Genomic DNA, 69876 nt, shown 5'->3' on the forward strand with positions numbered 1-69876 from the left:
TGGGAGATCAGGTCCAAGTAAACTCACTTCTGATCCCTTGCGTCATGTTGTAAATGTAGGTGTGTGATACTGATTTTTACGAGCAACGTAGAAGAGTTCATGCATAAGAAATACACCAGCTTCCACAGCATGAAGCTGGTGCAAAGGTTTCTTTCACTTTCACCTGCTCAGCACGTATTAGAAGCCTATAGTCTGATTCGACTGGTCACCTAGTTTCCTAGGTTAGCTACGCCTTTATTCAATCTACTCCTTTAGCGCGATGCACGGTAGATGTTCTTTTTTTTTTGCTTCTCCTCTATCACGCGGAGGTCCGTCGGTACTGGCGGGGTTTTAATTTGCGTACGTACGGTCGCGTTTGCGTCAGTTAGGGCCCCGATTGCGAAGTTCTCCGGGACAGGGTGAGCGTAAGACAATTATGATTAAAAGTGGGTGAGCCTACAGTATGCAATAGCTCCGTAGCGTAGAATTCTGATGACCAGACAGCAACGTGAGTTGATTTGAAAGGGCAAGGAGTTTGAACATTGGATGCAACATTGAATCACAATTTTAGTGACTTATCCTAAAGGGTACCACAAAAGAAGCCGCAGTGTGTAACGCATGATTTTCATGCAGGAACAAATTAGGAAACTTTGCAAAGTATGCCACAGAAGATGGTGAAACAACGTGCTTTCAATATTTAGTTACACCTCGCAACGAAACCTATGACTATAGGCTGCCTTTTAGGTATCGGAAGTCTTAAAATTTAGACGGACGACTCGTAGATGACAATTTGCACCACCTTCGGGGGTCCATCCTGACTGTCCTGCTTCTCCTTGATGTCCTGTAGAATCGCGTTCGTGATGGCCTCCAGTGCGGCCATCTCCTTCGCCTGTGCCTTCTTGTTACCGTGTCGCCTAGGCATGGAGACGACCGTTAAGACGCGGCGTAGATCGTTATGTAGAGCCGTCACATCGATACCGGTACCAGCTGATTCACCTAACCTGCGCAAAGTGTCCGCCAGTGGTCCAGATAGAGCCTACAGAGGAAGAAAGTTTGTTTTTACGACATGTTGGTCGGAGGATGGCGGTTGTAATGTACCTGCAACTTCTGCCAGCTCTGAGCGTACTGCCTGCGGACGAGTTCGATAATAGTACTGGTGAGTGCTAATCCGACCAGGATGTACAACGTGCAGAGGAGCATGTAGTTTGGCTTGCCTGAGGAGAAAAATTACGCTTAGCATGGGAGAACTACCACCAGCAGCCCTTCACTACTAACTTGGTACTAAATCACCGAACCCGATGGTGGTCATTGTGATGAAGCAGAAGTAGTACCCATCGAAGAAGTTCCAATCCTCCTCCCACAGCAACAGCAACCCGGTACCAGCCGCAAGGTAAACCCCTAGGAAGCCAACTGCTCCTACGGCGTAAAGCCACTTTTTGTCCGACATCTTGATGCCGGCATCAGGACAAAATTCTGGTTGCAAGTTAGAGATTAGCGTAAAATGGGTAATAGGTGCAACGAAGAGTTGGCTGCAGTAACATACTCACTCGCCAGGGCTAGAGCTGGGAAATTTTTGGCCAAAGTAGAGACGGCAGTCGCGAACAATCGACCCCAGTCCGCGATAACTGTTAGCGTGAAGGGAATACCGATGAGGGCGAAAAACATGCAGAAAACTCTTCCGCCTAGCGTTACCGGTACGATGTTGCCGTATCCTGCGAAGAAGGCGTAATTAACTAATCTGATAGCTTACTCAAAGCGTCACGCAATGTCTATGCAAAGGCTGGTCATTAAGAGTACGCCCCTGCTGACCTCCACGGACGTACGTACCGATGGTCGTAATTACGGTAGAGGCGAAGAAGACGGCCTGCAACACGCTCCACTTCTCAACAGCGACCGGAAAGTTCTGATCGGCATCAATCAAGATGCCACCCTGTGCCGCATCTTGCACCACCTGCATCAGGGTTTGGTAGGTTAGTAAGTCATTCCTCGTTGTTCATCACCCGATGCTCACCTGTTCGTACTTCTCCAGCTCGAGCGCTAGCAGCCGGTCCAGATTGAGCACGTCCGTGTTGTTGACGATGGAGTTGATGAAGTTTTGCCGGTGTTCGACCAGCAGTTTCCGGAGACCCTGCGTTCGGGCTACTTCGGCGGGTCGTTCGAACTCGCGGAAAATCTAGAACGACCAGTGGAACACCTCATGAGTTGTGGTCATGTCCCTAACGTTAGATGCGTTGCTTGCAAACGTCACCGTGAGATGGCGCTTTCGTTAGAGGTGGGACAGCTTTCGCGCCAAAAAACCGACCGTCTCAAGGACCAGCTCCAGTCCAGTTTTGGCTGGAACCTACCACACCTGTTCCCCCTCTTCTTCTGACTTACCTACCCTCCCCTTCTCCTCCTTCCCTGCGTGCCTTCGCCATGCCCTGCCCATGACGGACGTGCGTCATCCAGAGGTAAGTGAGAGTGAAATAAGCAAAACCGCACCGACAATGTCGCCCAATTGTCGTACACCACGGGTATACTACCTTCCCCGTGATCCCCGTTCGACCGGATGGACCGGTTGCCCTTCTCCCTATCTGCCCTCTGCGGAGGTTAGAGGCCACCACGCGCATTTGTTTTGCGACTCTCCACCGAGAGGGGCCCATATTTTAATTAGCCCTCGCACAAGCACGACGCTGGGGCAGGAATAGCATTGAACTTGAGCATTCGGCTCAAGTCGCCCGCAGGACGACGAGAACCTAAACCGCAACATCTAGGCCTCGCCGGTGCCTTGCCTCATTGCTAATTCCATTCCATTAGCATTTAGCGATGCTCGATCGGTCGCGTCGGAATTGATGCCACTGAACACGGCGACCGGGTCTGGGCATTTCCATAAGCAAATACCGCCCGGTACAGTCGCACGATTTGCGCCGTGTTCGTTTCTGGCCCGGCACCGGTGCTTCCGGGCGTGGTTTAATGCCATTCCGGATCTGGAAATGTCTCCGCCCTACGGAGAACTGGCGGCTCGTTGGGGAACAAATTGGCGCAACCAAACGCAGGTCCGTGGCCGGGTTTGTTACGTCGCTTTTCTGTGACGCACTTTGCGGATTTTGAAAGGGGTTTTTGCACCCGAACCGATAACGATTTGTGTGCTGTTTGTTTGCTTTTCCATTTGTTGCTGCCATCGTGAAATACTGGCGGGTAATAACGGGGTGGTTGGGATTAATTTTCCACGCCCCAAGTTCCTCGCGAAGGGTGGCGATGTCAGCCGGGTGATAGTTTATTATTTATCCGAATTTATTTACTTCCACAAACCCGGGTATGCCGGCAAAGCGAAGCCAATTACTCGCATTACCCAGTCTGCCCGGGTCGTGGTGAGGCGATCTATCATATCGTTTGTCGAAGCCCTTCATGCACCCTTCGCTGCGAAGCGTTTGAATTTGGGTGGAAAAGAGTAAATAAATAAATTCATTTTGGTATTTCGACTTATCGAACTCGAATGGGGTGTTTTAACAGATGGGATTTTTGCATCGCAAGTCTTAGTAGTATCGCTTTCGTCTTCTAATTAGAGCTACTATTAGAGCGCTACTACGTAAAGACAGTTCAATCTGTGACCTGAAGGGTTAAGACGTTCTCCACGCCTCAACATTTCGCTCGGGAAGCGGGAAAATCCAATTGGCACCGAAAACTACCACCCGCCCCGGAAGGAGCTTAAGGTTAACTGGTAAGGGTGGCAACAATTTCTCGCGGCTTTGACGGATTCCCGTGCATCTGCGAAGTGTCGGCCTTTGGCATGAATCATACCGGTTGGCGTTCCTCGGGCGCGTTCTATTATTGCGTCCGTTTTTCTTCTCCACGGCGGCGAACGTTTTTTGCGTTTGAAAATTTGTTTTTCCGCCGGGCGGGAAGTGAAAATAAACAGCCACCCACTTCCGAGCGCCGGTGTTCGTCGCGGCGTAACACGGCCGGGTTTGTAATCTGCTTAGGGGTGGCGAATGAGTTTCGGACGCAACCCCTTTTTGAAGTCGCTTAAGTCGCTGTGTGGCGCGGGTTATTTCCGTCCGGTTTCATTGGCGATTGCATTCGGTTTGTTTATGCGTGCGTTTTTGCTCGACCAATATTTCTATCCGGTGTTATTCTCTAATGAATTATTGATAATTTTTCTCTTAATTATATGATTCCATTTACTTGAATTCGTAGGAAAATGGCACCCAGAAATGGTAGTTATAACATCCCCTAATCCAGGTGTGTTTGTTTTTATGTAGTACTTTTAGAATGCCTTCTATGTATTTAATTAAATGACTAATTTGCTATAATAAATGACTAATTTGCTTCTGTACTACGAAACAGCATTCAACACCATGCGTCTCCATTTACTTCATATGTTACGTTGCTTGACACTTCAAAAGAAAAAGCTCAATTTATTACTATACTAGACACGATGAAATGGAAGCACACTAGAAGAAAAGTCCATTATAAGTATTTTTCCAAGTTTGTATTAAAGAAAGCTAAGGCATTAACTCATCTTAAAGAACCGAGTGGCTTAATGTGTCCTCATAAGCAAGTGGGAAAATGTGAAGCCATAATTTGAGAACGTGCCATCGTTAAGATCGGCTCCAGTCTCGCAATCCTGCGCGAATCCTTCTCAAAGTCATTACAGTAGCTCATAAAGACGATGATAAACGAGCCGCTTGGCGTCGCCGTTTCGCCGTAGCCTAGGTTCGGGAACTAACGCGTCGTCCTGTGCTCACCATTAACTAGGAGAAAAAAAAGCAGGACACAGTGTCGAAACCCGTTTCACCAAAGCCCAACATCCCAACGGCCAATTACCGCAAATGGTCAAGCGGTTTGGAGTGACGTTCGTTCGCTCTTCCGTTTTCCGCTTACACGGAGGTGGGCAACATGGCATGGGGAGAAAAAAAACACACCCCAATGGCTTTCCTCAGGATATTGGGGCCTGGATTGTCACCATGGCTATCCCGCACTAATGGTATCGCAAACAAATCATGCAATTTATTGGAGTCGTGTTCGTTTTTCTCGCCTTCTTCCAAACATCAGGATGTCAGGAAAGCCCAACCGGACACATGGTTGGCGCGAGCACGTGTTCGTATGGAGAAAAGCGGGCAAGCGTTTTCTACGTTCCACTTCCGCTGGAAGTGTGCATGGTGTGGGAAGTATAATAGAGACAATTCGCCACCTGTGTTTTGGTCCTTCGAGCCGGATACAATTACCTCACGCATCCCAAGCACGACTTTGTGGAACTCCTGAGGCGTGGAGCACGTGTTGTTTCGCGTAACTTTATTGCTTCATTTCCTTCCAACCTTCCTGCACACACATCTTGCCTTCAGCGGCAGTTTGGCGCTAGGTATGGCGCTTTGTTTGAGCACGCTCAATTTTGACAGCCCAAAGGCGAAACTAAGCATGGTGGGCTCGAATTGGATTAACACGTTTCGGGTTACGAGGTGTCAAGGAGAAAGAATGGGAAATTAATTCACCAAATTACGTATCAAATTTTGCAAGCGTTGCATAGAAATTGGGGGATTTTTTTTGGAGCATCAATCGGCGTTGTTGGGCGTGAGAATTGTTGTTTGAAGTTTGAACTACCAACGCGGGTTGCTGCGATGGATAAAAAGCACAACGTATTACGTCAAGTACCTGTATAAATACCAAATATATACTAATTCCTGCATAAAACACGCCATACGCCCAAATATTTATACATCAAATACCTGTATAAATACCAAATACGAATGTTATAACATACCAAATACCTGTCTAAATGAAAATATATATAATATGTCTATTTAAAATTGAAGAATATTTGGAGAGGGAAAGGCCAATTGCGGAAGATGGTTGATGTTTTATCATATTAATTGACTCAATAGCTATTTGGCATCACGATTTGTCAGCTCTAACGCATGTTCTAAACCTAATCTGGTAATGGAGCTACACGCAGCTGCATAATTCCTAATATGCTAAAACCATGTCCCCTAGGGCCTTGGGACCAACAGCAACCAGTCAACGGTTGATTTGCATCGGGTGACACTAATTTAATAAATAACCAGACATGATAAATGGGGACCTTCTCTACGCCATGCCCTCACGCTGTTCAAGTTCGCCGTAGGGCCTTCATCTCCAAAAAAAAACCCAATAAGATGTGATGCACGTATCCATTTTTACCGTGGACTACTTCGAGATTGTGGTCCCAAAAAAATAATGATAAAAAAAACACCGGCTCACACCCACAAGCCATTCCTGGGTCGTACCGAAGGAAGTGACCCATTAGGGCGGGCATGCAGTCTCTCTCTCTTTCTCTTTCTCTGCTTCTCTTTCGTTCATTCGCTTTTCGTCAAACGGTGGCGACATCCTAGTCCACCCAAGAACCTCGCGTCACTTGCGACGGTGACGAAAGACCACGAGCCACGCTGATAACCGGCGGTTGCCGATGATGTCAACGATGTTGATAATCATACCCCTTGCGTCCTGTTCCCACCCTTGTTCCCCCCCCCCCCCGGCCCTTAATGGTCAGAAAAGAAAAAAAAGGGAGCTGAAAAAAAGCTGTGTATGTTTCCTTCTGCTGCTTCTTCGTACGTTAGTTTCGGTGCGTTCTTAAGCGCGACTCTCCCTCGAAAAGGGATTGTGGGAAGGATACGGAGGGGGATGCTTATTTACCTCCCTCGTTTCCAACCCTCCACCCACCCACACATACACACGGGGAGGGACTGACTCTACCACGGCTCCTGAAGCCGGGAGTAGCCGCTTGCTCGATTACGAAAACAATTCCGTTTCGTTTCGGGTCGCGAGCGCGAGTCCGTTCCGTTGGACAACAACAATCAAGCCAGCAAATGGAGGCAAGAATTTCTCGAAATTATGCAAAATGGACCGGCGTCCTTCCCCTGCTTGGCGTACTCGCTCGCCCGCTCGGTCAACTCGGTCCGTTTTGCGTGAAACGACGCGCTGCTGCTTTTCCGACCCTTTTGTGGGGAGGGGTGGATCCGTCAGGGGTGCACCGTTACAACCATCCCAACCCCCTTTCACTTCCCCTATTTCACTACAGGGTAGGGAAGAGCCAAATTGGAACCGGAGATCAGGCGCACGTCAGAAGTCGGGAGAAGACTGAGACTGAGACTGAGGTCGAAGACGCATAAGGGATGCTCTTGGATCGGCTAATCGGACTGTGTGGGCTATTTTTAAACACCCCTCTTCCCCCCCTCCCTCGGGCCACTTCCCAGAGTGTGAGTCCCGTGTTCGTGCACGCGCATTTGACGTTCACGTCGCCATTGCTGGCCGTGTCACGCTTAATGTGAGCCAGCTCACGACCGATCTACGCTCCATTGTGCGGTGTTTGGGGTACGGGCATGCGATGGTTGCCCTTTTGCTGCACTCTGATCGCTGCAGAAGAGATGCTCATCAGCCCTGAAGGTCTCATAGGCCCGATTGCACAGCTTGAACAACGCCATCGCGGTGAGTCGTTCCGTTCCGTTCCGCTAATGGGGGTAGAACCACTCAGCTGGCTCTTGCTTTCGATGGGACCCGCTTTTGCCAACTCACTATCGCGCTCCGGCACGGCTAAAACCATCAGAAGCTGCGTTTAGGACACCGAACCGGTCACCGGCATAAAGTGTAGCCGTAATCCATAATCGTAAGGCACGTATTTGCCGGTTTTATGGGTACGCGCAAGAAACCACCCTGTGTAAGAGCCTGGGAGGTCGCGTCGGTTTTACGACCGGTACGCCGTTTTTTTTTTCAACCTTTGACGGTGGTGCTGCAGTGAGGGAAAATGCAACGCCTTGTGCGGCACAATGTATGCGAGCTGTGAAAATGGCTGCTGGAAATGTAAAACCCCCCCCTTTTTCGACGTGGTGTATGGTACCGCGGATGTGGACGTCTTTAAGAACCATGACGACACTGCAGCACCATTTGGAGTGCCTGCCAATCACGCCAAAATCCAAAATGGTTGGATCTCATTTTCTCATCCATTAGTGCACTTGGCACGAGAATTGTTTATTGGCTGCTAATGCAACTAATGAAGAGAAACAGTTGTGCTGGCTGTTCCTTAAATTAAATGTTTTCCTGATTATCTCAGAGTCGGAACCTATCTTTAGTCACAACACTGCGTTAGATAAGAATATATTCGCTCCAGGGGCGTAGATCGTCTCGTCACGATTCCCATAAACCGTTTGAATGTTTATGACAGTGAAACTGTGTTTATTAATCGACCTAACGAGCTGATCCAGAAGGCAGTACATTAGAAATTGCGCAAGTATACGAGGACGTGTTAATGGGTGTATTTTCGTGATCGTAAACCACGGTCAATCGCAAAAGGGACGGTGCATTAAGTGCACTGGAGGTTAATTGCCTCAAAGATGACTGTACAGTTTGCCAAAACTCCCTGCCAACGTTCGTCACTCGGGGGTGGCAACAAACGCCCGTTTGGCGCTCGGTAACGGAAAAAGGGTGCATTGACCGTACTACGGTTTGCATTCATTTGGGTAGCTGAACGGGTTGGCGAAATTATTCGGCTGACGTTCGACAAATGTGTCACTCAGAGGCGGAATAAAATCAAGATCGGGAGGGAAACAGACGTGGCCGTACGAAGAATGGTTCCAGTTGATTGTGTTTGTTGATCGAGCTGGTAGAGTGGACGTGTAATGGATGTTGAAGAGAAAGGAAGTTCGACTTACATATCCTCCGATGCCGCAGTAAGCGGCGAGTGACACCAGCAGGCCGATGTGAGACAGCACCTTCTTGATGTGCCACCGGGTGCAGAACTTCGCCAAACGATCAGAGAACGACTCAGGCCCATCGACGACCTTCACGTCGATCTTCTGAAAGTGCTCCAGCAGGTCGCTGTTGACCAGACCGTTTGTTGGCTGCTGTTGGTTGGTCATGGTGGTTGTAAGCTTTCTACCACGTCTCTTCCAATATCACTCTCTCTAGATGTACACGCTTTCAGGACCAAATTAATCGGACAGAGGACAAAACGCCGATCATATCGGGCAGCTATTTCTCCACAGGACACCGCGAGACACCACAGAGCGATGGATCGTTGTGTAAATGCTTTTTACGCGCGGGGAAATGGAGCTGATTTTTCGATTCTGGGTTCGATCGCGACACTGTGCTCCGAAGCGGGTCCCAATGTGCCAATACCCAAAAATAAAAACCATCCGTTAGCGGGGAACGGTCGAGCAATACTGCAGCTTGTCTGAGATGTCGCAAGGATGGGCCCACCCTGGGGAGGGAAAACGGTGAGCGCACGGAAGAAAAGCTGGCTGGCTTTTCCCTCTGGTACGATGGTTGTGCCGTACCAGGTTCGGGCCGCTCTCGGTTTGCATCTTGCGGCGTGCGCGCGCGAGAGAATTTCCCAACCGGCAAGATGCTTCGCGATGGTTTTCCACCGCATGACCGCATACGCAGGGAGAAAACGTGACGCGCGAAAATAAAAACACTGTATCTTAACGTACGGGTTTTCGCTGGTGAGCATGGCGTGGGAGCATTGCCGTGGGAGCGATGCCTACTATCCCTGTTAACCGCCTCTATCACAGCATTGAACGGATGATGCGAGAAGGTGGCCAGGGTTGTGAAGGTAATTTTGTTTTGTTCAAAGGTTTAATAAAGGTATACGTACAGCGTGAACTAATTAATGAGTTTCTTTTTATGTGAGCGCAGTTCTGTTTGATTGGTATTAGAAATTGATATGAAGTTCGAAGAAATTTCTGTTATTGATACGAAAAAAAATTGTATTCCATTAACATAGCTAATCGATGCTGAGAAGGATTGTTAGTTGCTGTCTATTGTAGGAATAGTGTTTTTAGTTGATTTTATGCATATTGTAGGGAAATTATCGTATCACATGCAATATAAAAAACAATTTTCCTAATGACTTTATGACTTGTGATATAATAAAGGCTTCAAATAACTCAAGTGACTTCAACAAGTAATTGAAGTAAATAGTTACATGTTTGCTAAAATGGATTTCTTGAATAATATCAAGGAATGATTCAATAGCTCGGTGATGAATTTATCAACTTTCCTTTTTGGTAACGGCTTTAGATTCGACCACCGTGAGTTTCAAATGTTATATGACATTTGATATGTCAAATTAAATTTGTTATGTGTGAACTGTTTTGGATGGATTTGTTGTGAACGGAGAGCATTAAATTTGTTAGTTAGAGATTTATTTTAATCCGGCTTTGCTGTGGTTCATCTACGAATGTGTTTATGCAAGAAGTGGTAGCCGCATATGTCGGTGAAAAACAAACTCAGCTCTCCTTAGTACAAAGTGGTTTATTTTCTTTGTTTGACGAAGAAGAAGAAGAACACATTGCTTTCGTTTTGAGCAGACAAATCATCAAAACACGGTGCGCACGACCCTGAAGTAATACGCCATCCCGCGGTCCAATGGTGCGATTAGCAGCCCGTGCAGTGGAACAAAATGCGCAAAACATGGGTTAAACGCGATAATATCTACTACAAGCCGTTCTATAAGCAGAAGCTCAAGCTCACGCTGATCGGCGTGATCGCGATGGGCATCCTGTTTTTCGTGTACCAGCTGGTGTACATCAGTCAGTTGCTACCGCTGGAATCGGCCCCGGCGGGACCCAAAACTCGCCCGCTAAAAGCAAATAGTAACGATAATCCTATTGCTTCGCTAGAACCGGTGGGACCGGACGATGCTGGTCGGCCTGAGCAGGACCATCGGACGGCCGGGCAGGAGCAGCAGGCTGGCACCGCCACAAACGGGACGGACGGAAGCAAAGCAAACGTCTGGAGTGACACGCGGTTCGCGTACGTGGAGAAGATAGGAAACTATGAGCGGAAGATTCTACGGTAAGTGTTCGGATTTTTGATCTAAAAGTCATGGCCAAATACAGGAGAGAGCGATTTAACACTTCCTGACTTACTTTCACCCCTTAGCGGCATCCGACTGACTGACCTGGATCACTACAGCGAGCGGCCGAATGCGTTGAAGTTCCGGTGCTTGGGCTCGCGCAAGGAAATCCCGTGGCACTGGGTGAACGATGATTACTGCGACTGTCCAGAGGACGGCAGTGATGAGCCGAGCACGAATGCGTGCGCTCAAGGACGGTTCTATTGTCGCTTCCAGAAGCGCCATAATACGGGTCGCGGCAAGGATCAGTCCGTGCCGAGCGGCTGGATCAACGACGGCGTTTGCGATTGCTGTGATGGTTCCGACGAGTGGCTGACCAGAGCGGGATCCAGCTCGGCCAGCCATTGTCCGAACGTTTGTAAGACTAAATACTTTTTGTAAGTTACTTCCCGTGCTCAATACCTACACCCCGTACCATGTATCCACTTAATCCGTTGGGGTTATTTTTCTCCCCACCCTTGACGGAGCAATCTTTGCTTGCGGTGGATTCAGACAGTGTTCCTTTCGAGCATCGTAAGCATTTTACCTAGTATTTTCTCAGTACAGGTCTCAAATCAAAAAGTATATCATAGATGAAGGTAATTAGTATGATGGCGAGCATCGAATGGCTCACAGGGATATCACTTATTACGTTTCAAATGAGGATAGAAGTAATAAAAGCAATTGAAGATGTTCTATTATTGGTAGAAAAAAACACTGTTTTTATATTATCATTCTTTAAGTCCAAAAATCCGTGTTTTCGGAGTGCGGAAAAAGTATTGTACACCTAATATACATTGCAGCTAAAATAATCATTGTATGATTATTTCTTGCTACGTGGATTGTTATTGCAATCATTAACGACGACCGTATGCAGGGTTAGTTGCGCACAATCGTTCGTAAAACCGCGTGCAGGATAATATGCATTGCGCGCTACTTTTTAAGCTCTATTATTGTAGCGTGCAACACTTGCACGCTACGAAATGATGGCATGCAGCCTTGCAATGTCGAAAGAAACATGGATAGGATACATATATATGTATAAACTAGCGCATTGCACTTATTCTTCTGTAATTTTATATCATTACATCTTATATGTGCGTGGTATATGAAACATTTGTGGAAAAGATTGATTGGCATGTTTTATTGCGGTATTTGATCCTTGTTATTACCTTAAATCAAAATCTATTCAATTATAGTCGTAAATGCTGGATTGTTCAAAAGGTCCATCGCTCTAATTTTGTTATAATCTGTACTCAAGTAAAATATTAGCACCAATCTGTTAATCGTGATATAAAGGAATTACATCATTATTATTGTATGGGATGGTATTCACATATTGAAGTATGCGATGCGAGCCATTGTGTCTATGTTCTAGCGAATAGATGAGAAGTATAGCTATCCAAACATTGACCATGGGATGAAACTCATATTGATTATGAAGTTATACTCATCCTACTCATATTGGCTATGGGATGGAGCAAGACCAAATATCTCTTGCTGCAATCAAATCAGAGACAACTAATCAAAGATAATGAGTGTTTTCAAACTCCATTAGAAGCTCTTCGTATGATTTGTATGAATCTAGGCAATACATTGCTTCACTTCTTCAAAAAGAATAAAACTTGTAGTATTTAAGGAAAACCAATTAGTAAGCTTACTCCGAACACGCGTATACGTGAAAGTTATGGAACCTTCCAGTTCTCTGTTATCATGAACAACACTCGTCGGTATGATAGCATCGAATGCCGTGAAAATTCTGATGGCAATGCTTTCCAGACTCCGTCCCACGAAGTGCTGTGAGTTACTGATAAATAGAAAGCTACCACGCCCAACTGACAGCATACGCTTTTTGATAAGCTTTCTATTAATCCCGCGAGATGGAACTATCATGATGTGAGTAGCTTCTCACGTCTCACTGCTCTTGCTCTAGTGAGTCTTCTCACGCATGACAGGCTTTTCAGCTGGGTGATATAGCAGCCGATTATCGTGGTGAGATGGCTTTAGAGACCCAAAGCCTTCTCACCACTACTCACCGATGAGATCCTTTCTCACGCGTCCAGCAGACTTTGCATCTCAACCCACCAGATGGCAGCACAGGCAACTGCAGCAGCGAGCCTTGCACGCAAAAGGCAACTGCTGGTAACCAAAATCAGACAGGACGCATTCCATCACAACCGAACATCCTTCCTAGGCCAGTTACGAATCACCGAAGAAAAAAGAAACACGGTCCCAATGTCAATCCTATTACAGCTCCTTCTTCGGTGCGTGCGCGAAGACGCTCTCCGATTGGTTCTTCGCCGGTCGTGGTCGTCGTCGTTGCCGTTTTGGGATGCTGTAGTGTGGGTGCGCGAAAGTCTCCACGTGGCAACCGCTCCACCCACTGCCACGCGGTGGAGGTGCGCACGCCTGGTGGGAGGGGTGAGAAAAGATTTCTCCCGACGATGAGGCGAACCCGCGGTTTTTTCACAAAATTTACCCAACCGGTGACACCCACTTCCGGTGCGTCGGCCATCTTGGTTGCCGCTACGTAGTCGAAAGCCACGTGGTGCTTGCGTGTTGCGTGTTTATCGTGTGAGGGTGTGTTCGTTTTTGGTTTTGTTTGTTACTTTTATTGATAAACCATCAATAGTGGAAACATTACTTTAGTATTTAGAAATCGACTGTCTACTGTGCAAATGAGCGCACCGATGCAAGAGACGAGTTCTAGCGCTGGCTTTGCACCGGCATCCTGCGAGCTGCAGCTACATACAATCATCGTTTGCTGTGTAAGTGTGCTCGCGCTGTACTAGAGCTGTCCTTCTGCCCGTCCGATCGTAATGTGAGCTGTCACGGTTGACAATCGGCGACCAGAAACGCTCCATTTCCACCTGCCGGGCACAGGAGCAACCCGCGCGTAGTATACTTTACAGGATCTACCACAAATATGAATCATACTAATACACCCTTCCGGTGCTCAACACTGCTGCGTGGAGCGCGTAGTTCTGCTGCGTTTTCTCTGCTCTGGGTTTGGACACATAATAGTTTTAACTGCATTTTTCACTATCCACTATCCCCCCTCGGTGGGGCTCTGTGGTCTCTCTTTCTCTCTCTCTCCCACTCCCTTTTCTCCTTCCTTCCAACCCCTTGCCGACAGCCACGGGGCGTGATCGTGGTGGAGGAGGCAGCTCCGGCGATGCAATTAAACCGTCAGCCACCGCCTGGCAATGGCGAATCGGTTCGGCGGCCATCCGATGGGACACAGACACGGAGAGGGAATGGCGTATGGGCCGTGTCATGTCAGCCGTGTGTGTGTGTGTGTGTGGGTGGGTGTGTATATGTACAAAAAGCTTAGTAAACGGAGTAAATGTTCAACAGCTTCGCCTAGCGCCCTGCCACACTGCGGGGAAGCCCTCAGACAGCACCTCTCTAGGGTAGCATGTATGCGTGTGTGTATGTGTGTGTGGTACGTGTGTGTGTGTGTGGTTTCCAACTCTCATGCGAGTGCTGGGTGGCTTGGTACCTCTAAATCTGGTACCTCGACGGCGGCGGCTGTCAACCGAAGGTAAACGTTGAAGCAGACGAACAGGACGAAGGAGACACGAGCGAGGAAGAGGAAGACACCGAAGTGAGCGGGGAGCAAGAGGAGCGGGGAGGGTACGAAGGATTAAAGGTTGCAGCCGCCGCAGCCTCAGCCGCCGCAGCCTCAGCCGCCACCGTTGCCGCTGCGCTAGTCTGTTTTCAGTATGGCCGCCAGACCGAGTTGCCGTTGTCGGCCGCCTGCCCGACCTGGCCGGAGCCGCCCGGTGGCCCCCCCAGTCGGCCGCCACCCACCCCACCCCCACCCAGTACCCGGTGACCTGTGTCATCAAGGGCGCCACGTGCCATCGCCCCACAATTGCCGATAAGCGATAGATCCGGGTGGCCATTACCGCCGCCGCCGCCGCCACCGCCACCGCCACCACCACCACCACCCCCTTGGCCGCCATGGCCACCGATCAGATTCGTGCCGCCCTGGTGATGATGGTGATGATGGTGATGATGCCGGTGTGAGACGGCAGCCGCCGCCACAGCCGCCGCCTGGTTCGTGCCCGCCGTCAAGTGATCCATCACACTCTGCAGCTCACCAGCGTGCATGGCGGCTGCGGCGGCTGTGGCGGCGGCTGCCGACGCACTATTCTGGCCAGGACTGCCGCCGGTGGCGACGGCGACGGCGGCGGCTGCCGCGGCGGCCCCATGCGGGGACTGGATGTGGTGATGGTGGTGGTTCACCGAGTGGCCAAAGCCCCCCACCGACTGGTTGGCCGCCGTGTAGAGCTGGGAGTACAGCAGGCTGGCGGGCAGGACGGGGTAGAGGGGCGACCCGTTGCAACTTCCGGTGCCGTTCGAGCCGACGTAGTTGGACGCCGCCGACGCGTTCGAGCCGCCGGTGCTCTGATTCATCACAATGCTCGTGAAGTTCTGATGATGGCCGCCTCCACCGCCTCCTGCGCCGCCACCACCACCGCCGCCACCGCCTCCACCTCCTCCTCCTCCTCCACCGCCGCCGCCGCCACCGCCCGTGGTTGAGCTGGGGCCACTGCTGCCGAGGTTGGGCGTGTTGGAGGACAGCAGATCGTCCTGAACAGGCGATTCAGCCTGTGAGGAGTCGCTGAGGCTACGCGGGCCACTCTGACTGCTGGTGAGCCCGTATGCGTCCGCGTGGTTGTTAGATCCAGCCGTTTGCGCGTACCGTGGCACGATCAAGCCGTTCGAGATGTGCGTTGGGATCTGCGTAGTTAAGCCGTTGCCGTTACTGCCAACGCCGTTGCCTCCATTGCCGCTACCATTGCCTGTGTTGCCTGTGACGCCTCCACCGCCTCCACCAGCCATGATGTTGGTCTGTACCATGTGGCTTGTTGCCTGTTGTGTCGCGCCAACTAGGCTGCTCAGGTGCTGGTCCAGGTCGGCCGCCGTCGAGTCCGGAAGCACTGTGAGCGAGAGCAGAGAAGAGGAGAAGATTACTGGGGCATCTAGGCCGGGTTGGAGGCTGAACTTACTCGTGACGCAATCGCGCGCTGACGCGGAGAAGTCCTGGCCACCGTTCTGCTCGCCCGAGCTGCAGGTGAACCCGAGCGCGGGGTTGTTAAACTGGGACGCGGTCGGTGTCGTGCAGGAGGTCAGATACGGCGAGTACGGACCTGTCGAACTATAGCTCCAGTGCGAGTTGGTCGAGCTCAGCCCGAACTGGGACATGTCTGTGTGTGTGGATGGGGAGGAGGGGAGAAAATGCGTGTTCGCACGCTGTTATTTCGGTAGCAGGTACTGTGGGGACTTGTCGAATTCTAGCTTCAACATTAAGTTTATGAAAACCAGACACTGGTTCGGGTAGCGCTACTATAGCAGCTGTAATGCGCATTCACTTTCGAGCCTCAACACGGTGAGGACCTGCGGAATAATGCGCTAAAATCGCACCGCACTGTGATGTTCTGAAATAGACGTTTTAAGGCTTCGACACACCCCAAATCAGGCCCGTCCATTAGAGCTCCAAATCGATCGGCTTCCAGTTAAGCCGTTATTGCGCGGAGTTGGTTTTTTATCCCTCCCTCGCCCTCTTCCCACCCTCCCAAGCTACGCCAGAGGTGACCACCATCGCCCAAAATGCTCTCACTATGGTTTATGGGAAACAAATATAGTTTTGCTCGCACCGGCTGGTGCGCCGGTCGTTGCCGGTATCTTTTTATTCAATTAATTACCCCTCATTTCGGAAAATCCCCTCTCACCCACGACCCCCTCCCCCTCGCACCCAAAACCACTCGCCTTCTGACCACTCACCCAACTCACCGTTTCGCGACCACATCGCCGAACGGAGGTGGGTTCGATTTTGCAACTAGAACCGACACCGGTGCGCTGGTCGCGATTTAGCACCGTAGGGTGGACCCGGACGAAGGTGGAAAACCCGTGGCCCAGCACATACTCGCCCACTCTCTGGCGGGTGTAGGAGAAACTAGCACCAGTGTGGGCGGGCTGGAAATATTGGTTTATTACAAACCGAAACCGCATCCTGCCGGCGCAGTTTGCCACCGTTGCAGTTTCCGCGGGCGCTTTATTGTATGCATTTTCCATTCGCTGCAATCACGCGCATGTGTGTGCGAGAGTGCGTAAGTATGCTGGGGCGGTTGTTGGGCGGCTGACACGGCTATATTTACGCCACCACCAGTCGATGCAGTGCAGCGCAAATGCAGTGCAGTGCATCAGCCGCGCGCTGCAATCAAAGGTCGACCGACGGGCCAATGGGGAGGAGGGTGGGTCAACGAGGGTGGGTTTTTCCAAAAACCAAATGCGCTTTTCATTTTGGGGTGGCACCGGACGAAATGGGGTTTTTTGGCATCTTTTCAGGCGGTGGGTGCGGTTTTCCGTTTTTCCGCTCGGGTTTTCCACCACTTTTTTCGCTGTTGTTTTTGCTAAATGAAAATTCCGCTCGATCACCCCAGGACGTAGTCTATACATAACTGTGTGCATGAGCGCCCCCTGGTGGTTGGGCACAAAATATATATATATATGTTTGCTCGCGTGTGGCCATAAAATCACTCAACCTTCCACCTCGCGGTTCCACCGGGGGTTGATTAGAAGCATTTTGTAAGACGCACGGCTGCGGAGGTGTACCCTTTATGACTGGAGGTGTTTGCGAAGAATGGTTCATAAACCATGCCCACGCCACGGCGCGTGATGATGCCGTCGTTAATGAAGTGCCGCGAATATGTGCTCATCGAGCAGAACAATATTTAATTTAATTAATTGACGTTCGGTTGCTGGGTGACGGTACGGGGAAAATCGCAGAGGCGAACGCATCCTATCATACAGAGAAGAGCGAACGTGTTGACAAGGAGCGAGGGTACAAATTGCAGACGTAATAATGCCGCTTATTTCGCCACCTCTCGGTTGGAAGCGCAGTTGCGAGCTGCGGCACAAAACGCAAACCGAGTGTGGAAGGTTGGTACAATAAAGTGATAATAACTAATATCCTACCCCATCACACCGGCGACGGTGGTTTGACAGGAACGTCACGCAGGTAGTAAACAAATTGTGCGCAGTTCGTGCATTTGTGTGCGGTTTTCTTTGTGCATCAATCAAATTTGACGACCGCAAAGGCAAATACCAGCCTTCATCGCTCGCACCCGAAGCCAGAATTAATTTGGCACTGCATCAAAGCATTAAAAGTAGAACGTAAATTCCTGCTGCCTGCGAGAGGCTCTTCGCTAACGCCCTAGAGCGCGCTGATGTACAAGTAATGTATAGTTCGCAGATGGCAGCCACATTTCCACATTCACACGCCCGGGAAATGACGCGAAATGCGAACAATTCGCCACCTCCAGCCACGCAAAACCCATCAGGAACAATGGCGTGGAAATACTTTAAAAACTGTATCACTGCCCTACCAGCTCTCTTTAATGCATCGCTAAGGGTTTAAGAGGGGTGCAGTTAATTGCCTCCATCCGTGTTCAAACCCCCGCGGTGTCGGAATGCACCCTGGCTGCCCTGTCCGAGTGTGTGTGTGTGTGAGAGGATTGCGAAACTGAACATAATACGCCCGCCGGAATGAAATTGTTGCCACTTGGCCCATATGCCTGAAGTGCTGTTTTCCAGAATGTCAGAATTTCCGCCTTCTCTCCAGAGCGTGGTTCGTTATAAAACCCGCCCATCCCCCGATGGTTCAGGATCTGCTCAAGACTGGTGACCGCATTTCATTAAATGCTTTTTCCCCCGCCCTGGTTGGGCGTCTTTTCGAGCCATTAATCGACGTCCAGATCCGTACTCAATCACGCGAGCACCGGAGAAGGTTGGCATGCGTGGAAAAATCGCCCCATCCTTCTGCGGGCTTTTCCCGGCGGGATCGAACTGTCTTTGGGAATTAATTACGTAAGTTTAATTAATTTTTTCTTATAGTCGCTTGCCTTTTTTTTTGGTGGATGTCAACCCGATAGTACCCCGATCCTAGCGGAAAGGATCAACCGTCACCGCTGTCAATTGCAAATGTGTCAGTTTCCGTCGAATGTGGGGTCTTTTAACTGGAGGAGCCCGTCGGATGGTTTTAAGACATTTTTTTTATGTCCACCCGTCAATATCATACCTCGTTTACTTCTACATGCTTAAAGAGCCTTTACATACATATAAAAGGACTTCTTTCCAGCTCGTGGCTCCGATAGTTCGATAATTAAAAAGGTACAAAAAAAAGTAAATTAATGCTTATCAGCTATAAATCGCTTACAACAACCCCTCGCCCTCATTTCACCCTCATTGACACCCGCCAGCCATATGTGTGTGTGTGTGTGTGAGGGTGTTGCCGATAATTTGAGCACGGGTGCCATAATTAAGCTCACATTGAAGCGTGTTTGATTCAATTACGACACCATCCATTCGAAGTGCGAAGTGATAAGGGTGTAGAGAGAGAGAGAGAGAGAGAGAGTGGAAAGGGGTTTGGATTAAGAGGAGGGAGGATATAAAAATCAAATCTAAAGGACACAATTAAAATCGGGCACACATTATAAAGCGATCGGCACAAATTAATCTTTTGCCCGTATCGTGAGCTGCATGTACATGTATCACCCTCTTGGGGGGTGACCCTCATCAACGGGCGCCTGTTTGGAGAGTGTGGAGCAGAGGAAAGGCTGGTGGGGAAGGGTGGCTAGGGTGGCTATCGAATCAAACCGGGTGGTTCTTAGCTCCCGATTCCGGTAACGGCGTCCGAGCCCTTTGGCTAAATGAATTCGGAATGAAATATTAATTTGTTTCATTTAGCTGCTAAATCCCGAACCGATAGTCTCCTCCCTCCCCTCCCCTCCCCTCCCACCTTCATCCTTTTCTTTCCTTTGTTTCTTCCAACACCTCCACCCATCCCCGACCCACTTCACTGCTCATTTACGCGCGAGCTACTTCCAAAACGTTTCCCAACTCCTCCACCTCGTGTGTGCGTGCGTTTGAAGCACGCGCGTCTGGCTTTGTGTTTGTGTGCGTGTGTATGAATGGGTGTGTGCTGGCGTGTGCGGCACTTTAAACTTCACACATCACGATACAAAACGACCGAGAAAACTCACTCATACACACACACACAAACACACGACAGGCGCTTGATTTTTCGGCAAAAAGCCCTTTCATTAAGGGAAATAGAAAGCAACCAGCACCCTTCCGAGCAGACAGAAAAACCCGCCGGCGGTAGGTGGTGAGGGGGGGGGGAGGGGTGAACGGTCAAGCGCCGAGACACAATGGGCCGCGTGGGTGCGAACCCCAGGGGAAGCAGGGGGGGGGGGGCGGAGGGGGAGGAGGCTGCCCGAGGAAAACGGGTTGCGAAACAAAAAGAAAACAAAGGAAACGGGCGTGCCGTCGGCGGAGAAGCGGTAGCGTGAGGCAAGGGTTAACGGTGGGAGAGGTGAAAGGGAAGGGAAGGAAAGGGTGGGAAAGAGCGGAAAGGATGCGTCCGGACCGGGAGTCGAGTCCTTTTTATCTAAAATTCTCATCAAGGGAATTCTTCGGGTTGGCCGCTTCTCAGCTCGACCGGGTTTCGACTTTCCCCCCCCCCCCCCCGTCGAACTGGTGGGTGGGTGGGAGGGAGGGGAGGTTAGTTTTAATTTTCCATCGCACTGGAAAACCACCACCACCACCACCGCCGACGGGACGCTCTCCGACCCACCCACCCGTCCAAGGACGCGCCGCCATGGAGGAAATGTAATTTTTCACCTCTTTCTTCGGCATCCGACCTCGTGCTGGACCCAGGGGAGGTGTGAGGGGGGAGCGAGGAAGGGTCTCTAGCGCCATGCAGAAAACCGACAGCCTCTTTTATCTCGCTAACCCCACCCACACACACACACGGGGTGCCGGATGAGCGCACGAAGCGCAAGGTTCGCATTTAAAGTATTTACGTACGTTCAATCGTAATTTATCGTAGGCACGGCCGTGGAAGGTGCGATGGTCCTTTTCGCGTTTGAGGCGATGAAGAAGGGGGTGCGGGTTGTGGGAGGGAAAAACGGGACTTGGAGGTCTTTGTTGGCTCCGAGAGCCAGAAGGGATGCAAAAAAAAAAAAACACCCCGGGCAGCAACAAAAAAGAGAAACCCTGAAACAGACGGTGCGGCCCATAAGTGTGTGCTAACATCGTCCGGGTGGATTCCTGAAGGTATTACGGGCAATGGGGCTGAGGAGGGAGGAGGGTGAAAGGATGCTAAAGTACGCACCACATAAGGGCACCCCGAATGGCGAGAAAGGGCGAGCTCGCGGTCCGGTTTTAAGGATCGAGCCGTGTATTATTTAATGCTGCAGCCAAGCTCGCCTTCAGCGGATCCCTTCCAATGTATGCGTGTGTGTGTGTGGAGGGGATTTTTTGCCATTCTTCTACTTCACCCGCTCGTCTTGCTTGCACCGGGAGAAATTAAAACCCCGACCTCGAAACAAGGCGCGATGGCGGAAAACATATTAAAAACACGAGTCAAATACACACACGGCTCGTACTGCGTGCTGCGATTTTTTTTTTGTTGCTCTGCTCGTGCTGCGGTCCTCCCTGTTTTGCCGTCTGTTTTTTTCCCCATTTTCTCGGTTTCCACCACCATGGAAAGCGGTAACAAAAAAAAAAAAAGGTAAAACAAATGGGCCACCCTTTCTGGGGGAGCAGATGGGCCACGTTTCGGTTGTTTTGCTGTTTCGGATGTCGTCTGGTTTTTTGCACCCGAAAGGAATGCGCAAGCGGACGGAAGAAAGCGAACGAGTCGAGGAAAATGGGAAGACAAAAAAGAAGAAGGAGCCTTTTCACGCATCTTTTTTTCCTTCCCAAATCGGCGTAGCAACGTAAGGATAACTTCAACGCAAGGGTGAGCAAGAATCCCGCGGTTAATCGGGCACCGGATTCCGGTGCACTATGGCGATTTTTCGGGCGCTTTTCCGGGCGCTTTTCCGGGCACTGGAAAATCGCACCCGGCCCAACGCATTGCAACTAGTTCGGTCGAGTGCCCGGAGCGTGTCGGAAAAATTGTGCAAAATTTAATCAAACCCACCACGCTAGCGCCACCATGCGCCTCCATCGAGGAAAGAAGGGTGGCTCGCTAATGGGGTGGGGGGTGGTTGGCAAGAAAAACATGATTATGTTTGCCACCGAGCCGGAAAGCCGATCGGCACGGCACATACCGGGTGTTCGTTAATTGATAGGAAAACCCCGGGAAAATCAGGCTGGGGGTTTGAATTTTCACCCCACCCACCTAGGGGGTGATATCAATATACCCACCGGTAGAGGGGGGGGGGGGGCTGGGGCAGGCTGGGCAGTGGTCGAAAGGGTAGCGGGGGGAAATTAATATTGCTACTTCCTGCCAGCTCCGGGTCCCGTGTCGGTTGCGCTTGATTTGAAAAAGAGTTAATGGGTACCCATAATGAGCACGAAGGGAACCGTGACGTGATACAAGGGGTGTGGAGGGGAAGGTAAGTGGAAGGATATCCGGCGGCCCAAACGGTCGGGTGGTAAGGCCAAAGGTGGGGGAAAAAGGGGGACTCGGGTGCGTTCGATTATTTAATTGCAGCGAGAGTAATGGTCGGCTTTGAGCTGGAACGGGAACTGCTGCAGGATAAAGCTGCCGACCTTTAATCGATACCGGAGGTGGATGTTACGAACACCCTGCCGTCATATGGGTAGGTCGTTGAGACCGAACGGACCTGCTCCCGACCTTGCTGGGGTTGGGGATTTATCTCGTCCCTCGCCAGATCCACAGATCGGCATCTCTCGGGCAAATGAAGTAGAAATGGGTGTGCGTTTTTTTATTCCCCCTCTAACTCTCTTTGTCTCACTCAATCTCTCTCTCTCTCTCTCTCTCTCTGTATGCTCTGTTCGCTCCCTTTGGCTTAGCTTTCCACCACGTCACGATTAAATTATGTGCAAAAGTAAAAAGCGAACAACAAAAAAGAGCAAGATGGGGAGAGATTTATTGATCCAGAGTCATGTTTTGCCTCGAGAGCTAAACCCGGCTGGTGTGTGGAATCCTGGCGAGGATATCTTTCGCCTGGCCGGGACTGGACCTTATTTATGGATTTTCATTTATGTACGTTTGGCTGAGGATAAATTTAGCACATAATGGGTGGAGGTTTATCCTGTAAGCCGCTTGCACTGAGGGTGTTGTGAAGCCGTCCAGGAGTCTTGATGAGACGGTGTCTAAAGACACTGGATGTGAAAGGATGATTGATGGTGTGAGGACTGCGTCAGTGTTCGATTGAACCGGATAAAGATTAAGATGCAGATATACTTCCAACGCATGGCTGGTTTTTTAATTTGAGATCATCCCTTATCGATTAGTGTCAGGATTTGAAGAAGCGGAAGTTTGTTCTCTCAAGTCACTCAAAGCAAGGTGTAACATACTTTACGATAGGTTACAAATATAGTTCTTTCAGATAGTGGATGGGTGCGATATAGTATATTATTAGATCAACAGCACAAAATCAATTTCTGATGGCGTAAAGATCAAATCAAGCTAGTGAGACTTCTTACATCTGTAAAACCCGACAAAGTCAACTCAAAAGTAATGGTATTATAATTCACCTTTGTAAACTTTCCTCTTCTCATGTTGACCAAATTGAAGCGAGAGATAGATTTTAATTTGCTAGCAATTTAATTCACGAATGGATTTGCAAATCCATCCAACCGGTCAGCCATTACCATCGCAAATTGAGCCACGAAGCATTGAAAGTGTTGCTGGAATAATTTATTATCATTATGCCTAATTTCGAGCGCAAACATAACCCGGCGGGTGTTGGAACCCTCTAAAAATCCAGCCCAGCAACATTGTATACACGTCCTTCGCCGGACTGGACGCTGCGTGCAATTTAACTCCACGTAAATGGCAGCATCAACATCCGCGGTCGCCACCAGCAAAAGGGTGCGGGTCTTTAATCATGCATTGCACGAAATATTAGCAAGTCAGCGAATGAATATTAACGGTCTCGCGCGTTGCACTAGCGATGCATAAAACATGCGCCAAAACGTGGGTTCTTCTTTCTGGCCGGGTTGGCTTTGACAAACGCTCGCCTTTTCTGCTGCTTCCCGGGCTTCCCGGGGATGGGAGTCTTTCCCGCAGAAGGACAAACCGGTGGATTATTGCGAAGGGTGGATTATGCAAAGCGCCAAACCTGGTGGAGCACCAAAAGCGCCCTCTAGCGTGCCCGTGGGGTCATCCTGATAAGCCACGCCCATTCGCTGCGCTTCGCTTCCTAAGAAACGTTCGCCAAGACGTATTCGAAGGCGCACTCTTGGTATCCTTGCACTCGGCGAGGACCTTCTTGCGTGTCTGCTCGCACCCGGCGCATAAAGAATCTCGCCGTCCCTTTCACACGGCACGTTTTCGAGCACACTTTCACTCCCATGCTCTCTCTCTCTCTCTCTCTATCTCGCTCGCTCGGTCACACTTTCTCCGTCGTGACGACGTGGTTTTCCACAGCCGAAGGTACACTCGGAGGGTTTTCCCGCTTTCGCCGACCGGCTTTCCGGTGCTCGAGGTTGCTCCCTTTTTTCTTCTCTTCTGCTGCTACGCTCTTCACCGCGGTGCGGTTCGTCTTCGCTTTCCCGCGGGAAAGTGGCATGTTGTGGAGCGCCAGAATAAAGGAGCGCGCAACGTTCCCAACATGATGCCCGGTTGCGAATGGGCGTCTCCGCGGAACCCTCGCCCCCAGCGGAAAAGCGTGGGAAATCTTTGCGTCGGCTTCTCACGCTCCCCGGGGCGTCACGCGCCGTTTTCCGCCGGTGTGAGGAGAGGGGGTGGAGGGTTCCTTGCGACCGGCGGAAATTGGGTTTTTCCGTCCGATTATCGGTTCGGTTCCTTTTCACGTTTCCGGACCGGACGAATGGGGATGGGAAAATGTTCGTCCCGATCGGCTCGCGTGGACAACTGTCGGTGTACGTGAGCTGCACATACATGTATAAGACACGGCGCTGCAGCTCGGGTGCAGGAGAAACTAATAAAGGATGCGATGGCCGTCGTTGGGACGTGCACGTACGTGCTGTTGGGTTCCGGACGTGGTAGTCCCGAGACTTTGAAGTTGCACATCTTTTGATATGCGCGTTTTTGCTTAATGAAGCGTTTATGAGCGTTTAGGAAATTGGAAAATTGGACGTTCTCGTTGGTGTAGTGAGGAGGATTGTTTAAAGAAGCACGTCAGTAGGAGATAAAGGATCTCTTTGACGCGTTTAATTTTATCTAGCTGGAGTAATGACGTCTAGCCATTTGGGACGTTATGTATTTTAACATTATTTTGAGCTACACTGGTCGCTGGAGCTATACGACTTTAACTTTGGAGCTGAAATGTAGGCATCCACTGATATTTAGTTCTTGACGTTTGTTCATTGGTTCATCCCCATTCAGAATTGTTCATTGTTTCAGTTTGTTATTTGACTTCTTGATGCGTCAACAAGAATCCCCTTCAGACATTTAAGACATGTCAGTTATCGAGAAGGTGTTCGAAGGAAGTGTACCTCCATCAAGAACCGCTCTTAAGACAAACTCTGCCAGCATCTTGGAAGGAGAAGTTCCCCAAATTTTGGGCGGGCCTCAAGACGCCCAACCCCATACCCTAAGAATGTTGTCCACACACCCCCGAGCCATATGTACAGCCCGGTATGCCGCGCATGTGTTCTGGTATGTATACCCCCGGACTTTAAGAGCAGCAGTCCCTCTCGAACCAACTAACCGCTCTTTTATGTACGGTTTGGCTCTAAACAGGGACTGGAAAATCCGCCCCGAGACTTGTCCGGAGCACTATGTGCGAAATAAATCATCAACTAATTCTCGCCCGCTCGGTTCCCACCCTCCCCCCTCCACCTGATCGCCTGTCGTCACAAAGGGTATGCCCTTCCCGGACACCTAGTTTTGAGCGTCCCGAAAATTTCCAATTAGCTCCCTGCCAGGCACCGTTCAATAATGGATGACCTCCCGAAAACTGCGCCAAACCGCTGACTCCACAGCATCCGTTGCCCTTGAGTTGGACGTGCGGGTGGTTCTAGTTTCGACTCCTTCTCTGGTACTCCCGTATACATACCACGCTTCACGCCTTCCTTCGAAGATCCTTCGATCGAGTGGTGAAACGAGTGCGCACACACACACACAGAACCTCACACAAACACGTACATATAGACTCACCCATCGCTTCTCGCTCGAGACACACAGACACCGCAAAACACCGACTTACTCTGACAATTACCTAGTGGCGGCATCCGGAAGCTGGACAGCGGGTCGGTCGGGAAGTGGAATGGCCGTTGTCCGAACGCGAAATGGAACTGCTGCTGTTGCCCTACGAAAGATGCTTTAGAAAATTACTTGTTTTGCTCGAATGCTTTGCCCCCGCCGGGGGCCTTTGCGTTAATGTTGGGTTGTTTTGGGAATTTGGGGGGAAAGTTTTGGGAGAGTGCCTTCAATGAGGGCTTTTTTCGTCACAAAGAGGGTTGGTTTTGAAAACGGCTCTGCCATCCACACGCCACAGGACACGCTCGAAAAACGCATCATGCAACGTGTCCCCGGTTGTGCTGAGATGATTAGATTCAAATTAATTCCTACACGACGTATGGGTTTTGCCGAAGAGCAACCCTTCTAACGACCACGGCCTGACAGAGGCCGGAGAGTGTGCCGGAGGCTCGGGAAAATGAATTCCAAACTAAAACGTCGTGCATTATTCAAACCCACCACGTCCGGTCCTTAGAAGTCCGTGAGCGGTCGCAACCTGGAAGAGAAGGATCCAGCTCGAAATCCTAGCTTATCACTTAATCATGTTCACACCTGCTGGCTTCCGACTGCACGGCCCGGGCTCTTGGTGTATGTCCCGGGTCGGGCCCCCTTCAACTTCGGGCGCCGGTAGGCCTGTGATTACGTTAAGTGATTTGTAGCCACCGCCCTTCCAGGGATCGAGATGCAGCTGCACCCGCACGAAACAGGACACCCGGCCCGGAAGTGGCTGCAGTAGGGTTGCAATCGGCCTCCGACCACTCGCCACTCGGGAACGGATTGGCCACAAACTAACCGTGGCTAATGCGTGAGAACCAAAAACCCCCTCTGCGACGACCGGAAGGAATGCAAAAAGGGTGTGGAAATAGGGCGCCATCTCAGGAGCGGGATGGGTACTTACTTGTTTTCGATCTTGGCTCGCGCGGTCCATCCACCGTCACCTTGATCGCCTTGTTGTAGGTGGCCACCTGGGGTGGACTTGTTGATATAGTGATGGTAAGCGTGAAGCTTTTGCCTTTGGTTTCAGGAGCGCCGTTTTTAGCGCGTTTGTGTGCGTTTGATGCGGAGCGTTCACAGCCGACAGCACGTACAGCCAAGGTACGAGCGGTACAGGAATCCGTCGGTGTGTTTTTTGGCGCCAGGAACCGGGAATTAGAGACCAGGGAATGCGAGAGAAAAGGAACCCCCGATTTGGGGGAAAGAGAAAAGGAATGGATTAGTAGTGATTAGCTTGCGATGAACGTCGAACAATTGCTAGAAAACTACGGCGCGCCTGACGACAACTCCGACAACAGCGGCGACATGTACGACGATGATGATAAGTACTCCAGTACAAAGCCCCGAGTCCTCATTCCATGGAGTAGGGCTTTTTTGGGATCGTTTTTGGGGTTGTTTGCGCCTTACGAACGAAAAGGGACACCCTAACGGGGTAGGGGATGCGATATATTATGGTACAATTAAACCGAATCTTACGCGCTATTTAAAACTTGAACGAACTTCCTGACAAAGGTCGCTCTAGTCGGCATTCTTCTCGCCAGCTTTGCGTCCTATCTCGGCACGTTTAAGGCGTTGTTCTATGTTCATTAGCATACCTCATTTGGAATGACTTACAGCAGCTTGCATGCTATTGTTAAACAACAGGCAATAAAATAGTCCTTCTAGCATCGTTATCCACACTTCTGACGACGTCCGGGATCTTCCCGGCATCTTCGTCGTGTGTGCTCTGTTACTTAGCTGTGAAACGAAAAGAGGAAAACTCGTTCGGTTCGTCGTAGTCATTCGGTTTTTTTTGGGGGTGAATTCCACACTGACAGTAGTATTTGTATTAGGTACTTGACCGTCACTAACGGATGTTTTATTTCGATGCTTCTCTGCGAACAGCAACGACGCGTCACCCGTAGAAACAAAGCGCCACAAAAAGGGCTAGGCTATGAGGCTGAAAAAAGACCCAAACCAGACAGATCGCTTCTTAAGTGTTACCCGGGCGTGTGTGGATTTAACGTCATTGGCACTCGAAACTCGTATCCTTGGTGGCAATGGTTGGGTGAACTCGCAACAAAACCTCCCCTCTGGTGCTCCAGAGCTGAAGTCACGGACGGAGCGATGGCCTTGCCGAGCTCAGAAGCAAAACTTTCTTCCACGTACGCCTCCATCGCATCAGGACGTGCGTGTGCTGGCAGCGTACGGTGGTTGAGACCGAAACTCTCCCCACGAGTGGATGGGGTGGTTGCGATGGTACTGATAAAAGGGGTGTTAATTGAAAGCAAAACAAAATCCCTTCTTGGGCGAGAACACCCAACCGAGAATGCCGAGGGCGGAAGCCACACGACGTCCCAAATGCGGCACACATGTGTTTCGCCTCCACCTCTAGCTGCTGCCTGGGGTTTTTGCTAAAGGCGGAAGATGGATCTTCTTATATCCAATATTCATAACCTACATAAGCGCGACCTGCCGTGCGATGAACGGCGCTCATCATCGTCCTGGGATTGGGAGGTTTTTTGGCCGTGGAAGGGCCTTCAAAATTAGGTGAGCCTCGCAACCGGGAGGGATGAGCGAAACACGACAGCCGTAACAAATGAGCCCACCCCGGGTCGGTGGGTGCACGGGTTGTGGCCTGGGAACGAGGCGCAACCGAACACCGGAAGCAGGAAACATCTTTATATCCGTGCGATTCGGATTGAATCACATGTTATTTACACCTCAATTCTATTAGCAAGCAAATGGTCGGGCCGGGGCCTTTTCGGGACGGCGGAAACGGAGCGTAAACACACTGTCGGACGTGATGTGAGCGGAAAAGGGCTTGCTCGGAATAGAAGGGGATTGTCGAGACACTTGGTTTTATGTTTCTTTTGGAAGGCTTTCGTTGAGTTTGCCCGAAAAACAACCGTTGGAAGTAGGCAAGCGTACGGAGTTATTTTGCTCTACGCGACAGCTAGCGCCTGCTAGTTCACAACAAAGCAAATAGGTTCGAGTGCGAATGGTGCGAACAGCACTGTGCGCCGTCGGGAGCACATACACACCCAGGGGATACCACGCGTTAACGCATTATTGACGTGTAGGGCGAGGAAAAACTCCGCTACAAAGTAGCGGCACACGCGAAAAAGGGAGCGCAAAAACCGGCCCGGGCCAGGTTTTCCCTCCCGACTCGTGGCTGGTGTGCCGTGCACACATTACCACGTACCTACACACACGCGCGCGCACGCTCGCTAGTCCAGCAGGCGTCGTCAAGGGATCCCGAAAGGCCGAGAGTCACGGCGAGAGTTGTTTAATGAAAATTTTCCGAAATGTTCGCATCATTAAAACTCGAGCAGGAAGCAGGAGTTGTAGGGTGTGGTAGAGTTGGCGGAAGAGGTGCACGAGTGGGGAGGTGATCCGAGGCAGAACGTTTAGCCTCGCACGAGCTAGGCATTTCCCGGGGCCCAGTTGAGGACGCGACCCAAGAGGGAAGTGATTAAAACGAGGAAAGTGGTGTTTTGCATATCGGAACCACTTTAGCAGACGTTATGCCGTACGCACATGTGGATCAGGTCTGCTGGGTGTGCGAGCCTCACCAGAGATATCCTTCTCCTGCGTGCCACAGCAACAGCAGCAGTAGTAACAGCCGTGAGGACTCGTTCCCAAGTGCCAGGACGCGCGTAGAAGACGCCTTTCTTCGGCTCGGCTTTCGCAAAGGAGTATCAGATGGAGAAGGAGGTTGATGGTGGTGAGATGGAGTGAGGACGTTCCGAGACGGTTCCCCAAATTCAACCCCGCAGGCTGGAGACAATTGTGAAGAATGATGGTTCTCGTTTTGCTACTTCATCATTCCGGGCGTTTCGTCGCTATCGACTTGCTGCAAAATTTACCGCCTGTCGGTTTGAAGGAGGACGCGACCTGGCAACCGGCAGGGAGAACAACAACGGCTCAACCCATCAGTCCCATTTGGTGGGTTGCGTCTAAAAATCAACCATCCTTTCTGTCGCCTCAACCGAAGGACTCGGAAGCCTGAGCTCAGCTATCTCCTGTCACCGATAGCGGCTTTCTTTGGCGGGCCAGGCCTTGCTTTGTAATACTCTTTTAAGCGCGGGCTTAACACCAGAGCTACTTAACGCTCTGGCAACCGCACCCGCAACCCCCTCCCAGGGCGTGTGTGAATGGGCGCATGTGTGTGTGTGTGTGTGTGTGTGTGTGTGTGTGTCTGTTTGCCTTTGTGTTGTATTTTTCGGCCCAATTTAGACGACGCCTCTGGCGACTCGAACGAACTCGCTGCTCCTTTTGCCGTGCTATTGTGGTTACGCGCCTCTATCTCTTTCTCTCTCTCTCTCTTTATTTCTCTCTTACACACTCTCTCTCTCTCTCTGTATCTCTCTATCCCCTTTCTCCTCCGCCATCTGCCATGAGTCCTTACTCCGCAAACCAAATGCAGGCATAATTCAGTTTCGGGGCGTTTCAGCACATTTTAATTGCAATTTCCACGTCAGCCATGTTTGCGCCTGTTTTTTTTACTCACTCTCTCTCTCTTTCTCTGGTGTTGGATGGTGGTGCTCTTCTTTTTGCAATTTTCCACCATTTTTCGAACGCAACCGTGTCCGGTTCCGTGACACCAACCCACCAAACCCGGGCCGCTCTCTGGCTGCGACGAAGCGGTCACTTTCGGGCGGATGCAAGCGAGTGCGAAATAAATAAACAAAAAAACGGGAACCGGGAAAACCCAGCACCCAGACAGGGCGCCCCCATCCCGATCAATCAACACGCATCCTGGGGTGGGCAGAAAAACCACCGATCGGTGTAAAAATTGCCATTCCGAATGGTGGTGGTGTCGCCCGCGGGTGAACGAGGCGAAAATGGAGCATGATTTGATTCGATAGGATTATGGTTATTGAAACAAATCGGCTTTGTTGTTGCCGTGCGGCCGCGGTATCGATCAACCCTCCTGCGGGGTGGGAGGGTGCCTTTCGAGGCGGTGGGGAGGGTGCGGTTTGTTTTATTTTCCACGGGGCGAACTTTTTCCCGTTTACGCGGGCGCGTCCTGGTTTTGTTTTTGCGCTCTCTCCCCAACGGGCCACATTTTTGCGTGCGTAGTGGCTTCTTTTTCGCTTTCCTGTGTTGTTTTTTCGTTTTGCTGAGCGTTTTTGTTTTCAAGAATGCTTGATTAATTATCTTCAATTAAAGCGCTATTGAGCTATTTTTGCTTCAAAAAGGGAATTGTTTTTGTGGAACAAAGCAAAAGTTAAGCCAATTGCCCTCTGAATCGGGGCAAGTTGATTTTATTGCGCGCTTCATTTGGACAGGTGTGCTATTACGTTTGGGACGTGCTGATAACTGTCATATGAAACTTGACACCTTGATAAGCGATGAAGCTGTTTTCGGTAGAGGACATATTGTGAGCAGTAGTTATCGAAACTGTGCGTGTTATAGAACACTCATCTTCATTCGCAGCTCATCTTCACGAGTCCATTTTGCGATTCTCACGGTTTTCAAGTGGATATCGGATGCTCCCCAAATTCGTCCAAAATTTCTGCGATAGATGTCAAGTGTCAAGGCTCATGCAGCAGCCAAAAACGATACGGACAATGATACATTTCGGGAATTCATATGCTCTTCCGACTGTTTGCCCAACAGACTTCACGCTTCGGTCTCTCAGCACATCGCTGTACCTCTTCGCGCCTGCTCAACGCTCTTGCCTTTTGGGTGCAACTTTTGAAGTGATCTCTTGAGATGAGATGAGATTATCGCAACGGATTCCAAGCCGAGGCTTGTTGCAAAACAAAACAATCAAGGTCGAGCACTTGACGTGATTTATCCGCCAGTGTCTGCGTTATGATTGGAACACTCTAGACCATCGTACCAGCGCACGCCAAAGGGTTTTTGACGGTTGCCTCCTTAGCGCTCGTAACCTATTTCGTATGCAAAGTTATTTGGCTCCCAGCGGCGGTCCTATGGGAATAAAGTCTTGCAATAGGCAGCAGCCCGGAGCGCTCTTGAAGGACGTCCCGAAAGTGTGCGGTGATGAACCATCGCCCGTGTAGGTGTTCCACGCCTGAAACGACCATCGTCTAGCATCTAACAAGGGGTTTTTATGCGGAGGGTTTTTTTTCTCCTCCCAAAACACTCTCAATCCCGTCCGACAACAATAACGTGGCGCGAGAAAAATCATGCCGGAAAAACGGAAAACTCACCATGATACAACGTGTGTATGTGTGTGTGCGTGGGAGAATCCGGGAGCAGCATAAAACACCCGTGATAAAAACCGGACGAGCGTCCCGGTGTTCGTGTTCTTTTTTGTTTCGTTCACCATGCTCCAACATTGTCCCCCAGGGAGCAGTTTTTTTTTGCTCACTCGATATCACCCCCAGAGGAGTGCTCCCTGGGGGTGGCTAATTAACATGTACATGCTCATGTAAGCGGTCCGGTTCGGTTGTGCACAGCCACATCCAGGTCCTGACCGAAACGTCAAGTGAGCGCGCGATGACGTTTGAGACTAATGAGTGGACATCGGTCGGTACACGTACATGGACGGTCAAGTACACGGTCATGTATAACGCTTCTAGCAAGAGCATACATGTGACTGAGCTCAATCCGGAGCTTGTTTAATTGAAAGGTGCTGCGAAAAGCAGCTCGGTTCGCGAGCGGTATAGAAGAGTATGGCAAGATGGCGCGAGATTGGCATCTCGAGTGGTTTCGTTTGGTTACGAACCCCTCCACCTGCTTCAGCAGAGAGCAAGCGTCAACTGGCATGAAACCCCGCTGAGAAGGAACTGTATGTTGTAAACGTAGCAATTCGACGTTCGTTTGGTAGCACAAATTCTTAGACCAATTTCTTTCGCTCATTCAATAGCCTTCCTTTGCTAGAATTTTGGAGGCGAAAGTATCGATCGACCTGTCTCTTGGGCGTCGAGGACTTAACCGCAACTGGGAAGGTCTTCATTCCTGGGCGATTCCAGACAGGGTGTGATCGGAATGTCCATGGGGAGCATACACCGAGAAGATGTTCGGGTTACTTCGAGCAGATGAGCAGGAATTCGAAAGGCAGGAGTGCGATTGCTAAATTATGAGGTTTCGATGGACAAGAATTACGTTGTTGGATGTTTCTAATCTATCAACATCACGACCAGTGGTAGAGGAATGATGTTTGAGATTGGTTGATGTTTGAGATAGCATTCAGAACCCTGGTGATACCCCCTCGGTTTGATACTCGTCTTACCAAATCAAAATGGAGCATTTATCTAATGAACTATATCTATGCAGCGAATCTTTGGCTCTGGTACAAATTAGTATTTGCGTGTTTATAGAGTATTTCAGCATGATATACAATCACATAAAACGTTTGTAACTGAATAGGTTGATAAATGCATAATATGTATATTATAAGCTACAAACATTATGGAATTGATATCCAAGGATTGGTTAGTTACTAAAGGTGTTAAACATCCTGCAACTATCATAAGTCGTGAAATACTATTGAAACGGCCAAAACGAGTAATCTGCTGGATAGAAATTTAAGTCTAAATGACACGAATATGAGTACATCTCAGCAAGCATTACTGGCTATTGTTGCATACTCTCATCGAACATCTCCAGTCTGAGGATCCTCATTGACGTGTGTTTCTACCAGAGGGTCGTAGACTCGAGCTTAATTTTGCTAGATACGTGTGATGACTCCACCACACTAAAGAAGTCGATCAGTTGACTGATCAATCACAAGTCTGAGAAATAAAACCACGACTGTTAGGAAGTCGCTCCGTAAGCTGCTCTACGGAAGGTACCAGAAGTTGATCACCTGTTCACTTTCTTTCTCCTTTACCCACTTTAGCTCCCATAAGAAACCATACTCACCACGACCACTGCGACCCACGAATCGAAGATCGTTGAATTTGGCCACCTGGTTCTTCATGACCGCAGTGCAGTTGCGTAGCTCAGCGCAGTAGTTCTCGTCGTTGCCGGCCCGCACCGTCACCATCGTGCCGTCGCCGACGTCGCCGAGCGCGACGACCTTGAACGCGACCGGAAGTGTTTTATTCGAGCGCCAGTGCGGGGGCAGCACTGTGCACACAAACAGAGGACTCCCGGTTCGGATCAGCTCGCCCGGGTGCTCGGACAGAAAGTCGCCCAGCGTCCGTTCCGCCAGGATGTCCGACGTCATCTTGGTGTAGGTGTCGTTCAGGATGCTGGCCGCCGACGGTGGGCCACTTTCGCCGCCGGCACCCGCGCTCGAACCGTTGCCGTTGGTCGCGGTGCCGCCGGCGTTTCCGGTTCCGCCGCCGCTGGTGCCGGTGCCGTTGCCGCCGGATCCGCCCGTTCCGCCGCCACCTCCTCCGCCACCACCTGCTCCACCGTGATGGCCATTTCCGGTGGGGGCACATCCGCCCAGGCCTCCACTGCCACCACCGGAACCACCGCCTCCATTCGAGGGTCCACTGTTGCCACCTCCTCCTCCACCACCTCCTCCTCCTCCTCCTCCTCCTCCGCCACCTCCACCACCACCACCTCCACCGCTGCCATTGCTGAGCGTCGGGGCGCTGTTGATCGTGAGATGCATCCTGGGTGCAAACACTGCAAGGATAAGGTGAAAAGGTAAAGTCCTCTTAGTTCTGCTTAGGTGAGAAATCGGACAGCTGTCTGAAAGGATCACAAGGAGAATCAGTCAAACAAATCGAACACCTGCGTACAGACTACTCTGGATCTCAGAATTAGCATCGGACTATCTTGAATTAACAGTTGAAACCCACTTTATTGGAGGAGGACATTCGGTATCAACCCACCTTTATAAAGGTATATGATAGAGCAATCCATAATCTATTTTTTTTATCTGGATTGCACCAACAATCACGACACAATTGTTTTTGAGAAGGTAATCTCTACATTAGGCCGGCGGGATTCGTCAAAGCCTATGAAAGATCTGCTCCAAAGGCTTTTTCATCTTTGTAAAATTCCCAGCTAATATATTAGAAAACTAATCCATTGCTAGGAAAACAAAACTTCTTCAGCTATTGCTTTCCCCATCATAATTTAGTTAAGGTGCTTGCACAGAAACTATGAAGCAAAGCGTCACTTGTCACATTACATATCAACGTTCCTGGATGAATAACCGCATCCTATAAAGGCTTCATTTACTTGCATTGAGGTTTAACCAAACCGAACCAGAAGAAAACGTAACCGTATGTCACCTGAACAACACGTCCACCTGAACACAGTAACCGCAAGGTGTCCAAGTCACACACAAATGTGGTCACAATACTCATGCAACTGCTCACGTTGTTGGTTGATGATGCTGTAGTTGACATTAGTGTAGATGCAGTGCGAGAATGAAACACAGATCTAGCACACGAAATATACCTACATGTACCAGTGACATTCTTGCAATTATGGAGCACGAATTGTTTCATACAAAATTACTTTTCAAGCTCTTCCCCATGGAAGCAAGAAATCTCAGCGCGTCTCGGTATGTTAACCTCGCGTCAAATCAGTTCATAATCCTGATCTCGCTAACTCCATGGCCACGAAAAAAAAACAGGCTCCAAGCGCACACGCGTTCAGCTCACTTTACCAGGCTTTCGGGGCCTCGCTACGGAGCCAGCCACAAAATGAAGAGGCCCAAATGCAGCGGAGCCAAAAAACCGTACAAAAATAGAAATACAGGAAGCGGGAAAACACCAGCGATCGGCAACACGCGACAGGACACGACACTTCAGGGCATTCCCGTGGCACTTGATTGGGATTTTCGATCTGTCCGCGGGTTGAGCTCACGTGAAAGAGTGCACACACACACACCAACGCACACACACACACATGCCGCGTCCTGGTTTTCGCACAGGAGGCGACAAAACGGACACTCGAGCGGGGGCACAAAACACGCCACACAACAAAAAAAAAGGGACGAAAGCGAAGAACCGGCGGCACAAAAACACTCCGCCTGGATGGATCTGCGGTTTTTCGGCTCATGTGGGAAATCCTGTCCGGCGGCTCGAAACCACGGCACACTGTGTGTGTGTGTGTGTCTGTGTGTGTGTGTTTACCGTACAACTGCCCTCACCGCCCGACGTGGTTGTGCAAGGATATCGAGGTTTTTGTCGGGAGGATGTCCGGCCAGGCGTTTTGTCCTGCCGGCGGATGTCCTGGCCTGGTGGGATCTCGCGGACGTGTTAAACCACTTCCCCCACTGTTCGGGCGGATGCACATCTGCATGCATCTGCACAACTCTCCCTGCACCTCGGGAGTCGTAAACCGGGGCAGAGAGCAGGACATTGCCGCGACACATCCGGAACCGGAAGGAGCCTTTCACCCGGGGGTTTATTAGTTGTTGCCGCTCCCCCCCCCCCCCCAATTGGGTGTGCGGGGGGATGGTCGTGAGCTGGACGCGTTGCTTGAGCAGCGGTTGATGAGGTGAGAAAGCGGTCTACTATGCGTTCTACTGCTAACCAGCTGGCAGGTGGCAGATAACGGTTCTAACGCTCGGCCGCACACGAATACGCGCCTGGTAAACAATGGGCGCGTTGCTTTCTGCCCCCCCCCATTATTGGGGGTGTTTCTGGTAGCTTAGTGACACCTTGAGTGGGGGGGGGGGGGGACCTGGTTGACGTGTTTGTTTGCGTGCTGTCACTTGTAGTGTCCGCCTTTTGTTTACACGCTTGCGTTGAGCGTTTGCACCGTCGTAAAGGTGCAAGATACACGATTTTCACACCCGGAAAATCTCGCACAGAACACCTCGAACGACGCCGGATGTTATGGTTTGATTTTGCCAAGGGTTTTTGCGGTTTTCGTTCCGTTTTGGTCACCAAACCCGGCCAGATGCTACCCGGTGTCCAGCATCCGGCCCGACGGTGTTCGCTTGGGTTCCTTTTGTTGAGGTTTGATTGTTGGATTGGGCGAACGGGCGCGTGTGCTTCTTTTCACTTACCGATCAGCCGAAACCCGAGCAGCAAAGCGCGCGGGAAAATCGTGCGGAAAACGCCGGAAAAACGCTCCCGGCGGTGGCCGCTCGAACGAAACGAGGACGCACCGTTTTCGGCACGCGATGGCCGGAGAGTGATTAAATTTAAAATAAACCCAACCAGTGCGCCGTGTGCGGGCACCGGGGACCTCGGATTCGGCTTCGGAACGCGTACGTGAACATAAGCACACACGCACACACACACACGGGCCGGGAAAATTGCCCCCTCGTCGGGTGTTTTTCCACCATTTGAGTCCAGGGAAAAACTGGGCCTCTGTCTCGGTGGCAGTGGCGAGCAAAGGGCCTATGTTGACTGTCGATTTCCGCAAGATGCCCCTCGTGGGCAGGATGATGAGGTGAGGGAAGAGGGTATGTGTTTCTCTTCATTTTCCATTTCCCCTTTTCACCACTCGCCCAGCCCAGAAGCTGAGGGAAAATGGGTTTAGGGCTAGCGCGCTTGTTGCGGGTGGTCGCAGGACTGACACGCACGCACGCACGCACGCACGCACGCACGCACACGCATGCCTTCTCGGCTTCAACCCTTCCACCCTTCCCATTGTCTCACCTTCCCACGATGTGAGCTCGCGTGCGTATTAATTAGCCCCTCGACGAGCGTGGCGGAATTTTCCGCGCTCGCGGCATCAGACATTCGCGACAGCCTCGCATACCTGGGCCACGTATTCGACACCTCATTCCTGCGCTACCCCTCCCCCCCCTGTCCCTCTCCACCCCACAACTGGCACGCGAGTGGCACGCGAGCATTTAAGGCAAGCTGATTACGCGGTATTTCGCAGATCAGCACATCGTACCGCCGCGTTGGGTTGGGCTGCTTTCGGGAAACGCGCAAGAAAGTGTCAATCCGTGTCGTTTTGGGGGGGGGGGGGGGGGGAGGAAAGAAGGGCTCACGGGGGGTGTGGAAAAAGGATGCTTCGTGTGAGGTCTTGGCGCCGGAAAATGCTTCATTTGTACCGCCCCCCCCCCCCCCCCCCTCCCCGGTCCGCTAACGTAGCGCCATCAGAGCGTAGGCACACGCTAGCAAACACATAAATAAACCAATCCTGATCCATCCACCGGCCGCAACGGCACACACATCGCTCGGCAGTTATCGATGGCAGTGTACACGAGCGCAAACATACACCCACCCCATCCCACACACGTGGAAAACACACAAACAACACACGGGTTTTCGGTGCGCGAAAGATATAAACAACTGGCCAGCGTTCGTTCGGCGGGCGACGGGTTTTTCGCGGGTTGCTGTCGTCCGCGGGTGGGGTTGTGTGGAGTGCAGCATCATGTTAAGCACCTCTCCCTTCCATCCCCCTCGCATTCCTGCATGCCAACAGCCAGCGTAACGCCACACTATAGATGTGCCTGTGCACAACGGCGCGGTGGTGTATCGCCGGTTGCAGCCAAACAGGCGTATAGTGAGAAGTTAATTAAACCTCGCGTCGGTTGGGCGTTTCGTTTTCCCATTTCTTCCCCCTTTTTTTTGTTTGTTCGCCCAGCCCCACTCCCCCTCCTCTCGGGGAGGGTTAAGGTGTTTTTTGTTGCATCTTTTACGCATCCTTGCCCTGCCCGGTCGGGTTGTGCTTGCGATGATCGCGCGCTGGAGGGCAAAAAAAAACTACAAAAAGCTACCCAAAAATGTGGGGTCCGATCGGGAAAATCGACGATCGAGAGAAAAAACAAACAAACGACGGATCACCAAAAGGGGCCGCGGATTGTTTGCGTGCTGTCAAATAAAAAGGAAAAATCACACCACTCGCGAACTTGGTTAGGCTTTTCGAGCGTGCTTTTCTTTTCGCTTTTTTCGGGTTTGTTTGGCTTTCTTTCGGCGTGCCGGTGCGGTGGGGTGTTTTTCTTTTTGCCCTTTTCGCTGCCCATTTTCACCACCGACCGCGGTGATAACGCACGCGACTCGGGCAATTAGCGCAGTGCAAGGCCGACAGGTGCTGCCGATGCGTTTTTTCGCGCCGCCGGGCTTTTTTTTTGTTTGGCTCTCTGGATGGGGGTTAGACCCCCGCTGGGTGGGAAAGCGTGCGAGTTTTCTTTTGTTCTATTTTGTGCTTTTGGAGAGGCGCGGAAATCGCCAACCCACCACCCTTCGCGGATATGTTTGATCTAATGGTTTGATAGGTGTGCCGGAGCGTGGTTGATATGGTGAGCCGCGTGGTTTTTCGCTTTTTTGTTTTGAGATTTTCTATCTGATTCGCACTATTTTCTCGTTTATTTTTCAAACAAGCCTGCCGGCAAGAGAAGCATTGCTTGATGAAGGACATATTTTGGAAGCATTATCCCACCCCACTCGAATAAAAACTCGCGAAGCAGACCACAAACGATTTTGGGAATTCTTTTGGGCGCCATTGCGGCATAAAAGGAAATTGAACCGAAAGGACATAACAAGGACGCTCTTTTTTCACTGCCCTCATCTTTCCAAAGCTAAAGGACTCATTCACTGCACAATGGCACACGGAGGGAAAATAGCTCACCTTTGCTTTACTTCTTCGTCACCTTACAGGCCCGTATCCTTCCGGATATCCTTACAACACGCCGCGGGTTGGATCACGATCTCAGATAGGCTCTCTTTCTGGATGGATTTTTAACTTCTCACACCACTTTTGAGTCCCACACTTCAAGCACCGTTGCCTTGGAGTCCTTTTTCTCCCCACGACAGATGTCCTTTTCGTTCCGATCCTTATCGCAGGACGATCGCGCCAAGTCACACTATCAAATTCCGCAGCACTTTTCCGCTAGCCACTGAAGATGGAGACAAAAGTCCACGGTTTTTCCGAGTTTCCAAGGACTCGAGCTGATGTCCTTGGAGATGTTTTGTGTGTGCGTTGTACTGATATTTTATATTATCTTTTTTTTCGGTTCATTCCATCACACCACACTAACACTGCTTCTTTGTCCTTCGTGTTGCCGAACTGTTTTGAGGAATTTCTTCATGTTTCGCTGATGTTTTGTGTTTACTCACACGTTTGCGAAGATCACAAGGGAGTCCTTTGCCCTGGTTCAGGTCCTTCTCCTCCTTTTCGGAAGCCAATCGATCGTTCCCGGCGCTTGATCCTCGGTGGATGGCAAAAGAAACCACAATGAGGGACGAAAAAATCTCAACCACACACACACACATGTGCGTGTGGGGAGGGGGTGGCGGTCTTTTGGTCCTTGCTGTTCGGTCTACCACCGTGTGCTGAGCCAGAGCTCGGACCGTCGATGCTTCACTTCCGAAATCGACGACTAGCTGCATAAAACTAAAACCCGCCCGTCTTAATGAGCATTGTTGCGCCGCTACTGCTGCTGCTGCTGCTGCTGCGGCTGCTGGTGATGCCGTGCCTGCGCCATAAAATCCCGCCCTCCCAGACCAGCCCACCCACCCAACCCATCCGTGCGTCCTCTCTCCGTGCGCTGCCTCCCAAAACCCCTTTCACCAAGCAGCCCTTTTCGGTACGGTTCGGCTCGTTGCACGGTAACCCCTTTTTACGGATCCGACAGCAGGTACCGCTTGCCCGCTGGCCCCTGCCACGGCGCACAGCTGATACACGGCACTTCACCCTCACCCCGCACCTACCGGTGGGTTGTCGTCCGGACACGAACCAGCTTCGGGATTGTAGCGAGGGAAATTCTGTCGAATATCTCTCCCGAGACCACACACACGTGCATCCGGGTGTGTGTGTGTGAACTGGGAGACCCATAGAAATATCCCCTCCGTCCTCTCCCCCCTCACCCACACCGAACTCCCTTGGCACCCAGCTCAAGGACCACGAGAAGGAAGCCGTTTAGCTCGCGCCTTTTTCTTCGCTGGGCCACCGACTTTGAGGCGGGAATCTCGCGGGATAGCAGCCGATAGGACCCACGGCAGGCCCTTCCCACGGTTCCTTTGGTGCGTTTTTGGGCCGTAAGGATGCGACCACTGGGTGTCCTTTTTCCGCTCTTCGCCCGAACGAGCGCGATCGAGTGCGCGATCTCTCGAAGGGGAGCTGTTTTTCCTCCCAACTGTTGAGATGGATTGTCACCTGAAGAAGGGGGGAGGGGGGTGGCTTTCGCAGGGTTGCTTCAAAGGGCTTGATGGGGACTTACCTGCCGAATTGAAGAAGCGTTTAGCGATCCCTCATCGCGAGTTTCCCAAAAACGGGCCTAACCATGCCCGATGTGAACGTGCAAATGAGTGCCAAAGGAGCGTGCAGGATCTTCCGCCCTAGCGTCAGCTGGAAGGTGTGGGAAAGGTGCAAGGGTGAAGTAAAAAAAGGGGGTCCGAAAAATCTTAAAACTTGCCACACGAAACGCGGACGAAAAACCGAACCACCGACGCGCGATGGTGGCGCTGGAAACAAGGACACCTTGCCCCCACCCTCCTCCCCCCCCTTCTCCCACCCTCGTTGAAGGGTGGTCCCTGTTTTCCACCCTCCACCTGCTTGGGTCTGATAGGGGTAGCATTTTCATCGGGCACGCCGGACGGAGCTCGGTTGGAGTTATATTTATACATAATAATACGGCCCACATACACCATTTCCACTGGCCTGTTGGGGGGGGGGGGGGGCGGGGGCGGAGGGAGGAGGGGATGGGGATGGGGCAGAGAGTGATGATTTTAAAACAGTGCTTTAGCTGCGTCGATCCCCCACCACCAGAGGGCGGGCGTGTTTTGTCGTCTCGCTTTCACTCAAGCACCATGCGCCTCCATCGCTTTCCTATCTCATTAGTTCAATTTAATGTATCTTTACCCGAACGCCACCCTTCGACCCCTCACATCCCTGTGCGCGAGCGCGTGTGTGTGTGGATCTGTTGTTCTCTCCCTCTTTCTTTCTCTCTCACTCACTCTCTCTCTCTCTCTCTCTGTTTCTCTCTTAGGCGGTCACGTTTTTGGCACGAAGCTCATCGGAACGTCATTACCGACGGCGCAGTTTAGCAGTGCGTCTCGCTCGGGCTGCCCACTCGCTCACACACGTGCTGACCCATCCACACACACGCACACACGCACACACCCACGGACGGAAGCGCGCGCTCCCACACGTGCCGGTTGTGGCTCAGTGACGTAAAACAATTAACACACTGGCCAGTCTGAGCGATTCTGAGCAACATCTGCATGCAAGTACCCCGACAAACACCTCACCGATGGACGAGGTTGAGGAGGGATGGGCGAGTGGCGGAGACGCGGGTGGCAAGGACGTGGGGGGGGGGGGGTGGGCCACCGATCAGGCGATCCTCGGCGAAGGCCAAGGACTATGGCACCGAAGGGCGGTTCTCGAATTTCCATTCGCTCGTACTCTCGCTCTTTCTCCCTCACACGCACACACACACCCTCTCTCTCTTTCATTCTTACACACACACACACACACGGTCTCGCTCACTCGTTTCCACTCAATCGCAACGCTAGCCGACGGGAGGTTGGCAGGATGAAAACCCTGGCAGGATTCACAACATCGACGGACGCGTGGACGACCGCACCGGGCGGATAATGTGCCCGGTTTGTCGAGTGGGGGGGTGGTGGGGTGGGGGTTGGGATTGAAAAGGGCGAGGGGTGGGTGGGTGAGGAAAATCCGCCACCACCGAAGGTTTTACAGAGCTTCGGGCGAAAGGAGCGGGCACCTATTAAACAACTGTAAAACCTTCGACCCATCCGGCAGGAAGGCGAGAACGAGACAGCCTTTGGCGGGCCAAAAAGCGAGAAAGGACACCAAGGCAGGGCAAGGGTTGATGAATGAGAGCAGGGGAGAAGAGTGTGTCCTGGAGCAAGGGGTAATCTGCGAAGCAGAACCGTTCGGTTTCGGGCCCCGAGAACAGAGAAACCGAGCCACAGAAACCCGGCCAAATCAGTTGGGTCGGTCGGGCCCGGGGGACCATCCCTCGGCGTGTAACAGCGCGGCGTGTTGCTCGATTGTATAGTCACCGCATACATCCATACGCAAACCGGACGGGACCGTGTACGGCTATGTACGTCTACATGTAGCGGCCGGACGTTGGAGTGTTTGGAGTCCACCCGTTGAGGGGTTGGTTGTGAGCGTACATCACCGCGAGGGTAGTTTTTTAAACTCCACCGTCAGCCATCGTGGAAAACGCCCCCCTCTCCCCCCACCGGGTTCCCAGCTTGGCGGCATTGAACTCCCCGGACGCGTGGTGTTCGCTGGCTGGCGTTTGCGTGGATCCGGCGATGGATAAACGGCACCACCTTCGACGACTCGGATGGACCTTTCCCTCTGGGTCTGGAGGAAGAGGTGACAGGAGGTGATCCAACTCCCCAGAGGGAGGGAGGGGAGGGGGAGGGGGTGTATTTCATCATCAAGAAACCGAGTGGAGCCGCGTGAACTGGACTGGTTCACGTTATTCTTGTTCTGCTTCGTCGACCATCATAACTTCAGGTGACATTCGCAATCGAACGGTGCTCAATCGTATGCAAGCGCTAGTGTGACAATTTCGCCGATAGATGGCGCTTCAGCTAGTGTGCTGTCGCCCTCTAGCGGCGAGTGTGCGCACTTTCTCGCAAGCTAGCGCTCAAGGCTGGCAGTTGAAGCTGTCGTGTAGTAGCGGCGTGCGCGTGATGCGGCGAAGAAGCCGAAGAAGCACAAGAAACGCAGCAAAAAGGACACGGCCAAGGACACGGACTCGGGAATGCACACCAACACCGACGGGTAAGTGAAACAATTGTGCGTCAAAACATGTGGTCAGTGCAGAATTTTAATTAAAACGCAACGCAAACGCGCCGCCACACCGCAACCTGCATTCCAATGCACTTGCAGCCCCCCGCCGTCCTCTTTCTCCCCTCCCCGCTACCCCCAAGCCCGCTGCAAATTCACCCATTTTGCGCACTAATCCCACTAAGCTCGCTAATTTCATTGGTGTGGTGTAATCGGCGCACAAAGAAAGCAAATCGGAAGAGGCAAACAAAAAAAAACACACTCCCCGAAACTGGCGCTCAAAATCGAAAGCCGCGGAAAATGACCACCATCGGTGGTGCAGCAACAACAACAACAACAACAGCTGCAAAAAATGCACTCCCATCCCCCCCACACATGCACGCACGCAAAACACAACAAACCAGAAGCAATGAAATGCGAAACGAGGAATTTCATCTACCACATTTTGGTTTCGAGCGGCACGAGGGCATCCACATGCGTGGGTTGATGGGCGCGACAGTGGAAAACAAAAAAGGAAACGAAAAAAAAAAAAACAAGCCGGCCTATAGCCGGCGCTTGGTGCTAGGAAGCAGGAAAAACAAGGAAAAATGCTACCCTCAGCCACCGAAGCCAACGAGCATTCCGGCATTGCGTGCGTGTAAAAGTGGCCCGGTTGCGTGAAGCTGAGTCAGCGAAAAAAAAAAAGGAAAAAACAAGCACACACACAGTGAGTTGGGTTCGCAAAAATTCGTTTGACAACGAAAAAAAAAAAAATGAACCAAGGTGTCGGTGCATCCCTGGAACGTTCCGCTGGCGTCGGTTTTGTGGGGTGGGCGTTGTTTTTTTTTTTTTTCGTTTTGCTCGCAACCCAACCCCCGCGGACTGGGGATTTTTCCCTCGTGTCAGGGTTCGCTTGCTTCCTTTTTTTGTCTTCTTTTCGCCAAGCACATTGAACTGATTGACTGCCCAGTGCGGTGTGGCGATGCTGCAATCAAGCGCGATTCGCAACGATTAACGAGAGTGAGCGAACGGGGGGAGGGGGGGGGGGACGAACATGAAGGATGGGAGAGAAAAAAAAGGAAAACACACGCACGCACACACGCGCGTGCAAGCGACAATCCTTTTTTTGTTTTATGCCCACCGATTCGAGTCGTGCCGTTGGCTCCCGCAAAACGACGGTTTGGTGTTGTTGCATTTTCTTTTCAACCCCTCCGTTCGTGGGTGGTAGGAGAGGCGGGATGCGGTGTGGTCGGGGGAAGAGTGCCGCATTCCGTTGGTGTGTCTCTTGGTGTCTTGTGCGTGTCCTGCGTCCCGCGAAGGTGAGCTAAATTTACATGTATAGTGAAGCGCTCCCACGCAGAAACACACACCGATCGGCACACCACGCAGGGTGCAGGGGGCTTGGGGGGGTTTGGAAGCTGGCGCTACTCCTCGCTTGCACTCCACCCACCCCTCGCACCACCCGAAAGGGCTTCGAAATCGCTTCACGCTTGATCCCGCGGGCCGCTTGTCGAGAGTCAACTTCATTACAATTTCCGGCTTATGCTGCCGGTGCACCATTACAAAGAGTGGCAGGGGAGGGGGTGGGCGTCACAAGGGGAACGGATACGAGCACACACGCACGCACACGCGCCCGACCGGCGCGGTTGCATTGCGGGAAACAATATGAATCGTTTTCGGTGCGTTTCCGTCGTGCGAGTGAGCGAGAAAACTGAGCTTAAAAAGGGAGTAGACAGGGCTGCATAATGCGTGCAGGGGAAAATGCAGCAGCGTATGGCAACGGGTGGGGAGCGAGGGGTGCGCTCGTCGAGCCGGCTGTACACAATAAAAACCCATCAAGTAAAATAAAATAACAAACCCCCCACGCGGGCGAAATGCACTCCCTTTTTTTTTCGGGACGGTGGCGAGAGGTGCGGATAATGGGCATGCAAACCGGGGGGTGCATCGGGGGGTCATCGGGTGACGGGCGGCGGTGGAGGAGAGGGGTGAACAGCCAGTGGAAAAGACACACCGAAAGAAGGGAGAATAAAAACCCTAACTCCCGCCTTCGCCCCAACACATATGCACACGGGCTATAAAACGCATCAACGCGCAACACCCACCCCCCCGGAAGGGGGAAAACGGTGGAAAAGGGAAAGCGGAAGGAGCACCCTGTGTACCTCGTTAGCTCGTGTACATTGCAGCGGTGCAGCTCGCGCTCGGGCATGCATCGTTTGTTAAGCAGCATAATGTACACCATCATCATGGCACCGCATTTTCGTTGCATTTCGATGCACCCGCGACCGCGCCCCAGCTGGTGGGGGGGGAGGGGAGCGGAAAGGTGGTCGGGAAAAGCGTGCCATGCATGGTTTTGTGTTCCGATGGTTGCGCACCCATTTCGCGGTTCACTGAACCGCCCGAGGGTTTTCTGTTGTGTGTGGCGTTGCGAGACTTGCGCCCCGGATTTTGGAGCCCCACGATCGGTTTTTTTGTAAAAAGCGAGGGGGGGGGGAGTGTTTCCTTTTTTGTTTTTGTTTTTGCTTTTTGCATCCCTTTCCCCCCCCCCCCTTCGCCACCCCTATGAGGGTGTGCGCGATATGTGCGAGTGTGCATTGTGTGTTTTGCCCGCCATTCGGACGCGCTCGTTGGCTCGGCAGGCTTTTCGTGCGTGGTTTTTTTTCTTCTGTATTTCTTTTTCGCTTTCGCTTGCCGCTCTACCTCACCCACTCTCACCCACGAGCACGTTCACCCTCGCGTTGCACCTTGATTGACGCGCGGTTGCCTACGGTAAGTCCATTTGGCAATTGTAGGCCAATAAACTTCCGATTGGGAATGGAATAAAATACAGCACCACGAGGATGGTGCGCACCATTGAGCTGAGGGGGGAGAGGTGGGAAAACCCCCCCCTCCCCCTCCCCCCTCCCTCCCCCCTTTGATGCCAGGGAGGGAAAGCGCGCACACGTTTTCGCAATGCCGGGTCGTTTGTTTGTTTGTTTATTTGTTGTCAAAGTTGCTTCCTTTTCTGTGCTGCTGTTGTTGTACCGTGGCCCACCTACGCGGCTCACCCACGGAGGCCCACCCACGCGAAACGCCTGGTGTTTCCGCTCTGTGTGTGTGTGTGTGTGTTTTGCGCGAGTTTGTGTGCCGCGTTTTGTGTCCCGTTTGTGCAAACTGCGGGGATTTTCTTCCAACATCAAGTTGGCCTCGCGGTGGTTGATACGAGGGGTTTCGGCAGGTGGTGCGGATTTGCATTTGCACTCCTTATCAATCCCGGCAGGCAGTCCCCGTGCGACCCCGTTTCCGGGTTTTTTGTTTCGCGTGTGCCGCCTTTTGGTAGGGTTTCCCAACCATGCCCAAGCGTGCCCGGAATGAAAGCCGACCGATGCAGAGACAAAGCTGCCGACAGTTTTGCACGAGCTTTGTTTGGCGTTTGCGAAACCCTTTTTTGCTTTCGGCTTTGAAACTCGCCAATTTACCAAAATTAGATTGATATAATGCGGGTGCAAACTCGAACCCGCCAATATAAACACACGTGTCGGCTGACGGCAAACGCTCGGCTCGGAGTTCGGCGTCATGAAGGACGAAATAAAATGCAAACTCCTTTTTTTCAACCACCGAGAAACCCTTTCCCAGGGTGTCTTTCACCGGTGTATGACTTTTATTCCGCTCAGGTGTACCTTCCGACGCGTTGAAAGCAGGCAGACACCGATCGGGTTGGGAAAGCGAAAGGATCGATACGGATGGGTGGCCACAACGGAGGGGTTGAGGGTGGTTCGGCTAATAGAACATTTGTAAGAAGTCCTTGCTTCACTTCGGGCCCCCCTCCTCCTCCTTCCCCTTCCATAACCTTTCGAACACCTGGGCTCGGCAGGACGAGAAAACGGTGAACCGTAACGAGGCTGGCTTTTGGCACCCGTAACACTATTTATCGGGTGGCTGTCGTGCGCACGGTAAACTTTAGATACCCTCCCGCTTCCTTCGCCTTCCCTTGCTTTCGTTCCTCCACCACACCAGCACCGTCTTGCTGGGCAAAGGATCAAGGAGCCAAAAAGGATTCCAGGGCGAAAGCGCACTTTTTGCCCATTTTTCCACCACCAGCACCAACGTGGTGACAAAGGGCGTGTAGGGGGTGGAAGGGGGGAGGGAGAGGGTGAGGGGGACGATTAAAAAGGACGTGGAAGGGCGACCCCAGCGCGGGTGGGCGTCTTTCCGACCGAAGATCCGAGCGCAGCGCATCCGAAAGAAAACCGTCCGAAGGTCGGTTGAGGAGTCGCTTTCGGGCCAACCGAACCCGCCGACGATCGGTATATAAATGTGCATGTATATGTATATATAGCGTGAGATATGTCTCCAGAATCTTTCTACAACCCTCCCTCCCGAGGCCGCGTCCCGCCCGAAGCTCGACGAAAGGTAGTACATATTTATTTACGCCGCTACTAACGATACCTAATGATGCTGGGTCGGTGCCTTTTTTTTATTTGCATAGCCTCAGAAGAAGCACGGGGGTTTGAGGAGGGGGAACGGGGGTCCCAGAATCCATGGTGGAGAGGGTGGAGAGACTCCAAGACGACCGCCGCGTTCACTTCACCCTCAACACCGACGGCGCGCAGCTGAGAACTCGACTCCTCGAGCGTATTCGGTTTGGGAGGGGGGGGGGGGGTGGGTTTTTCTTTCTTTCCTGATTTTCCTACCATCCGGAGTTTTCCCTCCGTGGCCGGACGGTTTTGGGAAAACTATTTCGACCACCCCTTAGTTCGTTTCCCCACTCGCTAACCATCCCTTACATCGCTTACCATCCTGCCAAAGGGATCCACCCCCATCCCGGTACTCCTTCCGCCCCACCCCCACCCCGCAGCGCGTGCGACTTGGCCACCCTCCCTCGAGGTCGGAAAAAGGGGCGGTGGCGAATCGTTTCGGCGAACTGCATTTTTGTGTAATCACTTTTCATTAGGCGCTCCATTGTTATTGCGTCTTCTCGTTTGCCTTTGGTTTATTGTTCTTCTGCTGTTTGACTGGGCGCGCGAGAGAGAGAGAGAGAGAGTTTTCCCCCCCGTCTGGTTGATAGCACCACTGGTTTTTCCCGGCACACGCACGCTGCTAAATGAGCGGAACATCGCGACGTGTCAGGAGGGGCGCTGCCATTGAAACGAAGCGAATAATCTCGGGACAGACGGGAAGGTTAAGCTCTCGGATGTCAAAGAGGGCTAAGTCCCGGGGTTTTGATGGATGAACCTCCGGGTTTCGGAGTGGCGAAATATGATGCCCTGCCGTTCAGCTGTCAGTCAGGGCCCGTCCGTGCGTTCCGACCGCATGATTGCCGGTAGTAGCGAACCGTAGCCTGATGACAACTGCCTACAATGGCGGTGCTTCTGTTCGTGGTGTTATTAATTGCCATTTGAAGGAAGCCAGCTCAAATAGTGATCCCAGGGTGGATATCTACCAGTAGAGCAGCTTCAGCAACTTGTGCACGTCAATGCGAGCTCTAATTTGAGTGTTATGAGCGTTATTATGACGTGCGAAATGTCAACGACTACTAACTGTCAAACGTGTTTAGTTTACGGCTAAACTAAACAATAAACAATCTCAGCATTGAAGTTCAATATTACATCAAATTTTAAAGTAATCAATCAAATGTAAGCCAGTAGAAAGTGCCATCCGATGCACTATTCGATCATTTCATTTAACCGATAACCGTATCTTCCTGCTATCACTTCGCTTTTACGAAAACCAAGAAGCAAACCCTGAACGTGGGTAAATTTTACACTAAAGCCGTGTACCGTAATTTAGGTCATTTCATTAAAGGGCAGCTCATCCCACGCAGCTGTGGATGGCACGTTTCACACCAACAACGACGAGATCCTCCTCCTTCTCCACATCAGCTCGCTCACCCCTCTGGAAGCCTCTGTTCGACCGATTATGAACTCCCGCTACATGCACAGGCCCATGCAGCGTTTGGGGTGGAAAAAAAATTGAACTGTGAAAACGAGAGAAGGCAAACAAAAATGAACGAACAACAGGACGAAGCTCGCTCACACGTGCGTCCTGGTTGTCCTGGCGGGTGGAATAAACACGCGCAAAAAAGGAAAAAAATGAAGAACCGATAAAAAAAACAAGCAGCCTCCCGTAATCGAGTGGCCCATAAGTGCCGCTTTCGGCCGCTAGCCTCAGCTCGATTAAGGCGGCGTACCAACCAAACGAATAAACAAACAAACAAAAGGCAGCTAGACAGCTAACAAAGCACCGAGTTGTTGGGTGTTTGGGTTTTCCGTGGAAAAGCGGCAAAACGTCCCAAAACCCCACCGATCGATCGATGGCGGGCGATCAGCGAGGCAGAATCGCACGCCATCTCCGACACAATCGAGCACTGAACCAAACTCTCATCCATCTCAATCCTTCGGTCGCGGTTTTTCCGCAGTTCAACCCCTCTCACGGACGTCCTGCTGCAAGCACATACAGCTCGCGTCCCCGGGGTTACATGCAGCTACATCTATAGCGCGCCCTGGGGTCGTGTTCGGGTTTTTGCGTTTCTCGCTTCGGTTTTGGGTTCTAGGAAATCGCCATCACGCCACTGCGTCGGCGCTGTACGTGCGTCCGTTTTCCAGCGAGCGAGACGGCAGATGCCACCGAGCGTGTCCTGGCGCTTTCCCGGCCGACAGCCAAACCAACCCCGGTGGAAAACGCGGTGCTCCCGCAAACGGTGGGATTTTCTTACATGCGCGGTTGCCAACAAATAAACTACCACATCGACAGGCCGCATTGTCTGCTCGGGCTTATCCAGGGAGGTGGGTTATGTTTCTTGTTTTTTTTTTTTGTTTTTTCTTTCCTTTCCTTTTTTGTATTTCGTTTTGGTTGTGTGCCACCCGAGCCTGGCGGCAGCTCGGCAACATAATGTCAGTTTTCCCCTCTTTCGACCCCCTTTTTCCCGGGGGCGACTGTTTGCGTCTCTTTCTCGCACGCGTCTACTCTCTCTCTCTCTCTCTTTTTTCACCTTTTTTTTGTATCCGCTCCTGCAACGGATGTTGTTTCGTCCTTTTTTTGCTTCATTTTTTGTGCGCTGCCGCCGCTGTCAGCTTTTCTCACTCACTCGCTCCCACGCGCACGTCCTTTACGGTTGTCCCTTTCGGAGGGTTTCCTCATTTCACCTCTCCCACGGCCCCGCGGTTCGCCAAGGATTTGTGCGAATCCTTTCACCCAGTTGCACCCAGTTTTTGCTTCGCTCCTTTTTTTTTCCATCGCTGCTGCCTTTCCTCGACGTGCGCGGTCGCTTTTTGTCTGCAAAAAAAAACGTTTTCAGCTCTCTCTCACTCTCCCTCTCGCTCTCTCTCTCTCTCTCTCTCCATCAGCCACCTCACCCATTCCTCTCGCTTCCCTCCCTGGTTCACGTTTTTCCAACCCCCTCGTCCACCCAAAGCCCATCGGAAGCCGAGCTGGCCACCGAGATTTGGTTGCCGTGGGTTTTTCCTTTCCCGCCTCGTTTGTGGCCCCCTTTTTTTCCCGCGACCTCGGGGTGGCAGATTTTCCACTCCCTTCCCGTCGGCTTTTTCTCTTTTTTCACCACCACGCCACGGGTACCGCTATACATATAGCTGTACGCAACCGCACGCTCGGCGGGTTGTGTTGTTTTTTGGTCTATGCCTCTCTCTCTCTCTCTCTCTATCTCTCTTTCTCTTTTTCTCCCGCTTTTCATGTTGCGGTTCACGTAACACCTGGCCGCGGCGAACGGAGAAAAAAAAAACCGGCGGGCCGAAACAGCTCAATCATTCCAAAATAGTTTTCACCATCAACACATGCTTCATTATCCTGGAAAATATTTCTCGCCTTTTTCTCTTCTTTTCTTCCTTTCATCGCTGCCGTTTACGTTACATCTCACTTGAGCGCGCTTTTCGAAGTCCCTTTTTTTTTGCTCTGTGTGTGCTTTGCACTCTCAAAGCACCCTCGTCCCGTTTTTTTTTCTCTCCTGCCCCCGGTCCCTTCCCTCTCGTCCTCCCAACCACCACCGTGCTCATTACGTTCGGCTGCAGTTTGTTCGCACTGTTTGTTTTCTTTTTTTTTGTTTTTTTTTTGCCATCCCCGAGGTGTGCCGGGTGCAGTGTTGCATTCCGTTGCGCTAACACCGTCTACCTGTATCCTGCCGTGTCCTGCGCGAGTGCATCCTTCAAGATGCCGCGGGGACCGCGATTGTTCCCGCGGGGTTTTCTGGGCCCGAAATTTTCCGATCGCTCCCGTCCTATTGTGTTCGATCGTTCGTCCTTTCGTCGGCCGTCCTTTTTATCATACCTTCTGTCGTTTTTCACGCTCTCTCTCTCTCTCTTTCTCCCATACTAGTGTTTTTTTTCATGCATCTCACTCCACGACACGCTCCCTTCGAGAGGCATCGATTTTCGAGGTACCGATTTTATTCTTTTTTTTTCCTGCAGCTTCCGTACCCCAGAGAGATCGGCTGGTGCAGATATAGGTGTGTGTGTGTGTGTGTGTTTGTTGCCGTAATGCAATATTGTTACCTTTATTGCGTCGTACTTTTTGCCGTTTCCTCTCACCGGGCCTTCCCACGGCGGTGCGGCAGGATTATAAAACCGATCCCGGGCGTCCGCATGGGCGCATCCCTGAAAAGGACCTTCCGGATTGCAGCCGAGGTACGGCTAAAGGGCACCCCCCCTGCCCGTTTGCTGCACCCAGGGACATCGCGCCCAAGGACACTCGCACCATAGGTGGTGGGTAATTGTTGAAAATTTCGTACCAAACCCCCGGGGCAGCCGGTCGGTCCTTTCGGGTGTTGGTGCAATAATTTCCTTTTCATTTGCCTCATTTATGGGGTCCCGGGGCCGGAGCGGGATGGGCTTGCACACGCGCGGGGTAGGGCTTTATTATTTCCTCTCCCCTCCACCGATCGTGAAGCCGATTGGCTGTGGAAACGGGAAAAATTGTGTACCTCCTTCCAGAAAAAGGTCCTTTTTTTTCTGGCTCTCGCCTCAGATCTCCGGTTTATTGCGGCCCTTTTCTGGCGAACCCTCAGTACCACGGGTGCGGAAAGGCTAAAAACCTACACAACACCGCCAGGATAACCGACGAAGGTAAGCATCATCGATTTTGCGCTGCACCCGTAGGTAATTTCCCGCTCGACCGCCGGTGAAAGCGCGCTGGAACGCAAAGGCGAAATAAAACCAGCCCGAATCGGTTCGGTTTCGGTTTCCTTTTTCTGTTTTGTTTTGTTTTTAGGCTGCTGCGTCCCTTAGGTTTGTTTGTTTTGTTTGCTGCAGCCCATCGAAACCCGGCAGGGGGATAATAAATCGCCAGCAGCAGGCCAGCCGCCGACCCGATCGATTAAGATCACACTTTTATTTGCCGCCCGCGGGTGCAATCCTGCCAAGGACACGCCACGCAGGACACTCGCTTTACCCGGGGCTTGGAAAAAGGATCTTCGAGAAGGCCGCCGTTTGCTCGAGTGTTTGCTTACCTCTTGGAGAGGGAGAAAAAGAAAAGGCAAAGTCTCAAACCCCCAAAAAACAAAGCCAAAACAAACGCGCCTGTCGCTGCGGCTATGGATGAGAGTGTGGCGCACATTTTGCGGGCGCACGCCAAAATCGCAAGCGTGGCGCTGTTGCGGGGATTAATTTCGAGCATTTCCTTACGGCGTGCGTCCTTGAGAAGACGCGTGGTGGGACGGAAGCGGTCCGGAGGGGCTTATCGAACCGGGAGCTAATAAATAAGGACGATATTAAGGGCGTTTTAGGGTGAACCGTGGCTCGGCTTGTGTCGCCTTCTCCCCATTCCACGGCACCATAATTGAACGAGAACAAAGGACCTCCACCTTCTTACCCTAGCCCCCTTACCCTAGTGCCCCTTTTGACGAGGGGTGCGAAGTTTTCGGCCCAGCCACACCTGCCGGTGGTCGGCATTGGGTAGCCCTTTCACAACAACAAACAAAAAAAACGGCCATCACAGAAGGAAATAAAACTCTCGAGCCAAAAACCCATATAACTCTTATTATTTAAGCCGACGAAATTCGCCCACCGCCGCGTGCCGAGCAGAATTATCTCCCCACCAAGCAGCGTTCGTCCGTTACCGAAAAAGGGTCCTTCCACGCACGCGACCGCAAAACCCAGGGTGTCCCGGTTGTCCCTTTTTTCTGGGCGTTTGCACGCGGGCGCGAGGACTTTCGTCACGTCCTGGGCCGAGATTCCTCAGGCTGTCCGGGTTCTTGCCGGCCGGGCGCACAATTTGTGCCGACACGAGCCGCCCCGACCAGGCGCATCCTGGCCCACCCGGGGTGGGTGGGAAAAAGGGGCGAAATTGAATCAGCTATCGGGAGGGTACGATCGGCAAATGCGTGACACCCGGTTGATGTAATTTCATTTATCACGCTCCTTCCGCGGCTCCCGGAGCGGCTTCGGTTGAGCGGATCCGAATTCAATTATGGCCCGCCACGGGGGAAATCGCGGGAACGGGGAACGGGGCACGGGATGAGCCTTATGGCGGGGATGAAATATTAATTAGTGAAAACGATGGGCTGACAAGCTTATTAAGCGTAAAATGACCGGCCCTGGTTGTGTTGGCGAGCGATAGGCTTCGGTCGGTTGCTGGGAATGAGTTCTTTTTTGGGGGTGAGAAGCGCTGTTTGCAGCACAACAATGTCTTGTTAGCCGTCGATTGGGTTACCCTAAGGTCATTGACGTTCAAAAGCTGCACTGCGCTGTAATATGCTTGCTTTAATATCCCTGAAACATCCCACTCACGTCAAATATAATCGGAAAGAGTCATGAAAAGAGAGCGAGCACAAGCACTACGGTACCGTGATAAGCTGCAACAGTGTGCAACAAAAAAATAGCAGCCGCCTACCACGCGTCATTCAAGCTCGATTTCGATGATAAGCCATGAAATCTATCGGATTATTCCTTAATCCACCATTGCCCGGTTGGGAGTTCGCTTGGAAATCGAAACATATTTGCAGCCAAATCCACTTACAACCACATCCCGCATGCATCCTGGCTGGTGCTCCAGTTATTGGTTGTCCTTTAACACCATGCTAGCCTTCCGTCAGCGCGACAGGACTCTTCTCAACCTCCAGCCCAGTAATCCAGGCCAGATTGCCCGGTGGGAACTTGCCGGTGAAGTGGCGATTATCATCAACCAGCCCCGGGTTCCAGCTCGGCGCAACAGCCACGTTCGACACGGTTCGCAATAAAGCAATGTCCGAGCGAAAGTAATAATAGAAAAAAAGAAGGCAACTCGTGGCATGCCCCGCGGCTCAATGATCAAGGATGGGTTGGCGCGCTCGCGCGCCTGGCAGTGATATAAAAAGCCAGGCACCAGTTGACCTACAACAATAAAAATTGTTTACATGTACACCACCCACACCATCGGGCGTGCGCCCTTGGGCAAAAAGGACGTCGTTCGCGCGCTAGCCCACCGATTCATTACTCGGTGTCCTTCTGGTGTACCATTTTCGGCAAGTAATCCAATATTACGAGCTGTGTTTCCTGGCTGTGGCGATTCGTCCGTTTTTTTGTTTCTCAATTTATTTTTTCCGCCGGGACGTTGTATTTCTTCTTTCATCTACCGGCTACTGGCACGCGGTGTGCTGTACAGTGTTCGCCACGACATTCGCGGCCGCGTGACACACCATGGCGCGGTTGAGGTTCATCTCGCGTGTGGCGCTAAATGAAGGGAGCAAGAGCGAACAGATGAGCAAAAAAAAAAAAGATCAAAATTCCCGCGACGCGGGAAAATTCATTCACAAGCCCACCGCCTGTTTTTCCTCCTCAGAGGGTTTTCAATTTCCACCCCGAACCCGTTCAACACGGCGGCACATATGGCGCGGTATAAATCGTGGCTTCACGACCGGCCGGAGGAAATGAAAGCAAAACCCTTTTTCTCCCCACCACCAGCCCTCCCAGGCCTCTCCCCGGTCGTCGGTTCGTCGGGTTTCGGTTTGCTTTTCGTTTCTGTTGCCCGGACGGGCCAGCCGTCGGGAAAAATGGCCTGCAGTTGCAGTTGGCAGAAGGGGATCTCAAAAATAGACCACATGCAGCCGGCCCTAAAAGTGGTAACGTTCGGTTAGGGCGCGTTTGGAGAAATGTAATAATAAACCCTTCGTGCCGCGACCGGTGACCGTGAAGGGGGAATGCAAATAGGGGTGCGATGGGCCAGGAAAACCGGGAAAAACTTCAAAAAACGCCTACCCATCCCGTGCGACTAATTGCTCCCGGGGAGCGGTGAAAAACGTGGCGTGGCACACCGCCGGTCCACGGGGAGGGAAAACCCGGGAAAATATCACTGACTTTTCACGGCACACACACACGGACGCGTGTGCTCGTTTGCAGCTACAAACCCCTGCAAGGGTGCTTACATGTAAGTGTACATCATTTCACACGGCACGTTTATAGATGCGCGTGTGTCGCACCGGGTGGGTTTTCCGCAATTTTTCCCGACCGCGAGCATTTTCGCTCGCTCTCTCTCTCTCTCTCTCTCGCTCTCGCTCACTCTCGGGCTCTTTCACTCCGTATCGCTACCGATCGGTAAAAGGCTTCTGGATCGCTTAAGCCTCCCTAAGCCCTCATTTATTTACGTTATTTACAAGCGATGATTTTGCGAGCGATGGCCACAGGACTGGCATGAGGGAAAAGGGGGTGGTGCCGAGGGAAGGGGGGGTGGAAAGGATCGTACTTTCGCCGGGTTTGAGCGATTTTTTTGTCCCCATTCCACCGGACGAGTTCTGGAAACCCGAAATGGGTTTCGTCTTGGCGTTTGGACGAGCCAAACCGGATCGCCCTTTTTCCCCCGAAGGGATCAAAGCCACCCAACCTGCCTCCCCTGCATCCTCTCCTCAACCTTCTCTGTCTTTTTTTGTGATCCACACCACCCCCGTTTCACCGCATAAGCCGACAATTAATCCAGGGTGCGAGGGACAGCCGCCTCCGAACTGGCCCATTTTTTGTTGTGCCGCCTAAGCTTGATAAGACAAAATAATCACAAAAATTAAACGCCCTCCCGTCGGAGCGCCCTCCACTTCTGGCTGCAAGCCATCGCAACGCCCCAACAAAGGCAACAAACGCGAGCAAGAGAACAGCACCAAAAAAAAAGGCAGCACTCGCAAAGGTTTAGGGAAACGGTTGGCCGGTTGGGAGGAAATAAATTAAAATCAACCCCAAGGGTGAAGGGGGGTGGTGCTGGTGCGCTCTTGGCGCTAAACGCCGCGGCCCCCCAAAAGGGCAACAAAACCATATTTTCATACTAATCGCTAATGACTAATACTAATCACGCTGGCTGGCCAAAAAAAGGCGCTCAAAAGGAAGTGCGAGTAAAAATAAACGGCACGCCGGCACACACGCACAAAAAAAACCCCACGGCCGGGGGGGAAGGTGGCGAGCGCGAGGGATCGCTAATTAACGGGAGCGCGAAGGGAAAGCGGAAGATAGCGTGGCATCCTCACACCCCATTTCCCGCGAGGCAGCATCCCGTCTCGAGCTGCCGAATGGAAGATGCCGGGGGAAGAGGAGAAGAAGAAGACGCGGCGTTGAGGGTAGAAAAGAAGAAGAGAGAAAGAAAAAAAAAACGGTCACATAATTTTAGGCGCTCCTAATGCGCCTGACAATGGGCCGGATGCGAACGAGAAGCAGGGCTCTTGTTAAGCTAAATAGTCACTGTTAGCGCATAAAATATCACGCTCACGCGCGAGGGCGCAAAGCAGCTTAGGGCACGAGGGCAAAGGGAGCGGAAACAGGGGAAAGGGAGGGCATTTTGGGAAGGGCCAGGAAGCGCTGTTGTGCAAGCCACGCTGGGCTGGGCTGGGCTGCGGTGTACGTTTTGGGTTTTTGGTTAGCTTGGTTGGTCGTGGTGGTTTCGGTGCGTTCCGGTTGCGGGGTTTTGCCCGTTGGAAGGGCACAAGGGTGCGCGGGGCGCCGGCCGAAAAAGGCGGGGCGTCCCCTAGCAACTGCGGAAAGGGCGAAACGGCCAGAACGCGGCACAAATAAAGGGCGACCCTCGCGAGCTGCGAAAAACGCGCGCGCACAAGGGACCGCGCGTCGGGGTTTCCTGTGACGAGGACGAAGGAGGGGGGGGGGGGGGGAATTGCGCCGTGCAGGGAAGGGTGTGCCGTGCGAAGGGACAGTGGCAAAACCCTCGGTCCTGTTTGGTTTAAGGGTTGGGAGTTTGCTGGCAGCGGCAACCACCGCCACGGCCAAGAGGGATAACAAATGTTGGGCATTTTCGCGCAAGGCGAAGGCGCGAGCGCGTGCAACCCAGCGGGGAGGAGAGGCAGGGGGGGAGGGGTGATGGGTGAAAATGAAAAGCGAAACGGAAAAGCCCGGAACGGCACGCGAGTGGAAGCGAAAGCGCACGATGTCCTGAGCCCTTGCGTGGCGTGTTGCGACACACCGGTAGGGGTCCTTTCCGGGCGGGTAGGGTAGGGTGGAAGGTGTGACAGGACCCTACCCCAAAAGGGCCATTGCGATGGGGTGTGGGAAACGTGAGGCGGTAACCCGAACGCGGTTACCCGAACGACCGAGGCCACGAAAGGCGCACCAAAAGGAAAAACCTAAAAGAAAGAAAAGACACGCCACGGGGTCGTTGTGGGTGGTTGGTGAGGGTGAGGGTGAGTGTGTCGAGGGGGAGGGCGCGTTGGTCGAGGAGCAAAAGGCGAAGGGGCAAAGCACGGAGGTAAGGGGACACGAAAACCGACCGGTGCCGAAAGGATCGCGTGCGAAAAGCGCCAAAGACGACGCGACGGCTGGGGCAAGAAAAAAGAAAAAAAAGAAACCGCCCGTTTTCCAAACGCCCAAGAAAAGCGCACTGGGGCAAAGGCAGCAGTGAAGCAAAGGCAGCAGAAGGGTGGGTGGGTGGCACCATCCCACCCACACCACCGGACGCCCACTGGGAAGGGAAAAACCAAAGCGAGAAAGCCAGAACCCGAACAGGGCGCCAGGCCGTGGTGCGAGAAGGGTGCGCAGATTTTTCCAAGCGCGCACACACACCCAAGTGAAACCACCCCTAGTGGTGGTGGTGGTGGTGGTGGTGGTGCGGCAGCTGTCCCCTTCTCGCGGCCCACAAGGGGGAAAAGCGCGCCAGCACCCAGCACAAGGGAAAAAGAACCGGGCGGCGAGCGAACTGCTGGCTGCCGATTGGAGAAATAAAAATGGGACTTCACTGTGTGCCTGTATGGGTGTGTGTGTGTGTGTGTGCCTGCGTAGTGTGCGCGCACATTTTTATGTACCGAACCACCACCACCACCACCAGTACCATCTTCATCCTTCGTTTCGAACGGACGGTTGCTTCCTTCGCCCTTTGCCCTTTTTGTTTCGTTCGCTTCCTTCCCACGGTTCCCGTCGTTGGTTTTGTTTTCCCTCTCTCACACACGCACCCAAACGCGGCTCGCTCTCTCTCACACACGCTCTCTCTCTCGCTCTTTCTCGCTGTGCGCATTTTTCTCGCCACCACCGCAGTTCTTTCGATTTTTTGCACCATTTTCTGTTTGGTTTGGGTTAGGTTTCGCGTTTGGGGTTACGCGTTTTGCGAGCGGTTGATTTTTATCGTGCGCCTCGACGCTCTCGCTCCCACACACGGTCCGGCTGGTCGGGGCGGGCCACACCACGGCATCGTCTCTTTTCCGCGCGATCGTCGGCTCATCGCTTCTTTTCGCCCTTTTTTTTGTTTCTCTTCGTTTTGTTTTGTTTTTCATCCACCCTGAATGTAGGCAACACGCGGTGCATGGTTTCGGTGCCGCACGTGGAAAATGCTGAAGGGAAAAACCCCCGCAACAACAGGGTGAGGTGAGCAAGGGAAAGAAGAAGAAGAAGAAGAGGAGGAGGAGAGAGAAAAAATGATACAAACAGAAGCACACACGCATACACACAACGCTACAACGGTGCAGGGTGTGAGGACGGCTCGCGCACAAATGCTTCGTCGACGCATGGCGTGGCAGGAGGAAGAGAGCTAGGGTGGGGGGGGGAGGAGGAAAATCCCAAACCCAACCGCCCGGTAGGATGCAGGCGAGCTGCACTGGTGTGCAAGGGAGGCAGCGGTGATGCAAACGACCGAGCATTCGTTGGGCAGGAGAGAGCATGAAAAAAAGGAAAGAAAAGCGCACACACACACACACACGCGCGCGCGGGTCGGTGGAAAAAGGCACAATTTTACACACGCAGCAGGGGTCGTCAACGTCGCCATCGTCGTCGTCGTCGTCGTCGTCGTCGTTGTCGTAGTCGTCGGAGATCGACCAAACCCTCGTAAATGTGCTGTGGTGTGAGCGAGACAGCGCATTCCTAGTCTCTCTCTCGCGCGCGCGCGCACACACACACACACTCGCTCGCTCGCTCTCACTCTCGCGCACAGTGTACAGTTTTTCCCTCTCCCCCTCCCGCCCGTTGGTGGTTCATTTTCCTGCCACACCACGGTCCTTTTCCGTCGCGCTTGTCCTTTCTCCTGCCTCCTGGACCCGCGCGGTGTTTTGTCTCGCTCGCACGCACGGTGCGGGGTTCTCGTTTGTGCCTCGGTCTGAGGGCCGGGCCCCGACCAAACCAAAAACCGACCGACCGACCGACCAAAACCCGACCCTCCACCACCACCACCCCTTTCCACCAACCCCCCGCCCTCTCCGGGAGGGCCAGTCCGAAATCATGGGAGTCGAAAAGGAATCGAAAAATGTGTGCGCCTGCCGTTTTTCTTTTTCTCTTTTTTTTTTGCTGTTGTATTTTTCCCCCATTTCATTCTCGCTTCATTTTTCGTTTTCTTTTTCTTTTTTTTCAAACAGTTCCGTTTGAATGCGGCTCGGTGTGCGCGCACATCACTAGTTTCGTTTGAGACATTAAGCTGGCTGCATGTCTTTTGGGAGAACGCCGCGTCCGAAGTCGTGTGCGGTTTTGTCGTCGCCATTTTCGTCACCCCCCGCCGGCTGCAGTTGCGAACCCCTGAACCGCTCGTGTGGGACGTGTTTTTGGGGCGTTGCGTGGACCCGTTTCTCCCGTGCGTGAAACCCGGGCGTGATCAGCCTGCACCAGCAGCAGCACCAGCAGCAGCACCAGCAGCAATATAGTTGGACCTCCTGAAACCGAGCGATCGGCGAGTTTAGCGAGGGAAACGCTCGCTGGAAACCCGCGAAAGTGAGCCGTTCGATCACCGCAACCGTGGAAGAGGAGAACCAAGTGGGAGGGGTCGTGTCATCGCAGCTTTTCCGGCCGCAAACCCCTTCCCACCGGGGTCCTACGCAGGACGCCACGAAGGACCTCCCGCAAAAAAAGGAAAAACAAAAACAAACAAACCCATTGGGCACCAGCAACGATCAAACGGCCAAGTCCTGTCAACCGTGCGCATTTGTTTTCAAACGCCCCTAGGTTCGTTGTTTGTTTACCTCCTTCAAACCGTGTGTGCGTGCGTGCGCGCGTGTGTGTGTGTGGGTGGGCGCGTGCGTGCGTGCGTGTGCTTGTGTGTGAGCCGTAAGGACCCTCACGAGCGAATCAACCGGAACTGTGGGCCTAAACGAAGTACTCGAGTACTCGATCAGGAAAGTGCCCCCAAAGTGACAGCTAGTGACGCTAGTAAGCGCCATTCGCCCCTTTTCGTCGTGCGCCGCTGTCAGTTGTCACACACCACCGCAGGCGTAGGCGCCATTTCGCCAGCATCAATCAAAAAACGGCCCAACCAGCCGTCTGGTGGAGCCCGGCTTGATCGAATTAGAGCGCTCGCGGGCGAAACTCAATTACTTGCGCTTCCGCCGTTGTTTACCAATCATATTGACAATCAAAGAGCGCGGCTCGGGTGCGGGTGGTGGTGGTGCAAACCGACGCACAAAACCCCATCGCTTCATCGTCCACCGGGGGTGGCGGGTCCTTGCGGCTGGGCCAGGACACTATCAAACACGGCTCGTTATCCCCCCGGGGAACGGGGGTTTCGATTTTAATTAGCTCCCACCGTTCATTCGGCGTTCCTGTTTCCGTGCGCAAGGATAACACCGTACCGTGCTGTGTCGTGCCTGTTTGTGTGCATACACTGTACGTCTGTGTGTGTGCATGCGTGTGTGTGCGTGTGTGCGTACGTGGGCGTGTGTGTACACTGCATCCTAGCAGCCTTCCACCCTGCGAGTGGGAAGTAAACAATCCGCGCGCGCGTTCTTAGCCACCCTCCTCGTGTGGGAGTGTGTGTGTGTGTGCGTGTGCGCGTGTGCGTGTATGTGTGTGCGTTAGCCACCAGGAGTCAAGATCCCCAACCCCAAACAGTGGCGCGTGGTGAACGTATACATCTAGCTGTACATGGGCGCAAGCTAGCAAAGCAACTGTGTCTGTTACAAGGATATTCGAGACACGCGTCGTGGTGGTAGTAGTGGTGGTTTTTGTTGTTGTTGTTGTTGGTGTGATGATCGCAACCCCCCGCGATCCACCCGCTTGTGTGCGTGTGTGTGTGGATGCGTGCGTGCGTGTGTAGCCGCCAGGGTTGACTGTCGTCCTGTCTGGTGTTTCCGTTCCTTTGGCTTTTAGCGCGCCCTCTGGTGGAGAAAACCGAAAAAAAAACCCCACAGTCCGTCAATCAACCGGAACTGCTGAAGCAAAAACACAACGACCACCTCCCCAACCATCAAACACGCACCGATTGGGCGCGGTTGTGTCAGTACAACAGACAAGAGCAGCTGCAGCAGGAGTAGCAGCAGCAGCAGCAGCAGTAGTAGCAGCAGCAGCACCAGCTCGACGTATATATCACCATCACGCGCAAGACCCGATCAGCAGATCAGCCGCACCCAATGCATCTACCGGCGGCGACCAACAGCGACTGCCAGAGCCCTTCGATGCCGACCACAATCAATGACATGTTTGCGAACCTGCACGAGATGCTGCAGGAGTACCACGGTGAGCTGGTGCAGACCGGTTCACCTGCCGTACTCTGCTCCGTCCTACCGACGCACTGGCGCTCGAACAAGAGTCTACCGTGTGCGTTTAAGGTGATCGCCCTCGACGACATCCAGGATGGGACGCTCGTCACGATCAAGGCAGGCAACGATGAGAACTACCACGCGGAGTTGCGGAACGCGACCGCTGTTATGAAGAACCAGGTCGCGAAGTTCAACGATCTGCGGTTTGTAGGGCGATCTGGACGTGGGAAGTCCTTCTCGATCACGATCACGATCAGCTCGTACCCGTGTCAGATTGCGACGTACACGAAGGCGATCAAGGTGACGGTGGATGGACCGCGGGAACCTCGTTCTAAGCAGAGTGAGTCTCCACTGTACCTTTGGTATACGGTCTAATCTGAGGTGCTAACCTGCTCTGTCTCTCTTTCGTGACTCCATAGATTTTGCCTACGGCCATCCGGGTGCGTTCAATCCCTTCATCTTGAACGCGGGATGGCTTGATGCGGCCTATATGAACTATGCCTGGTCGGACTACTTCCGTCAGCATCAGCAGCAGCAGCAGGCGATTCAGGTACCACCACCGTCGGCAGGACCTCAGCAGCAGACCACGCTCGGATGTCACGATAAAGGTAAGGAGTTTGGTCTTTCGGACGTACGCTCTCCTCAGGATCGAGCTCTGAAGGTGACGTTTAGTTCTTCACGCTCTCCAGCATGTCTAAAGAGCATCTAGAGTAGTGGATACCGGAGATTCAGACGAGCTCTAAGCTGAGTCCTCAGAAAAGGGTTTATTCCCTCAGTTGATTAGACTTCATTTCAACGGTTCGACATCTTGGAGTTGAACATCACCTTTCCATGTCTGAGATGACGCATTAACGACGTTTCTTTTGTGTCGCTGTTCATTACAACTCAACCACAAAGAAGGAGTGGCAATCGTTCTTGTGTGACGTGCTTGCATAACACCGCTCGCACGGGTCGTGCCTTTGTCTATAGATGTTGATGTAGTTCATCTACGTTTCTGAGCTTGAGCACTGAGGAGAGCATGCTTACGTCACGTGAAGGATCTCAGACTTATTGTTGCTGATTCTGAAGCTGTCCAGAATCCTGTTGGAGGACGCGTTGTTCTTTCAAACACATCTGTTTTCAACTTTCTCTTTCTCTCTTTTTCTTTCTCTCGTTCTCTTTCCTCCCTTCTCCACCCTTCCCACAGTGAGCAGTGGTGCCCTCGGAAATGGCCATCTTCTGGGAGGCCCCACCTCCGCCACCACCGCCGGCCTCACCGACCCACCAACCGAGCTCGTGTCCCTCCGCTCACCCGCCAGCCAACCAGTGCCTGCCCCGACCGCACCCCCCGGTGTCGGTCCACCCCCGAACGGCCTTCCCACCTCAGCCCTTCTCGCCAGTCCAGCCTCCACCTACCCGCCCGGTACCACCCTCTCCTCATTCGCGGTCCACCCGGACCAGCAACTGGTCAAGTCACCCTTTTTGCCTTACGAAATTGCCGCCTTCCGTTCGACGGCAGCGGCAGCGGCGGCGGCGGCAGCCGCCGCAGCCGCCACCAACGGCACCCTCCGCCCCACCCAGCTGACCGCCACCATCACCCTCCACCAATCGGCTTCCGTGGATTCCGCCTCATCTCGGCTTTCGCCGGCTTCCTCCCGCAATTCCAACGCCAGCCCTCCTCCACCGCCCGCCCTCACGACGGCGGCGGCAGCGGCGGCAGTGGCGGCAGCCGCCGCCGCCGCCTCTCTCCCACCCGGGCTGCTTCATCCTGCCCCAAAGGGAGCCACTCTGCCAGCACACCCACACCACACGCACCATCCGCATCAACCGCACCTCCACGCGGGTCACGGGCCGCATCACCCCCGCGTATTGGTGGGTACCCCCGCTGGGCACCTGCCGCCCACCTCGGCCCCCGGTGTTAGCAGCAGCAGCATCGGCAATGACACCAGCAACGGGGATCTCTCATCCGCCAACGAGGACGATTCCGACGACGAACAGATCGATGTGGTGAAGTCCGCCTTCATCCCGATCCTGCGACCACCGGCGGCCCCTTCCGCCGAAACCACCGCCTCCGGTAGCTCCTCGGGTACGCGTGAAAACTCGCCCGACCTCTGTGAGCCCGATGCGACCGTGCGGAAGCCTGAAACGCCCGACTCAACGACCGCACCGACGCTTGAGGTGACGACACCGCCTCGGATTGGGTTGCGGTGCGATTTGAAGGCGCTTTCCACGAAAAAGCACGTCCTGCATGAGACCGCCCCCGGGCTCGGTTGCATCCGTTCGCAACACCAGCAACACCAGCAACAGCAACAGCAGCAACAGCAACAACACCAACAGCAGCAGCAGCAGCAGCAGTTGACGCCTCCTCAGCTGGAGTCACCCGAGCGGACGAAGCTGCGATCGCCGAATCTGATCAAGCAGGCACAGAAGACGGTGTGGCGACCCTACTGAAGCCGGTGCGAGGGCGCCAGGGGGCCGCGGCCCTTCACCGGTAGCCGCTTCCGTACCAACCCGCTTCCCCCAACCGATCGGCGCCGGCGGTTACTGTGAGCTAACGAGGGAGAGTGCATGAGGGGGGGGGGGGGGGGGAGAGGAGAGGGAAAGCTAGCTAGAGGGTCCTTGGACAGACGCGCGCGCACACACACACATATACACGTACGCCCCCACGGAAAAAAAGGATGGTGTTGTAAAAAGAGAAAAGAAAATGGTGATATTAACGTTAAAGAGTGGCCGAAGTTGCGGGTTGAGAAAGGTATTTCCGGGTCTGTGGAGGTGGTGGCGAGTACAGGACGACAGGGGGGAGAGAGCGGGGGGGGGGAGGGAGTGAGCAAGACGACGACAGAGAGAAGGAAGCTATATACATAGAGAGGTTCGCAGATAGTAGGGAAGGTGTACTGGTGATTTAGATTAAACAAAGCAAAAGGAAGCATATTTGTATGGGAGGAAGTTGAAGAGAGGGGAGGAGGGTGGGGAGGGGGAGGAGGTTGAAACCCAGAGCAATGGGGCTGAATGCAATGCGTTGCAAAGGAACAACGCGGAAGGGAAGGGCGGCTTGGAAAAGCGAAAAGAAAAAAACGAAGCTCAATATCAGAATCAAAGTGCATAAAGTCGCAAGAACTCGATCGCGATAAGCAGCGGCGGAAAATTGCCCCTCATCCCCCATCGCCTTGATGAAAACCCACACTCACACACACACACACTCATTCGTGTGTCCTCACTCTCCCCCTTCAGCGACGACTCCCCCAAAGTGAAAGGAGGAAGGATGGATACAGGTCTGTTGTACATACCAAAGTGTAACTTATATTTTATTCAGTACCAGACCCGGCCAGCAGACGCTCCTGGAGCCGGGTGGAAGCAACCGGTAGGAAGGGGGGCGGAAGGGGGCGACCGGGAGGTGCCAAAATCCTGGTAGGGTTGCGGGAGAAAGCTAGCGAGTGATGGGAGAGAGGAGACGCGAAAGGACCGGTGTGCGGGTAGGGTGCGAGGTGTAGAAGTGAGGGGGAGGGGGGGGGAATCAACCCGGAAAACCCGGAGGAAAGCGTGTAGAGCAGCGTAGGGTGAAGGTGTTAGTAATGGAACAGGTAATTAATCTACTTAGAACAGGAATCTCACGCATATATGAATATAAATATATATTATATATATTATATAGTAAGAGCAAAAGAAATTGCAATCCTTGACCACTGTGCTTGTTTTCTTGTCAGAAAAGTCGCAAAGAAAATTCACCCTTTCTTCTTATAACCCCCCCCCCCCCCCAAAACACTTTCTTTCCCTCCCCTTTCTGCTCCGTCGGGCGCTACTACTGCCTGCCTGAGGTTGTTCGAGTTGTTCACGAGTTGAAGAAAAATGCGTCAAAATTGCTGCAACACACGCTCAGCTGCTGCATATATACATGTACATGTGTACGTGCGTACGATTGTCGCAGCGTGGAAAAGCGATTTCCCAAACAAAACAATCCAACAAATCACCCTCCCAAAACACCCATTCCGTTTCAGCAACGCGCTTCTGCACACGTACATGTATACACACCGTGGTATGGCACACCCTTCACTGGTATTGTGCGGCACACGCACATGCATAGCACCTTGGGTGGGTGATGAAAAATCAATTCCCATACCAGGATGGCTCGAACGGCGAACCAAACGGCGTGCCTCATAATGATTTTCCACTCTGGCGTCGGCGGCGTGCCAGCGTAATTGTCGGCGAGACGCGGGCGTGAGGTGTGGAGGCAGTGGAGCGGGGTCCCTCCCGTCTCCTCCGCCACTCGCTCGTCCTCTTCAAGCGATTGGAAGCGGCCCCAAGCGAGAGCGAACGAGACGGTTGGAAGGCATAAATCATTAACACATGCAACAGCTTTCATTAAAAGCATGCTCCCGTGAAAAACCCTCCCCCTCCCCACCCGCTCTTTGGGGGGTTTACGGGCGCAGAAATTTTCCACCATTTTCCCGACACCCAACCCGGCGCGCGCGCGCGCGCTCCCAGTGGGATGGGGAATTTTCATTTGCAAGATGAAAGGGGTTGCCTCTCGGTACGAGCTGTGGGCCGTGAGGAGGGTGAGGGGGGGGGGGGTGGGAAAACCAGGATGAAATGGGGTGGAGGGGGGACGTCTCTTTAGCGGTGCGGAAAACGAGGTGTCGAGAAGTTCGTCGTTTCATTTCCCAGCCGAAGAAAATGGGCCCACCCACCAAAACTCACCCCATCTCCATGCCTTCCCCGCTCTTCCTACCACCACCCCCCCCCTCCCGCCCCGCCCCCCACCATCACCGCTTCTTTTGATACCGCTTTGGCCCATAGCAACGGGGTTAATAGGGCGGTTTTGGGGGCGGAGAAGGTGAGATTTGCTAATGTATAGGACTATTCATTAAGCTGTGTGGGTGCACAGGATCCGGCCGGGCGGTGGTGGGGAAACGGAAACCTGGCGTCTTCTTCTTCTTTTTCTTCCTTCTCTGCTGCTGCTGCTGGTTCTTGTTTTTGCACCACCCCAGTTTTGCGCCGTCACGGTGTGGACGAATTGAAATTCGCCCTGCGTGAGAATATTGAAAAAGAAACAGACCGTAAGCCCGGGCAGGGCGCGAACCTCCGAAAAGGCGCTCGCTGGAAGGGGCGAGATAAAAAATTACCATTGCAGAACGCATAAGGAAAAGAAAAAAATATATAAAAAAAGACAGAAATGACGCGCAATCACAGAACGGGTGAGCAAATGAAAGAAAGAATAATCAAAAAGTGACCCCGGCTCAGAAAATTTATTACAACAAAGCGGCAAAAAAAGATAAAAAAAGAGAGAGATAGAAAGAGAAAAAAATGAAAAGAAAAGTGTCGCAAAGGAAGCGCCTAAAATCGAAACAACTTCAACGAAAAAAAAACCGAATTAACAAACGAAAGGAAAGCATAAAAGTAAGTAAATGGTCACGCAACTATCGATGCATTCGGGAGGAAAAATAAAAAGGGCAAAGGGTTCGCTGCACGAGCGCACGGGTTTGTGTGCGATTCCGGACGATTAATTTTCTTTTCTTTTTAATTTCCATCGGACGCCAGCAAAGGTTTTCCACCCCCCACCCCCCTACCCCCAACCACCGCTTTTCCCACGATTGCTATTTATGTCGTTTTGTGTCTCGCTTTTTACTAGTATAGGGGAGGGGATTGGCGGGCGCTTTTCTTCCACGTTGTGTTGTTGTTGCTGTTTTTCCTTTATTTTGTGACCCGTAAACGCGAAACCCAGCCAACCGTGCGCCGTTGATCCTTGCGATGGCCACGATCCTTTGGCCGCGGGAAAAACCCGCGCTCGGTACCGCACCCGTTCGGGTTCGCCGCAAAAAGGATCTGCTTTTTTGCCTCTCGCTTACCGAAGGAGAGCGAGAGAGAGAGAGAGCAAGATGGTGTGCAATAAAAAACATGCATACACATAGACACGAAAAAAAACTGCGCCACGGAAAAAGGCGACTATGGATGCGAGTTTAGTTGATAGGATTTTTCCGACCCGGCCAGGGACCGCGGCGTGCCGTCGTGCGGACATGCGCAATTTTTCCAACACCCTCCCCCCTTCCCCCCCCCCCACCCCCCGACCGGGGATCCTTTTATTATTTCTTTTTTGCATTTTCCCTGCCATGCACATACTATGTTTTTTTTTATACTTCGTTTTGTTATCTATTCGTGCTCGCTTTCATCCTCCGTTCCGTCCCCGGGGGAGAGTAGCATCGAGGGGAGGAGGATGCATTCGACACAAAGTGGGTGGTGATGGGGTAGGTGGGGTGAGGTTGAGACCTTTTTTTTTTTTTTAACTTCACCTCCCAGAGTCCATTTCTTGTGCTTGATTTTCCTTTAGTTCAGAGGTTTTTCTTTTGCACTTCCTCACTTTTCTGACTCTCCGAGCAATGGTTTGCTCTCGTTCACTCAACATTCTCTCTCTCTCTCTCTCTTTCTCTCTGTCTCTCACTCTCTACCGTTTGCTACCTCCTTTGTTCGATTTCTTTCTCGCTCGGACGAATAAATGATGGTGATTATAAAAATAGGAATTCGCCTCGCTGTCCATATCGTTTCCCAGCGCCGCTTGTTTATGTTTCCCTGCTTTCTTGTCCCCTCCAATCCGCCTCCCCTCCCCCCTCCCCCAACTGGCCATTCCTATCCGCCCGCGGCGCATCTTGGCCCACTAATTTCATTTCCACATCTTGGTGGCTTGCGTCGGCATGCCGTACCGTTTGCATTTATTTATCTGCTCCCGTTCTTCTATTTTTTGTTGATTTTTTGTTTCTCGCACCCCTCGCTTTCTTCCCATTTTTCGACTTGTTTTTTTTTTCTTCCCTACTTCTTTCGGGTTCTTTTTTTCTTGCTTCTCTTCTTACTTCTTCGGTTCACCACGCTCGGTTTGCCTGCGCTCGCGGCCGGCTCTGACGAACGGATGCTCCCTTATTTATTTATTTAGATTCCCCCCCCTACCTGCTAGCCTTTATTACATCCCCGCTTACCCTCTTCCCAGCACCAGTACCCCCACCGATCACCCAAACACACACACAGAGGGCGGCGAAAAGGCGGCTCGCGGAAAATTGAGCTTCTTTAGCCTCCATTAGCCTTCCCCGGACGTGGGCCAACTTTTCCCTTAGCCGGCTTTTCCCACCGGCTGCCTGCGGGGCACAATTTTCCGCTTCGCAATTCATCGCATCCCCTTGCTCGCTCTCCCTTCCTCGTTCCACGTTGCCAAACGCCCGCTTGTTGACGTTGAAATCAATACCGTAATTGTTGCGAAGAAGCAACGCAAAAAAAAAAATATATATATATATATATGTATAGAGCCCCTCGTGGGGGTGACGCGGGAAGGGTGACCTCCCTTAAATTGTGATTTGGGTGAAGAGTCTGCCGAGGAGATGCGGAGGTTTTTGCTTTCTTTCTCTCGTTTGCCTCTTTTTGCCGGCGAAAAAGGTCACGGCTTAGTTTGTTATCTAAATTTACAGCGCAAGAAAGGGGCACCCACATTGGGGAGAGGATGCTGACAACGGGTGGGAGGGATGAGGGGATGAGGGGGGGGGGTTGAAA

The 69876-nt window shown here is 52.3% G+C and overlaps 4 protein-coding genes across 4 annotated transcripts; 2 read left to right on the forward strand and 2 right to left on the reverse strand.

Moving 5' to 3' along the window:
• Positions 1 to 242: 242 nt before the first annotated feature.
• LOC128728307 (TWiK family of potassium channels protein 7) lies at positions 243 to 9080 on the reverse strand. Its single transcript, XM_053821927.1, has 7 exons — positions 8640 to 9080; positions 1991 to 2152; positions 1807 to 1930; positions 1527 to 1691; positions 1255 to 1452; positions 1078 to 1193; positions 243 to 1015 (listed from the first exon to the last, which is right to left on the reverse strand). The coding sequence occupies exons 1-7, from the start codon at positions 8844 to 8846 to the stop codon at positions 743 to 745; spliced, it is 1245 nt and encodes a 414-aa protein (XP_053677902.1). The 5' UTR covers positions 8847 to 9080; the 3' UTR covers positions 243 to 742.
• Positions 9081 to 10346: 1266 nt separating this feature from the next.
• Positions 10347 to 11485, forward strand: LOC128728802 (uncharacterized). Its single transcript, XM_053822447.1, has 2 exons — positions 10347 to 10785; positions 10873 to 11485. The coding sequence occupies exons 1-2, from the start codon at positions 10391 to 10393 to the stop codon at positions 11225 to 11227; spliced, it is 750 nt and encodes a 249-aa protein (XP_053678422.1). The 5' UTR covers positions 10347 to 10390; the 3' UTR covers positions 11228 to 11485.
• A 3060-nt stretch (positions 11486 to 14545) lies between these two features.
• Positions 14546 to 34536, reverse strand: LOC128728417 (PE-PGRS family protein PE_PGRS30). The gene is made up of 5 exons (XM_053822041.1): positions 33834 to 34536; positions 26920 to 27033; positions 25990 to 26103; positions 15844 to 16041; positions 14546 to 15774 (listed from the first exon to the last, which is right to left on the reverse strand). The coding sequence occupies exons 1-5, from the start codon at positions 34534 to 34536 to the stop codon at positions 14546 to 14548; spliced, it is 2358 nt and encodes a 785-aa protein (XP_053678016.1).
• A 27705-nt stretch (positions 34537 to 62241) lies between these two features.
• LOC128728484 (segmentation protein Runt-like) lies at positions 62242 to 64906 on the forward strand. The gene is made up of 3 exons (XM_053822109.1): positions 62242 to 62710; positions 62790 to 62978; positions 63557 to 64906. The coding sequence occupies exons 1-3, from the start codon at positions 62242 to 62244 to the stop codon at positions 64798 to 64800; spliced, it is 1902 nt and encodes a 633-aa protein (XP_053678084.1). The 3' UTR covers positions 64801 to 64906.
• Positions 64907 to 69876: the final 4970 nt, after the last annotated feature.

The sequence above is a fragment of the Anopheles nili genome, chromosome X, assembly GCF_943737925.1.
Source record: "Anopheles nili chromosome X, idAnoNiliSN_F5_01, whole genome shotgun sequence".
NCBI lineage: Eukaryota > Metazoa > Arthropoda > Insecta > Diptera > Culicidae > Anopheles > Anopheles nili.

Bases quoted from the DNA above. Each gene is read 5' to 3' on its own strand.
- LOC128728484 (XM_053822109.1), top strand. From the start codon at position 62,242: ATGCATCTACCGGCGGCGACCAACAGCGACTGCCAGAGCCCTTCGATG. The intron at 62,711-62,789 runs GTGAGTCTCCAC...GTGACTCCATAG, and splicing joins GGAACCTCGTTCTAAGCAGA to ATTTTGCCTACGGCCATCCG. The intron at 62,979-63,556 runs GTAAGGAGTTTG...CCCTTCCCACAG, and splicing joins GCTCGGATGTCACGATAAAG to TGAGCAGTGGTGCCCTCGGA.
- LOC128728802 (XM_053822447.1), top strand. From the start codon at position 10,391: ATGCGCAAAACATGGGTTAAACGCGATAATATCTACTACAAGCCGTTC. The intron at 10,786-10,872 runs GTAAGTGTTCGG...TTCACCCCTTAG, and splicing joins TATGAGCGGAAGATTCTACG to CGGCATCCGACTGACTGACC.
- LOC128728417 (XM_053822041.1), bottom strand. From the start codon at position 34,536: ATGCATCTCACGATCAACAGCGCCCCGACGCTCAGCAATGGCAGCGGT. The intron at 27,034-33,833 runs GTGAGTATGGTT...CTGAAACCAAAG, and splicing joins CGTGGGTCGCAGTGGTCGTG to GCAAAAGCTTCACGCTTACC. The intron at 26,104-26,919 runs GTAAGTACCCAT...AATTTTCTAAAG, and splicing joins CGAGCCAAGATCGAAAACAA to CATCTTTCGTAGGGCAACAG.
- LOC128728307 (XM_053821927.1), bottom strand. From the start codon at position 8,846: ATGACCAACCAACAGCAGCCAACAAACGGTCTGGTCAACAGCGACCTG. The intron at 1,692-1,806 runs GTACGTACGTCC...CCTTCTTCGCAG, and splicing joins TACCGTAATTACGACCATCG to GATACGGCAACATCGTACCG. The intron at 1,453-1,526 runs GTGAGTATGTTA...ACTTGCAACCAG, and splicing joins CCCAGCTCTAGCCCTGGCGA to AATTTTGTCCTGATGCCGGC.